The following is a 72,089-nucleotide window of genomic DNA, read 5'->3' as shown; positions in this document are numbered from 1 at the left end:
TGATGACAATATTCCCAGAATTTGAGGAATATCACAGAAATATTACTGGACCACATTGGTCTTGGTGAAGGGAAGCCTGAACAGAGCATCTATTTGGGTAGCAGATTAGACTAGACCAGAGGCCCAGGAGCCAGCTGCAGCCTGGGAGCACAGACTCAGACTCAGGATGATGGTGAGACTGTAGTGCAACAGGTGTGAAATGGCCTCATATTTGTCACAGGACATGACCACGAGGAGGGCAAATTCCACAGCTGCAAACACAGTAAACAGAAAAATCTGTATAGCACATTATATCAGGGATATGGTCTTATTGCCAGTCATGGAATTCAAAGCTTTGGGAACAACAACCGAGATGCCGCCAAAGTCTATTAGGGCCACATTGCTTATAAAAAAGTTCATGAGAGAGTGCAGATGTGTGTCTGTCATGATGAGAGTGACAGTCACAAGATTCCCTGTTAGTGCTCCCATATTCACCACTAAGAACAGCATATCTTGCAGAACCTGGAGCTCCCAGGAGCTTGTGACACCCACGAGGAGGAATTCTGTGAAGATGGTGAGGTTGTCCATGTCTGCCTACCTGCTGAGGTCTCCACAGAGTCAGAGGTTAAGGTGAGCAGAGGATGCTACAAGTGGAATGCATAGCACCCATTAGAACTATGATTATATCCTGACATTGACACCAGTGTGTGGACTCTAATTATGAACCCAGTTTAGGATATATTTATGAAGTAAAGTGTCTTGAAATCTAGTGAATGTACATATTTCTATTTTGATTTGCTTTCTCTAAATATCTGTTATCCCATTAGATGACACATTCATAGGACAAAACATTTAAGCAATATGGTATTTAAAATGAACTCAAATCCCAGTAATGTTTCATTTATTTCATACATGTAAACATCTTTCTAATCCTCACTCAACTCCTCAAGCATTTTTTTCTCATTCACTTAATCTTCCCATGACCATCCAGAGTTGTTCTATGGGGGCTTCTCTATCAGACCTGGAATTGGACAATTTCACATCTCCTACTTGTTCTCTAGCTGCAAGGGCTGGGGAATGATTGTGATGCCTTCCTTCTGTGGCTCATGCTGTACTCAGTCTTCTCCTAACAGATCTAAAGCATGAACCTGAGCTTCCTTTGCCAAGGACTTTGATCTAAATGACACCAGGCTGGTCACACCACTCCATTTTCTCACTTGAGGAGTTCTTCAGGACTTGTGTGTGAGCTCTTTCTTTCCCCCTTTGCATCACCATCTGTGAAAGATGTGATTTAATTCGATATGCAAAACTTTATATCCTATTGGCAATGTATGGCCAGTTCCCTTCCTGTACCTTCCTGTCTGCATATTTTAATCTAAAAAAATTCCAAAATAACACAAAACTGTTTGAAATAGTCCTCTAAGCCCAAACGATTTAGGAATGGATTCTAGTATTTAATGAGGTTCTATCATTCTATCCAGACCATCTCTCTACTTGCTTTCAAGGGTTTTGATAAAATCTAATTGTGCTGAAATAATTATTTTAAATGCAATTTACTTGGGCTTGTTTTGAGCCATTTCAAATCATGAACAGTCCATTCAAAGATTTTTTTAATATTAAAAATAGTGATATTGAGGGTTTAATGTCAGTATTATTTTCTTTTCTTTGGCAAAACCAGAATTGAAGGAGTATAATTTTGAAAATGTTAGCATTAGCACTTTTGCTAATACTTTAAATTCAATTAATTTTCATTGCAGAAACATTCACACTTTCCACCTTTTATGTGCATAATAGTAATGATTGGCTTTCACTGATATTCTCATATGTCTTTGCATGATTTTACCAAAGTATTTTACATAATTTCTCTGCTCATTCTTTGAATTACCAGTGGTTTCTTCTCTTAGACTTATCTCTCTACATGAAGAGAAAATCCTCTGAGTATAGGATGTTACTATGGAAAACAGTGCCGATTAAGTTAATAGTGTTTACCTGGTGTAGGTCACAGATGCAAATCACACTACAGGCTATTTTCAATATCCTCTATCAAAATAACAGAATAGTTATTGGTCATTAGCAGTCTCCTTTCCATCTGGATCGCTCCTTATCACCTGGCTTTTCTCTGCAGTCCAAACAAAGTCTCAGGTTCCCTGTGCTAAATTCTCCTTACATTTCTATTCATCACAGTGCATGACAATCCTCCACAGAAGAGAAAATATTCCAGGTTTGTTACTCCTTCTCCTCCTTCATTTTCCCACTGATATTTTGAAATTATTTGGCTCACAATTTTAAAATGTGGGCTGCAGGATGAGTATAATGGCCAATTACCCATAAATTATTAAATGGATGACATATAATATCTAGAAGATCAGCATTATGATTTACTACTCTACAAAATTGAGCAGGTAGCAAAATTGTCCATAATAAAGACCATATTAGATATCTCAACTTTGTTTTGCTAATTCAAAGAACAATTTTGCTCAAGTGACTTGATATCCATGAAATGCCCCATAAATTTCATCTGCTTATAGATTTTTTCATTACTCTTTTAAATCCAACTCAAAAAATATTTAATTCATGGGTCCAACTGCTTAATCCAAGATAATTTCCAACCACTCAGATTGCTATTATGTGACCTGGGCCATACATGAAACACAGATCTTTGAAGAGCTTTTGAGGAACTGATTTCCTAAAACAAACATTAGAATCCAGAACAATCTGTCTATTCTAAAAGCACATATACATCATATGGGGCTGAAATAGTTAAGCTGCCTTAAGAATTTGAAGTATTTCACAGGTATTTGCATATGATTTATTCATTTTTAATGTTAAGGAAAAATATTAATTAATACATAAAAACTTGACCGCACAGTGGAGTAGTGAGTCTGACCTCACTGATATAAATATTGTTTTGCACAATGTTAAGAATCTTGGCAGAATCCTTGCTCCTGCTTCTTTCTTCAGTGGGTAAAACACAAGCTCCTCTTTTCACTGAGACTCCCAGTGCAGCCCACACTCAGCCTTGCTTCTGAAGTAGTTGTGAGCCCAGTGAGTCTTCACCAAGGGCTTGTGGGGATCACACTTCTGATGAGCTTCCATGACCTGGTGATCCCATCCTCCAAAGAGCCCACATTTTCTCCAGCCTCTAATTAGCCACAATGCTTTGCCCACACCATTGAGACTAATTAAATTTCCAGCAGAGTTCTTAAGAGGTAGTTTAAAGGGATGACATTTAGTAATGAGGAAGCATTAAAAAATAATTCATACATAGGCCAGGGATTTAGCTCATTTCCATCACCTGCCTCTCAAGCACAAAGTCCTGAGTTTGATCCCCAGTATCTCCCCAAAAATAATACTAATAATTCAAACATAACTGGAAATTCCATAAATTTTCAAGTTCATGTCTGATTATGCAAGGAATTTACTTATACTATATTGAATACATTTGGGATTACATAGCCAAATATACTGTGTATTGGGAGTGTGGCTTTGCTCTGTGGGTTGATATGTTCCAGAGAACTAATACATGTTGCAGAAAGTCATTCCTTATGCTGGAAACTAAACAATTTAAGTCAGACTTTGAAATATTCATCAGTAGCTCTCAGCACCCAATCTTCAATTATTCATTAATTGATTATAAGTTGTTCTTGTTTTATGTTGGTACGGAATAAATAATGAATACCACAACTTACATGAGAGTAAAATTAAAATGCCCTCTCCTCTAAGTGTAAATCAATGTAAGCCAGGTCTTTATATGTGTGTGGGTGTGTGGGTGTGTACTCACCCAAAAAATACAGTGCAACAGAATGAAGAAATATGAGAATTCACTTGCTGTCTACAGAGTCAGAAATCAAACACATTTTCAAAAGAATAAAAGTTTCCCCCTTCTCATTAATTTAATACTATTTTATGGTTACAATGCATTTTCCAAAATTCTACTCTGGGATTATATGACAGGATGCTTACATTTGTTAAATTGAGCATTGTTTGAGATCACATGGTATTACTTGTTTAAATGTTCTGTAGAGTTGTGGCCTGAACCTACCTGGTCATGGGCTTCTGTTTGATAGGATACTTTGTATTGCTGACTCAGTCTTTTTACCCATCATTTGGCTGTTCAGATCTTCCATTTATTCTTCATCTGAATCTCTGTTGACTATATATTTGTAGGACTATGTCCATTTCTTCCAGCTTATCCAACATGTTTGTAGTACAATTGTCCATTGTACTAGTTTTGCACTGCATTTTTATGAGGGGTAATGAATGGGGAATGTGCCCCTTTACAGTTAAAGCCAGACTTACTGAAGGGGAGGTTTTCCCCCATACCCTCAACATTTCTGGGCTTTTCTGACCCAACACTCCTTCTCAAACACCTCAGGAATATTCTCTGTTCTCATAAAGTTTGTTACTTGTTCCTCTCACCAAATGTACATAATATGTAACTCTGACCTTTGTTTGAGCTTGCTGTCTGATAAACAATGAATTTGCTGAGCCCATATGATTTTACTCTTTGTAACTCTTGCAAGCCCATCCCATCCCAAGAATATAACCTGCCATGCTCAAACCCAAAGAGAAGTCAGTCTCTTGGTGTGTGACCCCAGGCTGACCCACTCATCCTGAGAATAAAGCTTGTTCTACACTTTGCCTCCAAGACTGCTGGTATACTTCCCATCCTCTTAGAAGAACTGTAGCACATAACAGAACTTTCCACTGCATTTGGGGTCTCATCCAGGATGGACTGACTGCACTGATCACTTGATCACTGGTTGATGCCCTTTTGGAAGAGATAGGAGCCCTCCCCAGAACTTTGAAGAGAAAATTTACTCTTAGAACTCTTTCTGAGTCTCTGTGGGGGTTGGGAATGACCTCTGGGCACCACAAGTAGCTCTCTGAGCCCAAAGTGGAGAGGATCCGTTTTCTGCTTTGGTGGGTGCCAAAAGAGGTAAGACCCCAGGGGCCTTGTGTTAGTTAGTTTGTTTGGACCTGCCCATGAGGACAAAAGGAGAACTTGACCACCTTTTGGTGGGTGCTGGCTTTTCCAACCAGCTTTGGATTAGTTCATTTTGGTTTTGTTGTTTCAGCTAGCTTTGGTTTGATCAGCTTAGCAGAAATGATGTCCCCCACTAGCTTTGGTTTGATCCATTTTGGTTTTGTTTTATCAGCTCAGCAGAACTGATGTCCCCCACTAATTTTAGTTTGATTCATTATGGTTTTGTTTTGCTAGCTCAGCAAAAACTCCCTGCTAGCCTTGGTTTGATTCATCTTGGTTTTGTTTTGTTAGTTGAGGCTTTTCCTGTATGAGGGGCAACCCATTTCCCTTGTTTGTCTCAACTCCACTCAAAGGGCACTACATAGACACTGAGATTTCCCCTCCTCTAAACATCCTCACTGTCCTTGAGGATTAAAGATCAGCATCTTCCCTCAGATTATAGCTGGTCTCTTGCCACAAAGGCTTTCCCCTTTGCTTTCTTATTTGTCCTATCCTCCCTTCATACCCCATTTTCTCTGTTCACTGCATTACTGCTCACAAGTGCACCATCACACAAAGAAGACTAAAATGGGTACAAGGCCATCTGAATTGAAGCACATTGTATTAGAATGTATGCTAGATAATTTTAAGAAGGGAGACTCAACAGATGGTTATGGAATAAAAATGAGGCCTTGGAAGCTCTGCACCGTCTGTGAACTAGAATGGCCAAAGTTATGCTCTGAGTGGCTATCGGAGGGAACCCTAAAGTTTGGTGCTGCACATTGGACCTTGGATAAAGTGACTGAACCAGGCAGACACCAAGATCAATGGCCATACAAAGATACCTGGTTAGACCTATGCCTAATGTTGCTATCCTGGCTCTGTGTATGTCTTGCTAGAGGACCAAATGCCATTTTATTAATAAAAAATAGCAACATGGACTCAAAACAAAGTGGTAAAAAGTATAACTCAGGAACCAACTGAGATCAAGCCTACCCTAAGAATCTCTACCCAATATTCCCAGAGGATACAACTCAGGAAGAATTTATGTGACCCCTGTCCTATGTGTCACAGCCACAAGTTTCAACTGTGCCACACATGGAGCCAATTTCTGACCTGGCCCCAATATCACCCCATTCTACAACTGCCCCACCATTACAAATGACTGCTGTGTCCACCCTTCATGCTCCTCCCCCTAAAATGTCACCAGACTCCTCCTCAAGGTCTCCATAGACATCAGCTCCAGGTTCTTCCTCTATGCCTCCAGTTCCTGTTCTTACCCAGATACTTCCACCTTCAGGTGACATTGGTTTTGGTTCCAGTTTGAGTCCCACCTTTACCTGCCTCAGTTCAGGTGACAATACTTCCGATTGCTGTTCCTATGGTCCCAGTTCCTGTGACCCAAGTTCCTGTTCCAACACACTCTCAACCTCTTCTGTCACTCCAGACTCCACACCAAACATGGCTCCAATCCCTACTTCTCTTTCTGTTTCAGTACTTCCACTTCAGGAACCCATCTCATAGTGCCTGAAGTACTAAATAAGAGAGGGCACCCAATACCAAGAACTACTCTGTGAAAACCTCCAACTCACATTTGGATTAATTAAATCTCTCAATTCTGCCACCTGCTTGCCAACTGAATTTTCCTCTGCACCAATATCTTTATTTTTGGCTCTATTCATTTCACTTTTTTCCTTCTTTGAAAATCATTTTGGAGAAAAGTTTGATGACTTTTGTTTACTTTTTTTGAAATATCAATTCCTACCTGTATTTCTTTTTTTATTGCCTTCCTATTCTCTGCTTCACTTATTTGTGGGTTATCCTGTTTGTATTCCTATATTTATATCTTTTACTTTTGGTCTTAGTATATTTCATCTTTTTTTCTTAAGATGCCTTAATTTGTTTGAGATATTTCTTTTGCAATATAGGTGTTATAAAATTCTAGTATAGATTACCTTTGCTGTATCCTCTAATTTATGTGCTGTATTTCTATTTTCACTCATTTAATGATATTTTAAACTTTTCCTTTTAATATCTTCCTTGAAATTTTGGGTATTCAGGAACATGTATTTTAACTGTCAAATATTTTGAGTGTCCAAAATTTCTCCTGTTTTTGATTTGTGTTTTCATTTTATTATATTCAGAAAATATATCTTATAAGATTTAGTATTCCAAAAACTGAATATTTTTGAGGAGTAAAATATGGCCCCCTTTGAGAATCTTCCATGAGGGACTGAGACCAATGTGTTCTGTGTCTTTGGATGTAACAGAGACCAGGAGTTGGAGAAACAGTTGACTGTGAGGACAAGGACATGAAGAAACTGAGCCAAGCCCTGAGAAAGTAAGAGCACATGGGATGCAACCTCACTGAAGTCTGCCCAGACATGAGTGTGCACTGAGTCTGTTCTAACACCAGAGGCCTGGCTGAAAATGGCAATGACAGAGTTTCATTCTCATGTGCCCAGCAACAGCCCACTGAAGTCTTCATAGAAAGCCCTGGGCTTCGTCGCCTCCTTGGGTGCCTGCCCTGAAGTTCCCTGCAATTGCAAAGGCTTTTCCTTGTTTACTCTAAGAAGCTACCTCGGTGCATCCCCACTGCTGCTGTCCTGTCTTTACTTCCAATAGTTTTGTTCCAATGTACAGAACTCTTTGAAGCTGTCTTGTCAGGCCTGCCTTGGGTCAGTGAACTCCCTCAGCATTTGTGGAGTTGTAATATATTTATATTTTCTTCATTTCTAGGGAAGAATTGCACATTAAAAGTTAATAATGGAGATTCTTTTCCCCTTCAGCACTTTGAAGTTTTCACTCCACACTGTGGGCTGGAAAGGTTTAATCAGAAGTCTCCCCAGCTTTTGGGAGATTTTTAACCAGTATGGCTGTCCTTTCTTTTGGCTGGTTTCAAGATTCTCTATTTTCTTTTGAAAATTTATAATATGTTTTGTAGTATACTTTTGTTTGTTTGTTTGTTTTTATTTTGGTTTGGTCACAATTGGAGTCTTTGTGCTTCTTGAATATTTATATCTGTATCCCTCCCATGAATTGGAAAGTTTTGTCAGGGGAATCCCCAGGAAAAATATAAGACAAGTATTGGGAACCACCATGACTCTGGGATTGGGCTGCAGCACACATCCTAAGATCCAGCCCCAACCCCAGTGGAAATCAAGAGGAGTGAGGCAGGTGTGTTCATGGAAAAATTATGAATGTCCTCTAAACCTCTAGGAGAGGGTCTGTTGGAGGTGTCCTCTGCCAAACCCAAGAGCAGGAACTTCTTCAAATAAAGCAGCAGCTCAAGGCTGCAAGGAACCTAAAGTATGAAGAGAGGAAATAAACTCAAAAGAAACAAAACTGAGCTACTGTAGCTGACCTGGAACAAAGGGAGATTTATGAATTTCCTATGGAAGAGTTTTTAAAAAATGACAGAAGCTCATTAAGCTATGAGACAACAAATTTCCAACCAAACTAAAGCCAGAAACACATATATGAAGAAAACAAGGTTTTGTACTGAATCTGTAGAAAAACAAATAAATCTTCAGAACTAAAAATATATCAAACGAATTTGTATGCAGCTGTAGAGGAAAATATGTTCCACTGTCTTCCACCTTTCATGTCAAAAACCAGTCATATCGATAAATAATTTAGACTACTCATGAATGCCTGTGAAGAAGAAATCCAAGGACAGATGTTCCAGTCTAAGACCAAGGTCATGACCCTGGAGCTCCCACATCCTAGGGCAGGAACAGATGGGTGTCCAATCTCACAGGGAACCCACTGTTTTCTCCTCTAGTTTTGTTTATCCCAGGCCTCATGGTGTTCAAACACACTGGCCTGCAATAGTGAAGGCAATGCTCTTTATCAATTCTGCTGCTTCACATGCTCATTTTTTTTCCTCACAGAACTTCTGTAAAAATGATTTACTTGATATCTGGGCCTTCATGAGCCAAATATAATTGATGCATAAAATTTACATGATATTATTGCTTGCCAACTTTTTGCTAATATTGGTTGATGTGTTAAAAATGGCACATCTTCATTATTGTCAGTGGTAAGTGCAACAGAAATATGTACCTTTCCGAACCTAGTCTTAATAATAAAATAAACATGATATTTCAAAGCTGTGAAGTTTTCTGTAGAAAAACTGACATAGTTTGGAGCTGTTCGATGTATCATCTACACAAATAACCCACACCTAACTTTTTGACTCATTTATACCATATATATATATATATATATATAGTTAAAACTGCTAAGCAGTAAATTATAACTGATATTTGAGCTTTATTTGTTGTGGTAATAGAGTAAATTTTATTCTAAAGTAGAAGGAAAATTTTTTCAAAATAAGAAGGAAAATTGTAGGGCAAATGGGTATAAGAAGGTTGTGTAAATTTAGTAGAATATGAGTCTTGGGAAAAGAATTTTGGACATGATTGAATTGGCCAAGGAGAGAAGGAAATATTTTTATATTCTGAAAATTGAGCATTATCACAAAAATACCTTGATGTGAAATTTGAATATTTTTGGAGCACTGGTGTGCTGTGAATGGAAAAGTTTTAAAGTGGTCTCCTTATCTTTTTAGGTAATTGGCCTATGCAAGCAACAATGACACTAGGTTTTACCAAGACAATTTCCTGTGTTTCCTATCATCCTCATGAAGTTGCTGGTCACATAAAAAATTTGAGTGTTTTCAGTTAAAAGAGTCAAGGCTTTTCTAATATTGTATGACTTTCTGTATTTTCTTTTGAAGTCTTAAAGTTATCAATGGTTAAGGAAATGACTTCTGGTCACAGAATTATTTTGTTTTTTACTTTAATTTTTTTAGTCCCTGTTTGCAGTACATAGTGGTCACATTCCTCATGGGGATATTACAAATAAACACAGCACATCTTAATTCTTTTTTCACACCCTTCCCTTCTTCTCCCCCCCACTATAAGGCTCCTTCACATTTGCAAAAGATTTATCTACTTATTTATTATTATTTATCTTTTATTTTGCTTTGTATTTATTTCTGAGTTTCTTACGTGAGATAATATGCAATATTTAAACTGTGTGTCTTTTTTATTTCATTTAATAATATGGTCTCATGGTGTACCCATTTTTCTACAAATGACCGGTTTATCTATAATCATGGCAGAATAGTTGAGGTATCTGAGGCATCAGAGGAGGGTGAGTCATCTCCAGACCTTCACTAGGATGAGTTCTGGATGACAGGAAGTCCATGGTGCCAAACACCACTTGGTTCTGAGAGGACCAATAAGTATGGAGGTGCAGGGAGCCTGAGGTGCCTGTTGTTCCAGGGCTGGACTGGCACTGAATGAGAACCAGCACTTCCATGCTGAGGATTTCCCCAGACAAGGGTTCTAGATGAAAAAAGAGGGAAATGTGGATTCAGTTCTGAAACACAATATTGCCGGTATGTGCGTTAGCCACAGTGCTTCAGGTTCAGTCCTTAGAATCAGAAAAATGAAAGACTTGATTTGGGGTGAGTCCATCTGTTTGTCCTAATTGATGCAAAAAGTGCACCACACAGAACAAACATTATCTGCTGATCTCCAAGGAGATTACAGTAGAAATTATCATTTCATTTTTGTCCATGCTACACTGAGTTATTTTTGTTGATTTTCCTCAAAGTTTGAATTGATCAAATGTGGCCTGCATCTTTTCATCAAAAACACTCAAACTTCTAAACTACAATTTTTTGAAGGTCAGTTGCTTTGTGTCTTCATTTTCATTGAATATATTGAAAGCATTTTAGAAGATGAAGCAGGGCTGGGGATTTAGCTCAGTGGTTCCACTGCCTGTCTTGCAAGTGCAAGGTCCTGAGTTCAATCACAGATACCCCCCCCCAAAGATAGAAGATGAAGCAGACGGGGCAGGCAAGTATCTCAATGTTGATCACCCCATTGTGTCCTTGGGCCTGAGTTGTCCCACTGTCTAATCACTTTGTCACTTATCCAAGCCTGACTGGAAGAGCAAGTGCAAACAGCACAGTGGAGACAGGGTCTTCTCATAGGACCACTCAGTAGTATGCTTCTCCAGGTTGGTCAGATCCAAGGTTCTCTTAACAACACTGGCATCTGTTAAGGAGGAACAAATAATATATGCTTTGCTCACAATGATCCCTATCTTGTTTCTAGCTCAGTTTTCTTCAAAATATTTTCCAAACATTTTGTCAATGTAGACCCGATGTGTAGTGTTTTAGGAAACATGCGCAAAATACAGTAAAAGAGAGCAAGAAATTTGACACAAAAATTTATACTTCACCATAGCAAGTGGATGCAAAAAATTAGAGGACTAAACAGATGATCCACAGGTGGGGATACTAATTTAAAAATATAACCTCAGATATGAATTTAACTACTTTTAAAAGAGTTTACATTTTTGTTTTAGTCAAGAAAACCCTTGAGTGGGAACTCAGATTATCTACTGAACATTCTACAAAGAGCAATATTGATCTCCCTGTTGTGCGGATGGGGTTCATGAATGGGGGCACCATGGTGTAAAACACGGCAGTCAGGAGATTCTTAAGGGATGGTTTCTTTGCAGTGGAACATAAGACAGCCATTGACCCAGAAATGAAAAACAAAGTGAATGGCCAACTGGAGGGTATAGGTATCCACCTATGGCTATAGGTATATAGGTATGGCTTTGTTACAGGCTTCCATGGAATGCATCTTTTGGACAGTAAAAAATATTGATGTGTGATATAATGATGGACTCTCAATTGATTAGTGGGAATTTGAAGAAAATGGACAAATTAAAAATATGCTCCATCATGTAATACTAGAATAATTACTTATCAAAATATCTAAGACACAATACAATCATTACTAAGAGGAAAGTTTATAACTATGGGTACAAAGATTATAAAAATGGAGCAGGCTTGAATAAAAGACCTAATGATGTACCTTTCAAGGTCCTAAATACATTTAAAGGTCAAATTCTTGCTCATGGATTCCACATGCCACCTGTGGCTACCCATCAACTCCAAGCCCAGGATATATTTGTTTTTGCTTGACATTGTGCAGCAGAGGTGCCAATCAACCAAATGACCCAATTGTGGATTAGGTCATTGGCCTAGAAACTGGACAATTCCAGGAGAAATAATGGCCTGTACCATAATACTCACCCTAACAGAAGCCCACAGATATTATATGCTACAAAAACCATGTGGGGTTTTACAACAACACTGACTCCTTCAAAGCAGGCTAGAGTTGGAGAAAAAAATCCAGTGCAGTGCTCACCACATTGCTAGAGAGTATTTAATCAAGCATCATTTTGGAAGGGTTTAATTGAGACTGAGCCACTGAACAACAGTAGAAAAATCCACTTCAGGGTTTCCACTGGTACCTTCCCACAGTGACTGGGTGAAAGAAATTTAGGAATTGCAGACTGTGTAAAGCTTTAAGAATCTTTATATAATTAGGTAACACTGTTATTACTGTTGAATGCTGATCTACTGTTTGTGTAGTTACAGTTATCAAATTTAGCAGCTATTTACTCTGTGGTAATATTTTTTTCTTGGTGTTTGGACTTTCATTGTAAATTATTTTCTATAATGAACTGTACATTACATGTTCATAGGGTATCTCAATATACCATTTGTCTTTGTTGCTATTACTGTTGCTGTTTGTATTGCTGCTGTTAAGGTGGCATAGTTTTCACCATTAATTTGGTTTTTTCATGCCACAATCCAGACTGATTTTGTTGTAATATCCATATTGTGGCTCATCCCTGGAAAACAATGTGCTTGGCCAAATACATGAAAGTTTCTCTCCCAAATAAATGCAGGCAGTTTAATCTTCTGCGATTCACAGGCCTACAGTTTACCACTACAAGAATGCCTCACTGAAAAGCAGAAATTAACTGAAGAGGTCTCTGCACTAGTAATTGTGTCTTCCAAAATGATCAATCCACAACCTCAACACATACACACACCACTATTACCTGCTCCCCATCCTCAAAAATCCACAAAAATCATACTCCCAAAAACATTAGGAACATGAGAAGACAAGGCAACCTATGCCTCCAAATACCCTGAAACCAATGCATGGGGCACTGAGGGGGATGAAATCCAAAGCCAAAGCCAAATTACTACAAAATGCGTACAGGAGATTAAAAAAAACATAAGTAAGGTGCCTAGAGCTCAAAAAGGACATAACTAAACAAATAATAGATGTAACAAGTGAAATGATGGGTGGGTTTAAAGAAGACACCAACATAAAGGTAGCCGAGTTAAACAAAAAGATAAAATGTGAATGAGCTGTATAGCAAAGGAATAGAGTCCATGAAGTTGTACCAAAGAGAAATTCAGGAAATTAAAACTCTATTGAAAGTATTGGCAGCAGAAATACCCAATGTGAGAACAGAGTGTGAGAACTAGAAAAGAGGTCTGCTTTTGGGGAGCAATTATTCAGAGATACCTTGAAAAGAAAAGAACATGAAAACTGGATTCAGCAACTGCTGCATGACCCATAGAGGATTAATCTAAGATTGATGTGAATTTGGGAAAAATCAGAAGACAGCACAAAAGGAATAAAAAACTTTTTTACAGTAATAATAGCAGACTATTTTCTAAATATGGAGAAAAATTAAATATATAGATAACTAAGGTTGGTGGTACACCAAACAGGCAAAATTAGAAAAGAACTTCTCAAAGACACATCATAGTTAAAATCCCCAAATTCCAACATAAGGGCTGGCTCTTAAAAGCTGTTACAGAAAAGCAGCAAGTCACTGATTAAGTTAGAATTGTAGCTAGCTTCTCAACACATATCTTCAAGACCAGGAGATATTGAAGTGAAAGATTTCTATCTCTAAAAATTTTTTTTAACAAGATATGATATATCTTGGAAAATTATTTTTAAAATTTATGGAGAAATAAGGTATTTCCATAACAAAGAGAAACTTAAAAATTTGTGACATAAAACAGTAGGAGCAATAACAGAATGTTATTACTAGAGAGGGTCTTTAGGCACTGTTTCAGGCACAATTTGCACACATTTAAATGAACAAAAGTTAAATATATCTAAAGGCAGTTACCAATTAGATAGAATTCTGTAACACAATCCAGCAGCCAGATTTTCATGAAAAACGAATTGAATCCCAAAACCAAATTAGTGAGAAGGAAGAAACATTTATTTATCTGAAAATATATTTGTTGTCAGACTTAGTAAAAGGCAAGTGAGACCCTATATCTCTTTTTTTATCCTGTTACAGTATTGTTTTGGTGAAATATAAGAAAAATATTGTTGAGCATTGATGAATTATTAAAAAGGGAAAGAGTACTTTAATCCTACTGTTATATAAGTTCTGATAGTCATCATGTATTCCATAGTAACACAAAAAAACTTATGAAGGATAAATAAAGTTTGCAAACTGAAGCCCTATTAGTAAAATTTTCATGATTTAAATTATTTTAGACTTCAGTATTGGTCATCTGAAATATTCCAACTCAGAGAAAGCCACTCTCCCAAACATAGCAAACTTGACTATTCAATGTCAAAAGTTTTGGATTTACTGTAGTGTATGTAAATTAATTTTATAATTACATGTGAACTTCAAAATGTATTGATTATCCAGTAAGGTATGAAACACATTTAATGCTCCTATAGTTATTAATTGTCTATCACACGAAATTTAGTTATTAAGAGCTGTGTTGGATCCCAGGCTCCTAGGGCTAAGAAGGTGAGCTGGTCCCAGCATCCAGAAGGAAGCTCCCTGCCTCCATCCCAGGCTCCTAGGGCAGTAAAGCTCAGCCGGTCCCAGCACAAAGAAGGAAGCTCCCCTGCCACCATCCCAAGCTCCTAGGGCAGAGAAGCTGAGCCAGTCTCAGAACCTGGAAGGAAGCTCCTCACCTCCATCCCAGGCTCCTAGGGCAGAGAAGCTCAGCTGGCCCCAGCACCCAGAAGGAAGCTCCCCCACTGCCATCCCAAGATCCTAGGGCAGAGAAGCTGGGCCAGTCTCAGAACCAAGAAGTAAGCTCCCCCACTGCCATCCTAAGCTCCTAGGGCAGAAAAGGTGAGCCATGTGGGTGCCAGAAGCACTCCCCCACACGGAAATGAGAAGACACATAAACAAGCCTCAAAAACAGACTTCCAGATCACCTACAGCAACCCCAAAGGGAAACAAGATGGAACACTCTGATACTCAACCACCTGGACTCTCTGAACTGGCAACAAAAGAGGATCTGGGAAAAATGAAATCAGAAATAATTACTCAGGTAACAGCAAAGATTGTGCTCATGGTGCAAGACATGATTAATAAATCTAGAGAGGACATAGATAAAAAAAAAAATAGAGTATCTGAGGAACATGATGGAATCCCAACATAGGGAACAAATGGAATCCATAAAACAGATAAAAACAGATTTCCAAGAGATTAAAAACTCGATCAAAAGCCTGCACAGCAGAATGAACCAATGTGAGGATAGAATTTCACATATAGAAGTTAAGATTGCAATTAGTGACCAGGAAAAGAAAAATTGCTTTAAAACTGTAAGGGAACAAGAGAAACCAATCAAACAGCTGCTGGACAATGCAAACAAAAATAACATAAGACTGATTGGAGTCAATGAAGAAAGAGGAGAGAGTGGAGATGACATAAAAAAACTGTTCACAGAAGTGATGGGAGAAAACTTCCCAAGGAGGGGAAAAGAACTTGACATATAGATAAGTGAGGCATATAGGACTCCTGTTAGCCTTAAACAAAAAAAAATGTACACATAGGCATATAATAGTTAGGATTCCAGAAATCCAACAGAAGAATAAAATTCTACAAGCAGTGAGAGAAAAGAAACAAATCAGATACAAAGGAAAGCCCATTAGAATCACAGCAGACTTCTCAATGCAAACCCTCAAGGCAAGAAGAGCTTGGAGTGATGTATTTCAAGCCCTAAAAGAAAACAGCCTCCAACCCAGATTGATGTACCCTGAAAAACTGTCTTTCAAAATTGATGGAGAAATAAGATACTTTTGTGATAAAGAGCACCTCAGGAACTTCATGAATACCAAACTGGCACTCCAAAATATTTTAGACTATACCCTAGGAAAAGAATGAGGATTACAACCCCAGGAACCCCAGCAGAATGAATCCATTGGGTGTGACAAATTAAACGCAAAAGGGGAGATACCAACAAAAAGAAAAAGTCATGACAAGGATTTTAAAACTTTTGACTTCATCTCCATAATGAGTGCATAATTCAATCTTATTATTGTACTGATTGGTATTTTTCTGATTCCACAATTGCACACCATTCCTTGTGCTATACTGGCTATTTATCAGCTTCTTATGTCTACATTTTAATTAGGTTATCTATTAATGAGCTCTAAGAATTCTTTATATATTCTTCTCATAGGTTATATGTGTTGCAAATGTGGTCTGTTTAAGGACTACTTTTCATATTAATGATGTCATTTAAAGTTCTAAATTTGGATGGAATCTCATTTATCAATATTTTTCTTTTTTTGTATTAAATTCTTTTATTGGTACATTGTAGGTATACAACACAATTACGTTTCTCATTTGGGAATTGTACCTTTACAAAATGCATCTTGGTACTTATTTTTTCCCCATTCCTTGCCCTCCCTTCATGCCCTCCACCCTTCCCTATTTACAAAGACTTTATGTCCATTTTTTCCATTTCTCATCATTTTTCCTTTTCCTTCTTTCCTTTCATTTCCCCTGCCCCTCCCACTACCCCTACCCCTTTGGACCTTTTCTTCCTATTTTACATTATTGATTATTCATTTTAATCATTGGTACATTTTAGGTATACAATATAATGACATTCATCATTGGAAATTTGCACCTTTACATAGTCTCTCTTCGTTCTTATTTTTCACCCTTGCCCAACCCTCCCTTCAACCCCTCCATTCCTCTCTATTTACAAAGATTTTGTTCCTATTTTTCCATTTTCTCATATTAATCCCATTCCCTTCTATCCTTTCCCTTAGCCCTCCCACTTTCTTCCCCTTTGCCCCTTTTCTTCCTATTTCACATTACCTATTATACATTTTACTCCTTATTTACACTTTCAGTTTCTCACACTAGAGAAACTATTTGGTATTTACACATGTGTGTCCTATTTATTTCACTTAAGAGTATTGCCTCAATGTGCATCCACTTAGCTATAAATGTCTCTAATTTCTCATTTTTTATGGCTGAGTAGTACTCCATTTTATAAAAAATACCACATTTTCTTTATCCAGTTTCCAGTTGATGGGCATTTGGGCTGATTCCAAGTTTTAGCTATTACAAACTGCGCTGCTATGAACATGGGCACACATATATCACTGTGGTATGATTCTTTTAATTCTTTGGGGAAGAGCCCCAGCAGTGGAATAGTGGGGTCAAATGGGACTTCCAGTCCTAATTCTTTGAGGTATCTTCATACTGATTTCCACAGTGGTTGCATCAGTCTACACTCCCACCAGCAGTGGAGCAGGGTTCCTCTTTCCCCACAGCCCCACCAGCATTTGTTATTGGTTGATTTCATGATAGCAGCCATTCTTTCTGGAGTGAAGTGGAATCTCAGCATTGTTTTCATTTGCATCTCTCGAATGACCAGTGATGTTGAAAGTTTTTTCATGTATTTATTTGCTATTTCTACTTCCTTGTCTGAGAAATGTCTGTTCATTTCAGTTGCCCATTTTTGGATTGGGTCTTTAAATTTGGGAGATCTGATCTTTCTAAGTTCTTTATAGATTCGAGATAGTAGACCTTTGTCTGAGGAAGAGCAGGTCAAGATTTTTTCCCACATTGTGGTTTGTCTCTTCACACTGCTGGTGGTTTCTCTTGATGTGCAGAAGCCTTTTAATAAGAAGAGATCCCACTTGCTGATTGTTTGTGTTAGTTCACGGGCAACTGAGGTTTTGTTCATAAAATCTTTTCCTACATCGATGTCTTCAAGGGTTCTACCTAACCTCTGTTCCAACTGGTTCAGAGTTTCTATTTTAATATTTAGATCTTTAATCCATTTTGATTTTAGTTTACTGCATGGTGAGAGATATAGGTCTAGTTTTAATCTTTGGCAAGTTGAAGCCCAAATTTTTCCAGTACCATTTATTAAAGAGGCTATCTTGCCTCCAGTGAGGGTGTTTGGCTCCTTTGTCAAAAATGAGATGGCTGAGTTATCTGGCCTTGTTTCTGCATCTTCTAATCTGTTCCACTGGTCCTCAGGTCTGTTACTTTGCCAGTACCATGCTATTGTTATCACAGTAGCTTTGTAGTAGAGTTGCAGGTTGAGGATTGTGATACCCACTGCCATGTCTCTTTTACCTAGAATTGCTTTTGTTATTCTGGGTCTCTTCTTGTTCCAAATCAATTTTTCGATTGTTTTCTCGAGGTCTATGAAGTATGCTGCTGGGATCTCAATTGGAATTGCATGAAATCTATATAGCAGTTTTGGAAGTATGGCCATTTTCACTATATTAACCCTTCCTACCCAGGAGCAGGGGATGTCTGTCCATTTTCTGATATCATCTTCAATCTCTCTTTTCAGAATGCCATAGTTTTCAGAGAAGAGTTCCTTGATTTCTTTCATTAGGATGATTCCTAGGTATTTCAGTTTTTTGGATGCTATTGTGAAAGGAATTATTTGCCCTATTTCTCTCTCAGTGAGTCTGTCATTCGTGTAGAGGAAGGCTATTGATTTTTGTGTGTTAACCTTATAACCAGCTACTTGACTGAATTTGGTTTTTAAGCCTAGAAGACTTTTTGTGGAGTTCTTGGGGTCTTCTATATAGAGTATCATGTCATCTGCCAATAATGACAATTTGACTTCTTCATTACCTATCTTTATTCCTTTTATTTCTTTCTCTTGTCTAATTGCTTTGGCTAATGTTTCCAGAACTATATTGAACAAGAGTGGTGATAGTGGACATCCTTGTCTTGTCCCTGATTTTAGTGTGAAGGATTTCAATTTTTGACCATTTAGTATGATATTGGCTGTTGGTTTTTCATAGATGGCTACTATCAGTTTGAGATAGAGACCATCTATTCCAATTTTTTGTAGGGTTTTTATCATAAATGCATGTTGGATTTTCTAAAATGCTTTTTCTGCATCTATGGAGATAACCATATGGTTTTTGTCCTTGGCTCTATTGATATAGTGTATCACATTAATTGATTTTTGTATATTGAACCATCCCTGCATCCCTGGGATGAATCCCACTTGATCAGGGTATATGATCTTCTTGATGACCTTCTGCATTCTGTTTGCCAGTATCTTATTAAGGATTTTTGCATCTATGTTCATTAGTGAGATTGGCCTATAGATCTCCTTTTCGGTTGGGTCTTTCTCTGCTTTGGGGATCAAGGTGATGCTTGCTTCCAGGAATGAATTTGGGAGTATTGCTTCCCTTTCAATTTCATTGAAGAGTTTAAACAGTAGTGGCAGCAGTTCCTCTCTAAATGTCTTGTAGAATTCAGCAGTGAAGCCATCACGGCCCAGCCTTTTCTTAGCTGATAAGTTTTTAATTACATTTTCAATTTCATTGGTTGATATTGGGTTGTTCAGAATTTTTAGGTCTTCTTCGTTCAACTTTGGTAATTCATATGTATCTAGGAATCTGTCCATTTCTTCTGTGTTGTCCATCTTATTGGCATATAGGTTCTGGAAGTAGGTATTGATGATCCTCTGGATTTCTGCTGAGTCTGTTGTAAGTTCACCCTTTTCATTCCTAATTGCATGGATTTGGGCCTTTTCTTTCCTTTTTCTAACAAGGTTGGCTAAAGGTTTGTCAATTTTGTTGATTCTTTTGAAGAACCAACTCTTGGCTTCATTGATTTTTTGTATCATTCTCTTAGTCTCCATTGCATTGATTTCTCCTCTGATCTTTATAATTTCCTCCCCTGTATGAGCTTTGGGATTGTCCTGCTCTTCTTTTTCTAGAAGCTTGAGGTTCAGCATGAGGTTGTTTAATTGGACTCGTTCTGTTTTCCTAATATGCATATTCACTGCTATGAATTTCCCTCATAAGACTCCTTTCATTGTGTCCCATAGATTCTGATATGTTGTATTGTGATTGTCATTTAATTGAAGGAACTGTCTGATTTCTTCTTTAATTTCCTCTGTGACTCATTGGTTATTCAGAAGTGTGTTGTTCAATTTCCACGTGTTTATGAAATGTTTTGAGTTTCTTTTGCTATGGATCTCCAATTTCATTGCACTATGGTCTGATAATGTACAGGGGATAACTTCGATTCCTTTGCACTTACTTAAATATGTTCTATGTGTGAGTATGTGGTCTATTTTGGAGAATGACCCATGTGCATCTGAGAAGAATGTGTATTCTGATTTTGTGGGGTGGAACACTCTGTAAACACCTGTTAAGATCATTTGTTCAAGAGTTCTATTGAGTTCTAGTATTTCATTACTTATTTTTAGTCTAGTTGATCTATCTATTTGTGACAGTGGGGGTTGAGGTCCCCCACTACAATTGTATTAGTGTCTATATGACTTTTCATGTCCGTTAGTATTTGTTTTATGTAGTTGGGTGCACTAGTGTTTGGTGCATAGATATTTATGATTGTCATCTCTTCCTGTTGGATTTTTCTCTTTACAAGGATGTAATGTCTTTCGTCATCTCTCTGAATCAATGTTGGTTTGAAATCTACTTGATCTGCCAAGAGGATAGCTACTCCTACTTTTTTTCAGGTTCCTGTGGCATGCAGTATTGTTTTCCACCCTTTAACTTTCAGTGTATGAGTTTCCTTTTGAATTAAGTGTGTTTCTTGTATGCAGCATATTGTTGGATTTTGCTTCTTGACCCATTCTGTCAGTCTATTTCTTTCGATTGGTGAATTGAGACCATTAACGTTGATGGTTATAACTGAAATGTATTGACTTGTCATTGCCATGACTTTTTCTTTTTGTTGGGTTCTCCCCCTTTACATTTAATTTCTTTTCATGCCAGATGGGTACATTCTGCTTTGCTTCCTGGGGTTGTGATCCTCAATATCTGTTCCTAGGCTATTGGGTAAAATTCTTTGGAGTGCTGGTTTGGTATTCATGAAGTTCCTAAGGTGCTCTTTGTCATGAAAGTATCTTATTTCTCCATCCATTTTGAAAGACAGTTTTTCAGGGTACATCAATCTAGGTTGGAGGCTGTTTTCTTTTAGGGCTTGGAATATGTCACTCCAAGCTCTTCTTGCCTTGATGGTTTGTGTTAAGAAGTCTGCTATGATTCTGACAGACTTTCCTTTGTATGTGATTTGTTTCTTTTCTCTGACTGCTTGGAGAACTTTGTTCTTCTGTTGTGTTTCTGGAATCTTAACAATTATATGCCTTTGTGTAGATTTTTTTGATCAAGGCTATTTGGAGTCCTATATGCCTCACTTATCTGTATGTCAAGCTCTTTTCCCCTGCTTGGGAAGTTTTCTGCCATCATTTCTGTGAAATTTTTTTTTTATGTCATCTTCACTCTCTTCTGTTTCTTCATTGAGCCCAATCAGTCTTATGTTATTCGTTTTTGCATCATCTAGCAAATGCTGGATTGATTTCTCATTTTCCCTTATAATTTTGAAGCAATGTTTCTTTTCCTCATCACTAATTGCGATCTTATCTTCTATATCTGAAATTCTGTCCTCACATTGGCTCATTATGCTGTGTAGACTTTCAATGGAGTTTTTCATGTCCTGGAAATCTATTTGCATCTGTTTTATGGATTCCATTTGTTTCTTATGTTGGGATTCCATCATGTTCCTCAGCTCCTCTCTAGATTTATTAATCATGTCTTGCACTAGGGGCACAATTTCTTGTTACCTGAGAAATTATTTCTGATTTAATTTTTTCCAGATCCCCTTTTGTTGCCAGTTCAGTGGGTCCAGGTGGTTGAGTATCAGAGTGTTCCATCTCATTTCCCTTTGGGGTTGCTGTAGGTGATCTGGAAGTCTTGTTTTGAGACTTATTTATGTGTTTTCTCATTTCAACTGGGACAGGGGGATGTTAGTGCCTGCACAGATTACCTCCTCTGAGCTGGGTGAGGTGGGACAGGGACCGGGAGCTGCGGTAGGGATGGTGACCCAAAAGCCCTTTCCTGTGGGCTGGCAGCAGCCGGAGGGATCGTGGCCTGGAAACCCCTCCCTCTGGGCTGGGAGCAGTGGGAGGGATGGTGGCCTGGAAGCCCCTTCCTCTGGGACAGGAGCAGCGGGACAGAAGGTGGCCCAAAAGCCCTTTCCTCTGGGCTGGCAGCAGCGGGAGGGATGGTGACTTGGAAGCCCCTTCCTCTGGACCAGCAGCAGTGGGACAATGGCTCAGAAGCCCCTGCCTCTGGGCCAGTAACAGTGGGACTCAGTACCTTGTTCTGGTGGTCTGGTGTCCTCTGCATCTTTGTATTGTGGAATCAGGTGGCTACCCGTCTGCAGTGGGATGATTCAGTGTCTTCTGCATGGCTCAGGACCTCGGTAGGGTGTGGGCATACCTGCCTGTCTGCAGTGAGTTGATTCAGCATGTGTTCCACTCTACTGGGGACCCCTGTAAGGTGTGGATTTTTTTCTTTTATATATCATGTTTTTTGTATCCTAGGTAGTTCTTGCCTACTCTGAATTCATAAATATTTTCCCTTATAATTTCTTTTTAAAGTTTTATACTTTAAGGCTTTCTTATTTTGGTTCATAGATCCCTTCAAGTTATTTTCATATATGGAAAAAAAAGGGTTGAGGTTACTTTTTTATATAGGGATACGAGGTGTTCTAGTGCCATTTGCTGAAGACACTATCTCTGCCTCAGCTCTTGAATTGAGTTTATATTCTATAAAATGCTAATGTTAAATAATCTTTCAAAACTCAGTGGACCATATATGTGTGGTTCTATTTCTAGATTCTCTGTTTTTTTCAAATGATCTATATATCTTTCTTTACACCAACACTCCCTTGATTACTGTAGCTTTAGAAGAAGTCTTAAAATTGGGTGCTAAATGTCTTCCAACACTATTTTTGTTTTTGTTTTTGGCTTTTCTGGATCCTTTGTACTCCTACATAACTTTTAAATTTCAATATCCTATTCTTCATTTATAGCAAGTATACACAGACCTGAATTTTTATATATACCTTGTGTTTTCTAATCCTGCTAAATTCAAGTACAAGTTCTAGGGAGTTCTAGAGATTTCTTAGTATTTTCTCTGCAGATGATCATTTCATCTACATATAAAGATTTTGCTTCTGCCATGCCAATCCTATCCTAGTTGTGTCATTTTATTGCCAGACTATTTTGGTTTAGACCTATGTTTCAAAGTCTAATGGACAGATGAAGAGTAGGCATATATGCCCTTGTTCCCCACTTTAGGAAGAAAGCATTGTATCATCTCCATTCATAGAAGGAGTTTTTGTTGGAAGTATGGAGTACATGTCTTTAATCTGTTGAGAAGGTTCTGTTCTACTTCTAGTCTCCTGATAGCTTTTACCATGAATAGCTGTAGAATTTAGTCCAATACTCTCTCTCCAACTAGTGACAGGATCATATGGCTTTCTCCTTTCCTCTGTTAAAATGATTACTTTTGGGAGTGCATCTTCCAAAGCTGAACCAACACTGCCATCCCTATAATAAAACCACTTTCTACATCCTGCCAGATCTGCCTTCTAAGAGTTTGTTTTGTTAAACAAATTTCTATCTATGTTCATACTTTTTTCTTCTATTATCTTTATCCAGTTTTAGGATTAGCACAATGTCGATTTCCTAAAATGAGGGGAGAAGTGTTCCTTCTTTTTTATGCTTTAAATGTTTGGTATAATTTATCAGTTAAAATGTTTATGAGCCTGCTGTTGTCATATAGGTAGGTTTTCAAGCTAGTAATATACTTTCTTTAATAGGTGCTATTCAAATTTTATATTTCCTCCAGAGTTAGTTTCATTAATTTGTCTTCTAAGTTACTTCTTAGAAGTTGTCAAATTTATTTCAAAACAGGTTTTTGAAATATGCTTTCTATATCCTTTTAAATTCTGTAATAAAATAAAATAAAATAAAATGGAGTACTACTCAGCCATAAAAAATAAGAAATTAGAGACATTTATAGCTAAATGGATGCACATTGAGGCCAGTCTCTTAAGTGAAGTAAATAGGACACACATATGTAAATACCAAATATTTTCTCTAGTGTGAGAAACTGAAAGTGTAAATAAGGACTAAAAAGTTAATAGCCAATTTGAAATAAGAAGAAAAGGTTGCAAAGTGGAAGGGGAAGTGGGAGAGGGGAAATGAAAGAAGGGAATAGAATTAAGAAAGTAAAAAAGTAGAAACAAAGTCTTTGTAAAGGGAGGGATGGAGGGGTTGAAGGGAGGGCAGCGGAATGGGGAAAATAAGAACCAAGAGAGATTATGTAGAGGTGCAAATTTCCAATGATGAATGGCATTATATTGGATACCTAAAGTGCACCAATAAAATTAATTTACAAAAAAAAAAGAGCTGTGTTGGAGATTTAAGTATTCTCAATTTTTTTTTTTTTTTAGTATTCTCAAATTTATGGCCAAGATTCCTCACTAAATGGAGGCTGGAGCAAACATGGGCTCCTTGGATCTGGGATCACCAGGTCCCCAGAGCTCATCAGAAGTGTGACCCTCATCATGTGTCCTTGGTGAATACTCAGCAGGATCTCAGTTATTTCAGGAGCAGGGCTGAACACATTGTCCACACTGAGAGTCTCACTGAGAAGTGAGTTTGCATTTACTCACTGAAGAAAGAAGCAGGACCAAGGATCTCATCAAGTCTCCTAATGTGCAAAACTAATATTCCTATAGTTAATTTTGACTGATTATTTCCCTGTTCAGGTAAGTTCTTACATATTAGTACATGTATTTCTAACAACATTAGACTTTAAAACTTAATCCAGTGTAACTGTTTCAGTTCCTTATGATCTTTGTGGGCTTGTAGAATAAACAGATTGTTTCAGATTCTAGAGTTCATTTTAGGTAAGTAGTTCTCAAATGCTCTCCAAAGATCTATGTTTCATATTTGATCCAGGTCATAGGAATAAATCCCAGTGATTGATTATTACCTTAAAATAGAGCATCAGTCTACATAAATTCAATATTTTCTTGACCTGGAGTTAAAGGGATAACAAAGAAATCTATAAGCAGATGAAGTTTATGGGGTATTTCATGCAAATAAAACCAGAAAGAGTCTTTCAATTACCAAACAATATTGAGATGTCTACTATTATTATTATAGGCAATTTTTAACAATAGCTGCATTTTAAATGTATTTAATAATGTTAAATCTTTAGATATATTATTATCTATTTCTCATTTAATAATTTCTGGAGAATTAGTATTCACAAACATTCTGTTGTTTTATATTGTGAGCTAAACAATTTCAAAATACTACTGAGAAAATGAAGAATATTTAGAAGGAACAATGCTTGGATTTCCTCTTCTGCACTGGATCACAATGCTTGTGAAGAATAGAAATGAATTTAGAATTCATTATGTGTTATAAGAAGAGATTTGGAATGGGAGGAAGATTTTTGTGGACCATATCTGTTATTTTGATAAAGGAAAGTAAAAATAGGTATGTGTGGTTTGCAGGAGTAATGTACCAGTTGTTAATAGATCAACTTTATCAGTTGATACTCATTTTGATAGTAATTTTCTGTGCTGAAAAGATTTTCTTCTCACTTACAGAAATGAATCAAATAGAAGTAACTACATGATATTCAGAGAAATCCATTCACATAAAATATTCTGTCAACTAGAAAGCAATATGAATGTGTGATTAAGCAAATAATTATTATGCATGGAAAGGAAAGAAAAATTATAAATTTTTCTGCAATGTCAAATTACATATATAATATTAACAAATATATAGATGCTAATAGTTTATATTTCATATTTCAATTTTGTTTCTCAAAAATGAAAATAACATAATACTGAGATAAGATCCCTATATCTAAGGTTAGTACTGAAAGATAATTTTTTTTTTTTGGTACCAGGGATTGAAATCGGGACCTTGCACTTGTGAGGCAGGCGGCAGAACCACTGAGCTAAATTCCCAGTCCAGAAAGATAATTTCTAAACAAATTACTTATGATTTAGAATGCTTCAAACAAGCTAAGATAAAAAAGTTAAATTGACAATAATTTTAATAGAATGAGATTTTAACAAAAGCTTTGAAAGGAAGTAGAGGGAAGCTCAGGAGAGAAAATTGGCAACTAAATAGCTATTAGAATCCATGCATAGCAGAAGGTTACATTTCTGAGGCATACTTCAAGAAGTTTTCTTGTGTGTTGGTTGGTTTGTTTTAAGTTAAAACATAAAGACAAAATCACAGGGCTGGGGATATAGCTCAGCGGTCCCGCTGCCTCCCTCACAAGCACAAGGTCCTGAGCTCAATCCCTGGTACCAAAAAAAAAAAAAAAAAAAAAAACCCCACAAATGAGAACAGTGTACACATGTGCAAGAGGAAAGGAAAATTTCTATGACCTGAATCAAATTTCATAGATGATGGTGCAAAGAGGGAAAGAAAATGCTCACACACACACACACACACACACACACACACCTCTTGAAAGGACTTGAAGGGGGGGAATGGTGTGAGGTAACAGGCTTGGTGTCACTATCGCACTATGCATGTAGACACCAGTAGGATACCTATCAGCAGTTTGGGAAAGGAAAGAGAAATCTGCACATTTACTGCATCTCAGGGTCCTTTATTTTATCCATTTATTCTATCCTTATTTCCTGATTAGAAACCATGGTGTAGTTTAATGGGTGCTCCATAATCTGCTCCTAGCATTATCAGCTCACTTTAACCTCTGACTCTGCAGAGACCATGGCAGGTAGGCAGACATGGACAAACTCACCATCTTCACAGAATTCCTCCTTATGGATGTCGCAGGCTCCAGGGAGCTCCAGGTCCTGCAAGGTGTGCTGTTCTTAGTGATTTATATGGAAGCATTAACAGGGAATATTTTGACTTTCACAGTCATCATGACAGACACACATCTGCAACCTCCCATGTACTTCTTTGTAAGCAATGTGGCCCTCCTAGATTTTGGCAGCATCTCAGTTATTGTTCCCAAAGTCACAGTGAATTCCATGACTGGTAGTATGTCAATCTTCCCGACAGAGGTGACATACAGATTTTCCTCTATATTCTTTTTGCAGCTGTGGAATTTGCCCTCCTGGTGGTCATGTCCTATGACCGCTACACGGCCATCTGCCACCATCTGCACAATGGGCTCATCATCACTCCGTCTGTACTCTCAGGCGACAGCTGGCTCCTGCGCCTCTGGTCTGGTCTACTCTGTTATCCACACAGGAGCTCTGTTCAGGCTTTCCTTCCCAAGACCAATGTGATCCAGAAATATTTCTGTGATGTACTTCAAATTCTGAGGATTTCATCTTCAGAAGTCCAGTTTTCAGAATTTGTAATCGTTGCTCTAAGCATTTGTCTTGTGTTACTATGTTTTTCCTTTATATTTATATCATACATTAAAATATTTTAAAATGTGCTTAAAATGCATTCTGTGGAATCCCCCAAACAAAGCCATACCCACCTGTACTTTGCAGCTGGCCATTCTTCTGCTGTTGGTCATTTTGGGGGCAATAACCTACTTAGGTCCCATTGCAATGAAACCATGCCCCCATTCGTGAACCCCATCATCTGCTACTGTCCACTGAACAGGGAGATCAGTGCTGCACCGTGAAGGATGTTCCACAGATATTCTCAGTTCACAGTCAAGGATTTCATTGACAAAAACATAAGAAAGTATCAGCTGAAAGTGATTTAATTTATTTTCTGTATGTTCTTACATTAGAATCTCCACCTGTGAATTATCTCTTTTAGTTCTTTATATATTTTCTCATCTATTCTTGTTATGGTGAAGTACTTATTTTCCTTGCTGGGTATATGTTGTATATTTCATACCCATTTCCTGAAACTCTAGTCATCTGGTACACATATGTTTTGAAAGTATTTGGGATCACTTAGAGCTAAGACCAAAGTCAGGTACCATAAGGACAAGAGCATCCTTTAATGTTCCACCTTAACAGAAACCTGTGCAGTTGAGAGAACCTCAGGGGCTGGATCTGACCAACTTTAAGAAGCACACTGTGTGGTCCTGTGAGAAGACTGCTTTCTGCACTGTGCACTGTGCACTCACACTTCCACTCAGGCTAGGATAAGAGATAAAGTGATTAGACAGGGGGACAACTCAGGCCTGAGGACACAATGGGGTGATCAACACTGAGATCCTTGCCATCACTTTCTGGTTCATCTTTTAAAATGCTTTTGATTCTTTCAATGAAAATTAGGACAGAAACCAACTGACCTTCAAAATATTGTAGTTAGGAAGCTTTTGGGTTCTTCCCTTGCTCTGGATGAAAAGATGCATCATGTTGATCCTCTCAAATCTTGGCTATAATGAAAAACAAGAATCTGAGTGTAAAATGCAGACAGATGGAACAGTGAATGCTATTAGGATTTACCTGGAGAGCAGCAGATGATGCTTCTATGTGAGATAAATGTTTCTCATTAAGTAGTGTGTAGAAATGAATTTACTCATAATGGAATGCATTTTATGTTTCTGACTCTGAAGATTTGTATCTACACCTTAGTGGTTCAAAAATAGAACTGAATCCCAAATACTTCAGCTGTTTCATATAGAAGTCCTATCTAGGTAAACCTCAGCATCAAGGCACTGATGCCCTTTTAGCCCCAGTCTAGCACTGGAACAACAGGTGCATGAGGCTTCCTGGGTCTCCATGCTTGTTGTTCCTTGAGAAAGCAAGTTGTGTTTGGCCCCATGGACCACATGTCATCCAGAGCTCATATACAGTTTAAGGTCTGAATGTGACTCACCCTCTTCTGATGCCTAAGATACCTCAATTTTTCAATGTTTCATCTCTGAATAGTCTACATCTGATCTTCTCCAGCTTTATTTAGGTATAGGTGACAGTTAAAGTTGTATGTGTATGAGTTGCAAGCCTTGATGTGATTTCTGGTTTTTTAAATTTTTATTTGGTGTTAACTCCACAAGAAAACAAAAAATCAGTTTTTCTGGTGTATGTGAAATCAGAACAATACAACCACAGGAAAAAAATCTCAGCCCAGGAATGGAAACTGATACTTCAATGCTAAAGATATGCAATGCGCTTCATACCACAGTGCATTTCAGCATTTGCCAACTTTTTTAAAAATGCATTTTGTAATCAGTCATTCACAAAAACTAAAAACCACACTTTCAACTGTTGCCAAAAGTCACTGAGCTTTAAGCCACTTAATTATGAAAACAAATCAATACAGAATTCGTCATCCCTTGGCCTGTCCCCACTCCACCCCTCCCTGTGGAAAGCACTCTCCATGCCCCATTGGAGGATGCTGGCACCCTGCCCACTGAAGCCTTCCTAGTGAGGCCAGGTGCATCTCATACCTGTTTATTTGGTCTCTGCTATGTGGGCAATGACTTCTAGAGTAACTGTCATCACAGTGATTTTAGGAATTCACAACTTCCACTCCTTTTGTGCCTTTGGTATTAAATTAATAGTTCAGTGCAGATGCTAATCGGTTTTTAGGAAGCTCCAGAAGAAAGAAAAATACATAACAACTTATCTTATGTCTGTAAATAAATAACAGCAACATAAAGCCTTACCCATGAGTGTGCGTGCACACACATGAACACACACACACACATGCATGCACACACACACCACTGTAAAGTGTCAAAGATGTGCTGCATAAAAATGAACCCTAGCAGGTGGGGGGATGAAGCCCGGCGGGCATGCCAGGTTGCTCAGGGAGAGAAGGCTGACACAGAACCTTGGGGACCTGTCCCGGCCCGTGGGTAAGTCAACGGAGACTCTAGAGGGGGAGCGAGGATGAGAGGGGATGGGGGACATGAGAAATGGAGACAAGACAGGTTTCTGATCAAGTCTCGTTTATTGCGGAAGCTGCTACAACATATATACCGTAGGGCTAGAGGGGAGGAGCAAGAGGAGGGTACTGGGGCTACTTCCTTGTTGCCGGGTAGATTTGCAGCAGGCCCGGATATGTCCGTAAAAGGCACTCAAGAGTTCTAGCGGGGGGGCAAGGCCCCCCACAGGGACCCACAGCCTCTGTGGTGTTTCCTGTGCTATCAGTTAAGAAAAAGGTGACAAGCCCAAACGCTCCAAACTTTACAGGCAGTTCATCTCCCAGGCAGTCAATCGAGCTCACTGCCTGCCAAAATTAGTGGTGAGGTTGTCTAGGCCGTGCCAGGCTTTCCATATTCCTGAGGTTACTCAACTGACTTGGATTAGATGTTTTCTACAAGGATAAGTTGGTTAAAAAAGAAAAACAACTTAACACATTCAGGTTTTGCTGATATGGCCCCTCCCAGCTTGAATGTGCCACACAGTTTCATGAGAGCTCCAGGAGGTATCAGCAGGTATGGATGCAAAAGACAGACTGACTCCCTGGGTAACTAAGTTACATGTGGTGCTGACAGGACAGCAATCACAGGGCGACATGGAGAAGGGCTCTACTACCCACCACAGCACACAGAACTTGCCCAGGATATCCTCTCGGACACGATGAGAGCAGCCACACTACACCTTGCCATGAGAGCAGCCAGCTGCAGCAGCTGAAGGTTTCTGTGGGTGACAGGGGCCTTTATTGCATGTCCAATGCTCTCGATTTCAAGTTTTGGGGGCTCTGATTCAACAGTTGCCAGAAAAACCACAATCTACAACCAAGGTCCTCCTCCACGCTCCAGACTCTCTGGAGCCCTGACTGCATTTTGATGTGGATGCACTGCAGCACCCACTGTGGCAGGCCTCCCACCCCATGCCCCAAATCATTGGCACCTCCAGGTAGCAAGAAAGACACACACTGGAGTATCTCACAATACTTCAGGGGGAATCCCAGGGTAGAAAACACAGTATTCTGAAAGTCTCTAGACGCATGCACACTCTTGTGCTCCTACATCCATGTTCATGAGATTCTACTGAACGAAGATGGGGATGAGTCACCCATGCTTTCCTCCCGCCCCGGAAAGGACCTATCCACTGCAGGGTGAGAATGATCTCCCAGTGCTTAGAGAACACACTAAATGTTCCAAAGCTAAAATCTCTAAACAGCAGACGTGGTGCAGGGACCATAGTGGTGACAGGTGACAGAGATGTCACCGAGTGCGAAGGAGAGGCCTGTGGCTGCGAGGCAAGAGCAGTGACACCTCTAGGACTAGCACATGCACACCATTCTAGACCGGACAGCACGTCTAGTCTATTCAATAGCAAGAATGAACAGCTGGGAAAGAGATCTCCACAGGACCACAGTCTTCAATGCTAAGACAATCAAGAAGGAAGAATCACGGATTGGAATCAGTTATTCCAAGAGGAAACCTATGTTGTTGCTTTAGATGAATAGGCCTCAAAGGGGTGGTTTTCAGTCACACAGCACTGAGAAAGCTCTCACATTAGGTGCGAGGTCAGAGGTGAGTCTGAGAGAAGAGCTCCTCCTCTTGAGGGTTCACCCACTCGCCACTGCCCACCATTGGAGCCCGAGTCTCTGGGGTCAGGGCTGGCACAGGAGCACATCTTCCTGCGGAGGCCATTTGCTTGGGCCCCAGGACCACCCTCTCTGGTGCACCATGCTTCAGAGACAGAAGAAACCCTATTAAAATCTAACAGATGCTCTTCGTTACTGGGTATTTCTTTAACATCTAGATATTCTACTATACCATTCTCTCCCTTGGGATTTGTATAACATTCTTCACATTGCAATGCAGGAAAAAGGAGAGAGTACAAGGTTTTTTCCCACCAGGTCTGCTTTTCTTGACTTCTATGCATTTCTTGCACATCAGTGTTCAATCCAGGAAACTCTTCCAGCTGTCCTGAAGAAACTGAATTATTTTCATAAGCAGGGAACTGACAACCTGCTTTGTAACTGCAAAAATTATTAATTTCTTCCTCACATTGTGCCATTATTTTACAATTTTCTTTTGAGCTTTCTAGATCTATTTCCAGAGATTTACTCATGCTACCTTCCAGACACTGATTTTGCTTTCCTACCAGCAAAAGCCCAGTTGACTCCTCCCGGGAATCTAGTGATGTCTGAGCACTCTTTTCCATTCCAGACTTTTTTAATCTGGGAAGGAATTTCCCAGACTCAAGCTCTGATTTTCCATAGTAATGGTCTTCTTTCTCTGCATCTTCTTCCAGAGGTTTGAGATCTGCTTCCAGATCTTCAAATACAACAGCTTGAGGCAGAATAGGAACACTGGCTTTGTCTTTCTCAGACTCAAACTCTGACTCGCTCCCTCTTCCTGGGGACAGTTCTGATGCAGAGATTGGGTGGAAGTGAGTCCTCAGAGAGGTCTGGATGGCTCCGTACTGTGTCCTGTCGACACCACATATCTGAGGGTGAAATACTTCACTGCCTGAATCAGAGCATAGGATTGATTTGGGTTTAAAAGTGAGATTGAAAGACACAATCCCTTCAGGTTCAAATGAACATTCTACATGAAGAACTTGTGAAAATGGATTACTTAGATCAAAGGAAAAGAATGAATATTCAAATCCAGGATCTTCAACCTGAAAGTTACCACAAGCTCCTAGTAAGTCTTCATGGAAGATAAAAGAAAATCCATTATTTAACCCATTTTCCCTGCTCTTTGGCTGATCATTCTGTTCAAATGACATGAAGGGTTTCCACAACTGCCTGTAACCAGAAGCAAAGCTGTTTCCTGGGGTCATAAAGATGTCTGTCCTAGCTATGGTCACAATGTTGGAAGCTTCACACTACAGCAAGCTTCCTTTTGTGTGGCCTGGTGGCACAACTGCCCATTCCTCACCACTACTGAAGGTTTTGAGTTCTCCATAGACTCCCTCAAGAGTGAAGGCATTCTCTTTATCTTGGGCCACAGCCCAAGGTTTAGAGGGTGTGGTGTAATCACCACCACCCACCTTGGAGAGCTTGCCAGACACAAAGACTCTCTTCTCCAGGTTTTCTTTCTGTCCCTCCCAGAGGTGATATTCAGACCTCTGCACTGCCCTGCTGGGCTTCTGAAGGGTCTCCATTTTAGCTTCAGCATCTAAACAGTAGCAGTAGTTATTTATATCTATTGAAAACAACTCATCATCAATTCTTTCTATATCTACTCTAGTCACAGAATTTCTATCTGCCATCTTTGTCCAACTGTCTTTAATAACCCCTGAGCTATAGTCATCTCTGTGTGGACTACTTTCACTACATACTTGTGTAGTTTCAAAGCTTTTGTTTTCTGTTTTTTGTTCTAGCTGAATACCACAGACAAACTCTAGTTTAGATCTTTTTTTGAAATCTAAAGTTGGAATTTCTCCTAAAGTTCTACTGTTTTGCTGGCAAGTTTCATCTTGCAAAAAATCTAGAACTTCTCCATCTACATAATTTGATGAGACTCTAGGAACTACATAATTAATATCATCTGCATTAAACTCTGTGGATTCTTCAAACTGAATGTTCAATGTCTCATTGTCAGAATGTGTTTCTTCTGAATGGGACCACAGACTACAAGTTCTCATTGAAAGACTAGAACAGTGTTCATTTTCTTCAAAGGCACTATTTTTGGTCCATATTAGCAATCTAGATTGTGTTTTTCCAAGCATATTAGCACTAGAATCTGTATTTTCATTTCCAAAGTTGAGTGTTTCAAAAGAAAATGGTAAAACAGAATTACTGCATTGTACTTCAAACACTAAAAAACAAGAGTTTATACCAGATCCTTCATTAATATCTGAAAAGAGCTCTTGATTGCCAGCAAGCAAGTGTGAATTGAGCATTGTGCTGTCCAAGATCGGAGAGAGTCTAACTGGAGAGTCTCCTCCAAAGCTCTCCCCATTGACATCACCAGAGCTAGACCAACAGCACTCCCAAAACTGAGCCAGATTACCAAGGTCCTGCAGAAACAAGCCCTCAGCACCCACAGAGGTGGTAGAATCTGTCCATATTGCACGTTCCCCTTGCAACTCCATACCATCTAACACTATGCAACATTCTGCCTCAAAATTTGTATTCTCTTTGCTTTTTTTGTAGAATCATATTCAAGATCTGACTTTCTCCTTGCAATGTTTCTGAGGCACCAGGATCCAACATGGATTGATCAATATCCACTTCATAGAAGTGTGTTAATTCTAACAGATGAATATCATCCATGTATTTGTTGTCCTCTGGCAGAGAACCTAATGAGGTCCCAGTGAGGTCAACATCCTTATTTATAACTGCAGGCATTTCTACAAAATGGCCATCAATGAAAGCGCCTGCTGCGAGGTATGTCTTGTAAGTGTTACTGTTGCTGATACAAAGGCCATGCACAGATTCAGACAAGACTCCCACTGTCTCCGGTGTCAGAGCACTTGATTCCTGTCTGTTTCGGTATGTGGTCTCTAGTTTACTCTTCCTGCTCAAAGGAACAAAATACTCAGCAATCGGTTCGGTGTACCACAGAGGCTCCTCTTTATATTCTTTGTCGTTTTTGCTCGCTGTGTACAGGTCTTTCCCTCCAGTGCCCCCAGGATCTCTTCTCCCTGCCTCCTTCACTGGTCGCCTACCCTACTTGCACAGCTGCTTGATGGACCCGCTGCTGCTGCTGCTGCCGCCCACATGTACTCTTCTGTCTGCCTTCTCCCCGTACTTCAGGGACAGCCTACTTTGCCCATTCTGCCCTTTCTTGTTTTGAATGTCTTGCACCTTATTTCTTACTTTAACATACTTCCTGGATGCTTTGATTTCTCTCTGATTACCACTTGAACCCGACTCTCCTTCACTAGAGCTGTAAGACCAGGAGCAAGGGTGCATCTTCCCTTCCAGTTCGTGTCGGATCTGCTTTTGTACAAGGCAGGTTTTTCTTCCACAGTGCCATTGCTCAGTTTGTTTTTCTCATGTCTGCTTCTGCTCTGGGCTTTCTGGTGAACGGTGGTGGGCCCTTGGGTGCTTCTTTCCTTGATGACTTCATTTTTCCTGTTGCAGTCCTTGGGAGAGGATGTGTCTGTGCTCAAGGGGGTGTCTGTGGATGATGAAGAGGAGCTGGAGTAAGAACAGGCCTTGGATTTGTTCCACACAGTCATGATTTCTTGCAGGCAAACTGGTTTCTCAGAAAGTGGTGGAAATGCTTCATAGTACATCTCTACTTGATCCTTCATTGTAGGGGATAATTCTACCTCTGGAGATGGAGACTCCTCCAACTTTTTGTGAATTTTCTCTTCTTGCTCACTCCGTAGGTCTTTCAGTCTGCAGTAGAGCTCCTCCACCAAGATCTCGATGCCAGAGCTTTCATCAGAAGCAGATTGGAGACACTGGACAGCAGCCTGTTTTTTCATTTCCTCTACAGTCAAATCTGAACACTTCTTCTTACTCCTTCCCCATTTCTTATAAGCTTCCTTCTCCCAGCCCAGGAAGATGTCATTCTCCTGTTCCTGCAGGTCATAGTCATAGCTGTCATGCAGCAGAAGGCTGAGGACATAGCGCATATAAATCATGGCATCAATGCCACATTTCTCCAGCTCTTGCCCCAGCCAGGTCTGCACTGTGCCCAGAGCATGAAGCAGAGACATGTCAGAAGCAGATGCAGGCCCTGGACAAGATGCAAGGAGCTCTCAGATGGAGAAGCATCCACAGTGTTGGCACAGACAGGTGCATGAAGTTAGGTTGCTGACATTCTTGGCAGGCAGACCATTTCCCACAGCTGAGGTCACAGTGGTGTCTGGTGGGGGTCTTCACTCCAGCAGGAGGCAAAGGTGCTGCACATGGAGGAGAAGCATTTACTGTGCTGCACTCAGCTGTCTAGAACAGAACTTGCCTCTTCAGGCATGACCAATGTATCAGCACCCTGACAACAATGCATTTGCAGATGGAATCTTCTACTTTTATTTCACATTGAGACCAACTGCAAGGCTCTGGCAGAACCTGCCCAGGCTGCTGGGTGGTGTGGGCAGGCACCTCAGCTCTCACTCAGGGCTGTGGGTGGCTGCCTAGCACCGGGTGGCCCTGGCCTGTGCCTGATGTGTGGTTTCTGTTTTTGTAGAAATGTATGCCCCATCTAAGTTTCATGTTGTTGGATCAGATGGTTTCCATGTATGGAACCCACTATGCTCTCTCTGCTATTTAGTTTAGGGGTGGCTCCCTTTTTTTCAGTGCTGGAAATCAAACTCAGGACCTTATGCTTGCCAGGCAGGTGCAGCACCATGAAGCTATATCCATGGCCCTCAATTTTTGCATTTGTTTTCAATAAATAAAACAGAAATGAGTTAATTGTTACAAAATGAAATCTGATCACACAAAACAGCCACTCTTTTCAGAAAGCTAAGGCACCAAGGGAGAGATGCTTTGTCATAGTAGAGTGCCAGGTAACTCCATGATCTATATGTTGGCCTTGTAGGGTGCAGCTTCTCATCTAAGGTGGCACTTGGGTGTTTGCTTCCTAAAGCCAGAGATGGATATGTGCACCCCAGGCCTCCCCAAAGTGAGAGCTGAGAAGACTGCCACTGTGGAGGTCCTGACTCCTACACAGACAGGGAGTGTATTAGAAGAAGGGCACCCAATGAGCAGGCAGGGCTGGCAGCAACCTCCTCAGACCCCTTTTCATGTCACTGTTCCTCATGGTATAGATGACAGGATTCAGGATTGGAGGCAGCACAGCGTAGATCACAGAAGGCAGCCTGTCAATAACTGTGCATGCATCTAGTGGTGACCTCAGTTAAACCGTGAATGCAGTTAGCATAAAAACAGTGAAGACAATGAGATGAGGGAGGCATATGGAGAAAGCTTTACACTGACTTTTCCTGGATGGAATCATCAGCACGGGGGAGAGAATGTGAACATAAGAGAACATAATGCAGACACAAGAGGACAGGCCAAGACGAACCCCGATTCCCATGGTGGGATAGACTACCAGGAGCATGCCAGAGCAGGAAATCTTGAGTAAGGAGGGAACATTGCAGAAATACTCTGGGATCACACTGGAGCCACAGAAGGGCCCAGAAAAAGTGCCAACAGTGTACATGGCTTCAAAGAGCCCCATCATGGCCCAGGAAACTCCTGCCATCAACATAGAGGCATCATCATTCATGATGGCCTTGTAGTGCAGGCAACAGCAGATGGCCACATAGGACATGAAGGTGAAGATCAATGTCTCATCTGCTGAGAAAGAGGTCATTAAATGGAGCTGGAAGACACAGCCTGGAATGAAAACGGAATTGTTGTGAGTCAGACTGTTGATGATAAACTTTGGGATTGGGAAAGACACCAGGGAAATGTCCAGCAAGGACTAGTTCTTCAGGAAGAAATACATGGGTTCTTGGAGGTGTGGGTCCAGGGCAAGGACAGTGACAATGAGAAGGTCACTCCTCAGGGCCACCAGGTACATCAGCAGAAAGAGCACACTACAATGTCTGCAGCTCCAGGTCCTCAGCAAACCCCAAGAGCAGGAAACCAGTCACCAAGGTGAAATTGATGATACTAGAGACTCCTCACTGCCTGTCAAGGTAAGGACATACAAAAAGAGAAAAAATAATAATCAGCCCCCAAACAGTGATATTAAATTCAGAAACATTCAGTTGTAAAGGAAGCATGTAACTACTGCATCTTAAATATACTTTTGCATTTTCTTAAATATTCTCTTTCCTTCTTCCCTCCATCCTTCTCTCCTTTTCTTTCCATCCTCTTCTCTCCCCTCCCCTCCACCAAGTGCTGACCTTGTCACCCTTTTCTTTCCAGCTAAGGATTGAACTATATATTGCACATTCTAAGTTGGTGATCTACAATGAAGCTACATGCCAAATGGCTACTCATTTTTTTAAATAGTAATCAATCACCATGAGTAATATGTGGGTCAGTTAGCCTTGGTTTTGGTGGTTTGACACACAGAGGTTTGGGAAGGACTTTTCAGGGTTTGGGCTTGTCTTTTGACCCGTAAGAGGTAAAGAACTCCTTTCTGATTATTTAGAAAATTTCAAATAGATGGAAGGAAAGATTCTAATTGTTCTCACAACAAATACATGAAAAATTGTTAATGTGAGCCATGTGTTAATTACTGTGATACAATTGTTACATAATGTACACAGGTATGAAATAGCACACTACCCACAGTAATATTACAATTAAGAAGAAATGACTATAAAAAATACAGACAAATAAAATAGCACCAACTAGTCACTATAGGAGCTCACCCCAGGCTGTAGTGTCAACTTAACCTTGTTTCAGAATGAATACAACTTCTCTAAACATGGAAGATCTGCCAACTCACTGCGTGTTTGTGTCCAATTATTACTGAACCGTGTTTTATGACAAACCTTTTTCTACCAGAAAAACAATCTAAAGTCTCAAGTCTTTAGAGTTCGTTACTATCCCCAATATTGTGTACAGAAGCAAAACATGTGTTCTCAAGTGTTGTTATGATTATGAACTCACACATACCTTTATATTAAATGGTGCGACAAAGGCAAATAACTTCCTCTGTCCTCATGGATGTGAGCAAGAGGATGTAAGTGAAGATTTGTTGTTCAATGTCTGTATTATCTTCAGCTCATGGGATCCTAATATATTGAACAGGACCAGGAGCAGAAAAATGAGTTGTTCCACACAGTTTGTGTCCTTTGGGTCACACACATGTTCCACAACCTTGGTATGAGGCTTTGTGGTGTTTGATTTGTTTACAAAAGGTGACTAGGACAGAATATATTTCTCATTTTGCCTGATTACTTTCCCCTGATGTCATGTTTTCAGTAATTCATTTTATAATGCTATCAGATATGTTCCGTGTTTTGAAAATTTCCATAGAATATTGGTTACTAGTGCAGTCAGTTATTTATTCTTTTCTCACAACATAAAAAGTTGTCCTGTTTGTTTCAGAAATGAACTAAATGATAGACACAATCTGTTTTGAGGGGGGAGCGTTCTCTTCATTGGAGGAGGCATAAAAAGAAGAACAAATGAAAAAGCAAATAAGGAAAAATCTGAGGTAGTGACAGGTGTGAAGGTAGGGAAAGGTGTTATTTTGGGGATTAAGTGTGGGGAAGAGCATTCACCATGGTGACCCAAGTGCTGACACTAAAAATCAGAGAAAGCTCACAGACAAGAGCTGTGTGGAGGACAACTTAGGAAATACAGCTGGAAATCAGTGAAGGTTGTGGGCATCTGGGTCACCTGGGGAGAAGCAGGCTGTGGTGACTCTGGAGAGCTGTGGTGGGTGAATGAGGAGAGAACCCTGTGGATCAGCCCATTCCAAAGGTGAGCCTGGGCAAATAAACTTGGTGCAGACAGGAGAACTAAACCAGAGAAATCAGCTGTTAAAATTATTTTTTGGCTCTTTCCTAAACTTCCTTACTCTACAAAAATTTTAAAAGTCTATTTTGAAACAGAGTATTTTAACATTTTATCTAAATAAATTTGAAATACACACCTTCAAATAATCCCAGTTCTTCAATCAACCAAATAAAGGATTACTTGTCAAATATATTTTTAGGAAATAATTCCAACATGTCACTGGAGCAGAAATATTTTGACTTGAAAGTGAGCTTGAACATCAAACTGTCTTTGTAGACTGTCTTCATGGCATACAGGCACACCTCTAGGCTTCTGGTAAGACTCAAGTATTACTGCTAAGCTGTGGCAATTTCATAGGGAAGGATGCAAAGTAAAGCAAACAGGAAAGTCCTTTGCCTTTTGTAAATTTCAAGTCTTGCATCACTTGAAAACCTCTGTATGTACAAGTTACACAGCAGAGTTTTGTAAAGACATTTCACTAATACCCAGGATCTCCCAAAGGAAAAGGTCTGAATAGCCTTATTAAGTGGTTATGTCTCAAGACCATTAGCATTATAATCACTGTTGTTTTCTATACACAGATTTGGTGGACACAGAAAACATCCTTAAATAACACCGTGAAGGGCCTGGCTCAGATATTTACTAGAACTATAGTAAACTGATTAAATACTTCCTTAATTCCATTTATCATAGAATTACACAGTCTATGATAGTTATAAGCAAAAATTTATAATTTGGGAAGTTTACTTAAAATGACATTTTGAAGATTTCCCCCTGTCAAATATTCCTAATAATGTTCTTCTCTTAATGACTGTGACTGAGAGGGTCCCAAGAGAAGTACATGATGTGCATTTGGTCAATCAGCTTGGTGGTTTAAGAGCAGATAATGCTCAGAGAAACTGCTATGCAGAACCAAAGCTGAAAGACATGAAAAGTGAAATAAATTATAATGGTCATCTTTTAAAATTCCTCACTGAAGAGAAATGAAAGTAAAGCTACTTTTGGCTTACACAGTATGGCTGGCAACATTAGCTAGTGCTTGCTCTACTCTCTCTAATGGGAAAGCAGCAGACTACAAAAGACTGAAATGTATCTGCCTCTATTTCCAAACAGACTCACGTTCAACTTTTGCTCAAACCAAAAAGCCTGGAAAAATTTATTAATCCTTTTTTTAAAAAAAGTTAATATAAAATTATAGCAAAAAAAGGAACCTGAACTTTATAGCAACACAGCTGGAATAATTTGCAGCAGCAGCACCAGTGGCAGCAGAAGAGATTTAACTTAGTTGATTTTCTGTGGTTGTTGGTTGTTTGCTAGTCTCACAGTGATGGAAGCTGCACTTTTTTTTGAAGGAACCGAGAAACTGCTAGAGGTTTGGTTCTCCCATCAGCAACCCAACGCCAGCCAGGGATCTGTGGATCTTCACACTATCCTGAGATCTGAGTGGGATGTACTTTTGAAGAATGTGCAATGTTCAATCATAAGTGTGACAAAAACTGACAAGCAGGAAGCTTATGTATTCAGTGAGAGTGGCATGTTTTGTGGGACTGTATGATTCAAAATTCATTTATTCCCCTAGCCTCTGTTATGTTTAAAATTTAATGGTTAGAATGTGCTTGTTAGTCTTGAAATAGTAGACAAAATCTGTAACAAAGCAAAGTTCCTAAGTAAATCATTCAACCCCTTGTTTGTCTGGAGAACGAAAATTCCCGGACCCACTATCGGTAGAACAATCCATCACTGTGTCTGCTGATCATCAGTACGTGACGGTCATGACCATATGGTCGTGACCATTACTGTGTGTCTGCTGACCGTTAGTACGTGACAGTCGACCACCAACCTTTGTTCCTTTTTTCCCGTAAATCTACATGTTAACCTCCCCCTCAACCCCCTATAAATATAGCCTCGGACTCTGAGCCAGTTGCCTCTCTTAGCTACTTTGCTTTGGGAGTGCCATCTGGCCAGACTAATAAAGGTCTGTTTTACTTTCCAACTTGACCGGTGTGTTCCTTCCCGGGTGATCATCGCTGTAGTCAGCTCCTTGGAGCGTTTGGTAAGGCCCTCGGTCTTACAGTTTGTCTCCAAGAGACATTTCATTTTGAAGACATGTGGTAACACCCTCTTGCTGAAAGCCCTGGTTCCCCTGTTGAAGCTTGCTAGGGATTACAGTGGGTTTGACTCAATTTAAAGCTTCTTTTATTCTTGAAAGAATTTCATGAAGCCTTCTCACTAAGGGTACCCACAGCAGAATTTCCAGGAAGAAATAATTTCTTAATGCAATTTTCCCAAATGGAGCAGCATATTGTATGGGACATATGAATTCTGACTGTTGGTACTCGTATACTTTGGATTTCCCAGAGTTGAATAATCAGTAAGCCAGATCAGACTCTGGAAATTCTGATGACAGAGATTGACCCAGGAGTTATGGACCAGTTCTACATGAAAGATGGTGTTACTGCAATGGATGTCACTCGTGAGAGTGGAATTCTTGGCCTGATACCAGGTTCTGTCATTGATGCCACACTGTTCAATCCTTCTGGGTATTCAATGAATGGATAGAACTTATTGAACTATTCACATCACTCCAGAACCAGAGTTTTCTTATGTTAGTTTTGAAACAAACTTAAGTCAGACCTCCTATGATGATGTGATCAGCAAAGTTGTGGAAGTCTTCAAGCCAGGAAAATTTGTGATCACATTGTTTGTTAATCAGAGTTCTAAATGTTATACAGTGCTTTCTTTACCCCAGATGATTGAAGGTTTTAAATGTCTTGATTGCAAGAGTGCTATGTTCAGTGATTACAATTTTGTTTTTACCAGTTTTGCTAAGAAGCAGCAGCAACAGCAGAGTTGATTAAGAAAAATGAAGAAAAAAATGCAAAAAGAGAACACCCAAAGAAGGTGGTGACTGCTTTCTAGATGTTGATACCAGGGACCATGCTTTCCATAACCACCACTTTGTAGTTGCAGAAAGCCCTAGATGTAATGATAGTGTAATCATTTGAAGTGTATGCATTATTATATCAAGGAGTTAGATATCCTGCATGAAGGCTCTCTTCTGTGTTTAGGTATTCTATGCCACTCTTTCTGTGAAATTGAAGTGCATGTAGAAAAAAACTTTTACTGTATGAAACTTTACAACACTTGTGAAAATAATTCAATTTGGTTCATGCACAGTATAATATTTCTTCAGGTATCCTATAAGATTTCCCACAGACAAGGCTTTTGTCCTTATTGGGTGTTGGCCTCAGCCTAATAATCTGGGACTGTTCTACTAAATTGCTGCCAGAATTTTATATCCAGTTACCTCCACTTTCCTAGAACATATTCTTTAGTAACATTATTGAAACCAATTTCTACTTCATAAAAATGTTTTTGCTACAGTGATTAAAGTTTTTCTTCCATGAGTCAAGTCCTGTTGGGGACAATGCTACATAATTCTAGGGAAAAATCATTTGATTAGGCCTAGTTCTTCCACCTACAGGCCAGCTGTGGCATTCCAAGACATAATTCCATTTTGGCCTCTGTTCACAACTGATACCTTAGTGATCCCATGATGCTGTGATGCTCCAGGACAAGACCACACCTGCAGGAGACACCCTGGGAGGAACCAAATCTTCATCTGCATAGTTCCTCATTGTTCTTAGATTTCCACTGCCCTCCAGTCTTTTGTTACACCTTGTTTATCCCAATGTGAAGTACTGAAATTTGCATATTCATTTGTTACATTTGTTCCTCCCAATGTACTGAATAAAAGGTGCTGCAAGCTAGGGGTTCTTGTCTTTGCTGCCCACAGCAGCACTGATCAGACCCAAAGCTCAGCTTCTTCTCAGTCTCATTTTTCTACCTGTCCTATAATTTGCTATGTTCTGCCGTGGCTCACAGGAGACTAGGACTTACTGCGGAGGTTCTGGTAATGTCCCCTTCCCCTGTTCCCTACAAAGTCCTCCTAAGAAAATAATTCCAGTTACTCATTTTGTGTATTACTGTTTTAATAACTGTTCCTGCATTTGTAGTCCTTGATTGCTTCCCTCACCATGGTGTCTTTTCCCTACTTCCAGGCCCCAAATAAAAGCAATACACTGTTAAAAAAAAAAGAAAATAAAGCTACTTTTAAAATACAGTTGTGAGATTTTTTTCAAATTATGTTTGTGTATTTGTTTTGTCCTCTAATAAAGTTTAATCAAATTAGCTAAATTTTTTAGCTAGGTTTGGTGAAAGTAATTTTGGCTATAAGAAATATAGTTACTCCTCTTTCCCCCCTCCCCATTTCAGGTTTGGACTTGTCCCTGTGCCCCAGGAGCCATAGGAGCAGCTAGAGCAGGTTTCCTCACTCCCTTCCCCTGACCTCACTCATCTATGAGCAAAGAAGAGGCAGTGGACAGGAAGATGGTGGCAGCTGCCAGCACCTGTGGTGCCATGGGGCACTCCTAGGAGCCTAAGAGACCCACGGAGCCTTCTGAGGAAGATGTGTGCAGAGCACTCAGTAACTCTGGCAGGCAGAAGTCCTGAAGGCTAACATGACAGCACTTTTGTGAGCACTGACTCAAATACTGTATCCAGGAGATTCTGTTTGCAAAATAGGATTGTGGAGGCTATAGATACTGTAACCAAATTTAAACAAGAGTGAAGATTGTGTGATTATTTAGCAACAGACTTTTTAAATTCTAAGCTGGTTCCAGTTGATGTCTGGAAATCCAGGTAGGCTCTGCAGGACCTGTAGCAGAAAATGCTAGCTACTGGTTTGCAATATGCTTTAGACAGGAAAGTAGAATGAGATCTCTGGAATCATGCCTTTAAGAATCAGATCACTACACTACAAGACCAAGCAAATAATTGAGCAAACCTGAGTCAGAGTGAAGTTCAGGCAAACCTTTCTCTGTTCCTAGAGGCAGCTAGTGGCTTCTATACTCAGGAAACTTTAATATGTCCAGGCCACAGAACAGATACATGAGAGGTTAAAAATAGAGGAAGAAATGGGAGGAGGTGAAAGGCAGGAGACAGAAAAGAATGGAATAACAAGTATAGACAGTTATTACAAGAACTGTGTGCAGTGTTTAATGTAGATTTACCATGCCATGTGAAGTCTTTCCTGTTGGGAATTATCAGCAATAAACAGACACATACATGCCATAGTGAAGCCACAGTCCAACTCCTGTTCCTACATCTGTCAGGACTGCCTCATTGCTGGATACATAAACCAGACCAACCAGGCAGAGTCCAACTATAGAGATGAAGCTCAGCTTGTCCTCTCCAATGGTCAGCCTTACAATCAGTTGGCTATATTAGCTTCTTCCAAAGGAGACCATCTGACCACAGTTTTCTACTACTGCAGAAGCATTGCTGTGAAGTTCCCTTCCCAGCTGCCTCCACTAATCTACATAAAGCACTTTCTAAAGCACTAGAAAGCCAAGATGAGTTGAAAACCAAGTAGAGAGTTTTTTATTTTACCAAGGCCTTTATTAAATTCCATGGTCATGTGTACCTGAATAAGAGCTTGGAAAAGTTGAGCTCTCTTCAAGAGAAATTCGAAGAACAGTTTAAGAGGCTGCTATTCCAAAAAGCTTTCAACTCTCAGAAGTTAGTTCATGTTACTGTCATTAACCTGTTTCAACTTCATCACCTCTGTGACTTTAGCAATGAAATGGAGCATCATAGTTATAGCCAAGATGAGCAACTACATTGGAGACAGTTGCTGGCCCTCTTTATGTCTTTTCTTGGCATCCTGTGCAAGTGTCCCCTTAAAAATGAGTCTTGGGAAGAGATGTTCAATGGCTATCCTCTTCCTTTAGTCAAGGTCTCCATGGACTGGCTGAGACTCAGACCCAGGGTGTTTCGGGAGGCAGTGGTGGATGAAAGACAGTACATTTGGCCCTGGCTAATTTCTCTTCTAAACAGTTTCCATCCCCATGAAACTAATGCTACACCTTTTCCAGAGGAGATTGAGTTACAAGGCTTCTTGGCTTTGAGAGCTTCTTTCAAGAACTTGGATTTTTCCAAAGGCCATCAGGGGTCAGCAATGATGAATACAACAGCAGCACTTGATCTCTATAGGCAAATGGATTGCTGATAATTAGGCAAGGTTGATTCAGTGTGAAAATGAGGTAGGAAAATTATTTATCACAGAAATTCCAGAATTAATACTGGAAGACCCCAGGGAAGCCAAAGAGAACCTCATTCTTCAAGAAGCATCAGTAATAGTGTTGCTGGCTGCTGATGGGAGCCCAGGACTGAAATCAGTGCTATCTATAGGCCAAATTCTGAGCAACTGTGACACCAGAAAGAAACCAGTGATTACCTTCAAAGAGAACATTAAGCCAAGAGAAGTGAAGAGAGACCAAGGAGAAGTTTTCCTCCCAGAACTAAAATCGCAGACAAAACAAAGAAAAACTCCAGTGTCTGAAGCCAGGAAAACACCTGTAATTCAAACCACAAGTCAAGCAAGTAACTCCCAGTTTACCCCCAATCATAATTCTGGAGCCTTCCCTCCTCTTCCCAGCCACCAAGGGTTCCCACTGCCAAAATATGTTATCCCCCCTCTCATGGCATTTACTATGGGCTCCAGTTACACCTTCCCAGCTGGTGTTTCTGTCCCAGGAACCTTTCTTCAGTCTGCAGCTCACTCTTCTGCAGGAAACCAGGTGCAAGCTGGGAAACAGTCCCATATTCCTTACAGCCAGCAATGGCCCTCTGGACCAGGGCCAATGAACTAAGGACCTCAACAATCACAGCCACCTTCCCAGCAACCCCTTATACCTTTACCAGCTCAGCCAACAGCACAGTCTACAAGCCAGTTGCAGGTTCAAGCTCTAGCTCAGCAGCAACAATCCTCTACAAAAGCTGTGCCAGCTTTTGGGAAAAGCCCACCTCACCACTCTGGATTCCAGCAGTATTAACAGGCAGATGCCTCCAAACAGCTGTGGAATCCCCCTCAGGTTCAAGGCCCACTAGCAAAAATCATGCCTGTTAAACAGTCTTACTACCTTCAGACTCAAGACCCCATAAAATTGTTTGAGCCATCATTGCAACCTATAATGCAGCAGCAGCCTCTAGAGAAAAAAATGAAGCCTTTTCCCATGGAGCCATATAACCATAATCCCTCAGAAGTCAAGTTCCCAGAATTCTGCTGGGATTCTTCCTACAGCATGGCTAGCAACAGAACTATAATGGCAAACATGGACCACAGGGGCAAATGGTCACCAGGAGTCTTCCATCCACAGCATGATCCTGTCCTCATGATGCCATTTGAGGAAAGATACCCCAAAAATGGCATGTTCAATGAGGTATATGGAAAGAACCTGACAGCCAGGTCCAAAGCAGAGTTTAATCCTTCTGTGCCCTCCCAGGAAACATCACTGTATTTCCTCTTTGAAGGGACTCTGTGGTCCCCATCACTTCCTGCCGGTTCAGATTATTCAACACCAGCCAGACAATCTCCTCATTCCTCCAACCCAAGCAGCCTGCCCAGCTCTCCTCCAACATACAACCATAATTCTGTTCCATTCTCCAAGTTTGGACCCATTGGGACTCCAGATAACAGGGATAGAGGGACTGCAGATCAGTGGAAAACTGATAAACCAGCCATGGGTGGGTTGGGTGTTGATTATCTCTCAGCAACGTCATCCTCTGAGAGCAGCTGACATCAGGTCAGCCCTCCAATTGGCACCTGGACAGGTCATGGCCCTTCCATGGAGGATTCCTCTGCTGTCCTCATGGAAAGCCTAAAGCCTATCTGGTCCACTTCTATGATGCATCCTTGACCCTCCACTCTGGAGCAGTTGTTAATGCAGCAGAAGCAGAAACAGCAGTAGGAACAAGGCACCATGAACCCTGCACACTGAGGCCAAAGTGGCAACCCTGGGAATGAAGTCACCATAAAGCATTGAATGTTGGATTTGCAGGATTGGCCCATACAGTCTCCTGCAAATGGCAGCCCTCTTGTCTATTTGATGACAAGAGGATGTAAGTGTTCCACCAGCTCACTGAGTGTACAGGATATGTCCACAGTGCAACAAAAGCAAAAATCCATCAGGAGCTCTCCATCCCCCCAGGTCCTTCTGGAAGGAGAGAGGAACTGCTGTTTGTCTCACTGAGTTATCTGACATCACCACATCTCACCTTCTCCATCATGCATGTCTCCAGCCACATGAGAAGTGAAAGCTGAGAATGGATGGCAGGTGGGAGAAGACAATGGGAATTTCTCAGTCCTTTTTTTCCCTCTTTGGGGAATAAACTAGGAATCTATTGATGATTGCTTTCCTGACTGAAAAGAAAAAGAAATATAGTTAGCACAATGCCATTTATCTCATACATAGATCCAGAAAAAAAAAGTTAAAATTTAGAAAGCCTGATTTCTCCTCCATGAGGAATTAGAAGTACAACTGGAGTATAGAGAACATGATTGTACAGTCTGTAAAATCATATAATTCCCATTTATTTTGTGAATTTGTCATGTGTTGCTTGTATACTCAAAATAATAAACCCATCATCAATATTATAACCTCAGTTTTTAAGTATATTAATGGTTTATAAAGAAGAGAATAGTACAAACACACACATGCAAATATTCTTTGGCCTTTACATATATGTGGTCAGGCTCCGGAGAAACCAAAAATTATTATGATGGAATTTAAATCAGTCTTACAGTTTGAGACCCTGGCCCTTGGCTGACAGGGCTGGAGAACTGGGTGTTCCCACTGAAGGAGAGAGCACATTTGGTCTTCCTCCCTCTTTGGTTTCTCATCAGCCCTGGTGCACTGGCTGATGCCGCCCACACTGTGGAGAGCCATTTTCTTCACTCAGCCTCCTGCCCATGAACTGCTCTCTGGAAGCAGCGTCAAAGACACACGCAGACACAGTGTCTTACCAGGTGCCCGGCGCACCTTCACCCAATCAGGTTGATGTATAAAATTAACCACAACAACACAGTTTTTACTATCCCTAATATTTTCCCTTGAGTTTTTAGTATGAGAGAAATGTTGAAATTTAATGTATTGAATAATTGCATACTGTCTCAATTCCTTTGGTGTTTTTTGTAACTAAGGTCTGCCACTAAGATGTGTGCATATTCTTCTGTTATCTAATAATTTTTTATCTTTGTTTCCTTCTTCAGTCATGGTTTTACTGAACATAAAAATTTCAGGGGACAGTCGCTTTTGTTTTGTTTTGCAAGTTTCATTTTCAAAGCCTAAAATATTCCTGTCCCCTTCTGATAGCCATCAGCATTTTTAATGACCACTTGTCTTTATTTTTAGTTTGCTTTTCCCTGTTTATGTGTTCTATCTTGCTGCTTTCAAGATTGTTGTTTATACTTTCTTTTTAATAGTATTATTACTGGCAGGGGATTTAGCTCAGTGGTTCCCCACCTGCCTTGCAAGCTCAGGGACCCGAGTTCAATCCCCAGTACCAGTAACAATAATAATAATAACAATAATATTACTAATTTTGTCTATTTGAATGTATGTTTTCTGCTTGATGTTTTTAGTATCTTATGCCTACAAAACTTGTACTCTGTTATGTTTGAAAAATTTTTTGCTATCATACCTACAAATATTTTTCTGGAATCATCTTTATTCTTTGTTATCTAGCTTATCCCCTTACATAATTTCTATTGATTTACCTATAATTTACTTACTGTTTCAGTAAAATTTTCATTTCAGGAGTTGAAATTTTTGATTTGATAATTTCTATTTGTTTCTCAAGTTTCTATTTGTTGATAAATTTTTTTATAATGAGATTCTGTGTGTGTTGAAAATGTATTTTCTTTTCTTAATTCAGATTGAAATTAAATATCCCTGTGTGTTTATTGCAATGTCTGATTCATCTTCACATGCTCTATTTTCAGGGTCTCCATATGGGGATTAAATCTGATTGTTCCTGAACATCAGAAACTAAATTGTAGAGATTCTCCAATTTACTCCTTGTTTGTAAATGAATATTATTTGTGCTTTGAGAAGCCAATTTCCTTACTGGACATCAATTATGATGCTGCCCCATAGGTGACAACTTCAGTTTTTTCCAGATTTTACTTTCTCTGTGTTCCTTTTTTCTTTTTTTATGTCTCATTTTACTGTATGAAGGGCTTACAGGAACCCAAGTGAAAATGGACCTCACGTGGTTACATTATATGAGCTGTGATGTTTTCAAACTTGTGACAAGGGACAGAAGGGAATTTCTATTCATGGAAGGAAATCCTCCCTTTGGCTTCAGTGAACCCTAAGCACAGGGGTTTGTAAGCACGTGTGACTTAGGGGAAGTCATAGATATAGCTCTACAATGCTTGACCTTCTCTCTTTTTCTTTCACTTTATATATCTCTTCACTCAGAGCTCATACTCACCAGCTTTCTCTTTTCAAGTTCCCTGATTCAGAAATATGTTCCATCTATCCATATTAATTGTGCCTAGTATAGCATCTAGCAGTACTGTGTTGTCATGAAAATGCCACAGATTGGAACACTAAAGTCTGGAAGTCTTACTAGGAAATCTTACTAGGTTTGTCCAGGTGAGCTTGAATTCCTGGCCAGTGTACCATGAACTATTCATTGTCTAGTAATTTCAAGGAATGATTGTTTGTGTTATGTTCAGGTTTTGCATTTCTTTTCCCTCAGGGGAAAGGCATGGTTGCACAGGATTTCTTCCTAGCCCATCAAGTGCAGAAGAGAGCTCTGCCCATAGGACTCAGCAACTCATTCCTTGGGTACTTGTACAATGCTTCATCTATACACACCTGCATCTGGGTGTGTATGGAGGTTTTATTCAGCACCATCAAAACTAACAGGAAGTCTGTAATGCTTCAGTAGGTGAAGGATAAAGCACAGCTCAACAATACCTGAAAATAAGGTATAATATTAATCAAGATAATAACCCAGATGTTTTTAAGTGGAGAAGCCCCACTGAGTAATCACATATGCTTGATTGATGTCTTTTAGAAGAGGGGAAATTATACAAGTAGAACACATATCAGGGGCTGCCAGCTTAGATTAATGCAGGGTTGAGTACATGTAGCACAAGGGACATATTTCTAAAGATTTTATTTTGCAGTAGTTTTGTATTTACAAAACATTTACAAAATTTTAGACAGATCATGTATAGAACACATCCTGTTTCCTTTAATAGTAACATCTTACATTGCTACACTGTTTATCACATCTGCTGGTACATTTTTATTTACACTAGACCTGTGACATTAGATAATAGAATATGAGATTAGTATGCCCTTTGTGTCGTGTGAAGACCGACACTAATCTGTACAGGAAAGTCTCTATGTTTATTATTTGCAGTAGCTAAAAGTATCAGAGCCTTCTGATTCCAGTAAAGTCCTTGTTTGTATTTCTCCTCCTGCCCTCCTGTCTCCTAGTGACTGTGAGGTGTGTCTGTACCTGGCCTGTCACAGCTCACTTGTCTTTTCCTGCAGACCTGTGGGGAAGGGGAAAGGGTGAGCTTATGCTATTTCCACCCATTCCACTCTGTGGACTGACCTGGCTGTCTGGTGAGACCCTCACTGGAGCATCTCCCACAGAGTGGCCTCTTTCCCCCTAGGTGGGTAACAGTGCTGGCTGAGACTGGAGTGGGAAGAGCCCTTTCCAGGTAAGATACTGCTGCAATGCTGTTTACCTTGAAGAGAAATCTTAGGCGTGGGAAAAAACTCTGGAAAGAATTCATTTTTACCTTTTCACTCTTCTGGCAAACCCAAGAGCATTTTTTTCTCAATATCTTTACCTTTCAGAATTTTAGCTGCTGGTTTCCTGGAGTCCTGCCTCATGACTGTCAGAGGTGCTTCTTCTTCTGCAGCCCTCAGAGTGTCTCCCTATCCTCATCCTGACTCCATGCAGAAATTCATTTGATTTAAGACCCTAGCAGTTAATTCTTTCACTTGCTTCTGTTCCAAGTAATCAGATTTTAGCTATGAGTTTCAAGATTTAATGATTCTTATTATGAAGCTAAAGATGAAAAGCAAATGCATGCCATTCCTTCTGACATAGAAAACAAACTTGGAACATTCAATCAATATTTATGAAAAAAGTGTTCAGAAATCTAGTAGCGAGAGCAACTTGTTTAACTAAGAAAAGACATCTATAAAAATGAGGAAAATGAAATAAAACAACTGAAAAAATAAGAACAAGAAACCTGAAAAAAGAATTAGGTTGTAGAGCACTTCCTCCTTCACAAGACCTCCAAACCCCAAAGCCTCTTCCTGTCCCACTAGGCTACCTCCCCAGAGTCACTCCCGTGGCTGATTCTTTCTCTTGAGCATAGATGATTATAGATTTTATGGTCAGGGGATCCTTCCTATTCCAAGCTTCCTCTCTGCTCTACTGCAACAGGATTCTCTCTCCTTATTCCAATCATCTTTTTACATGAGATCTCTGCTAAGAACAAACAATAATTATTTTTAAAAGGCAGGAAGAAAAATCAAACCAAACTAGCCAAGTAATTCACCAAAATCCTAGAGCTAGCATCATCCTTGATGTTGAAGACCAGAATGCTTTATGCTCCAGATCTAAAAAAATGTATAATTATTGTCTTATCTTCTCTTTTTATCCCTCATTACTTAAATAAGGCAAAAAAATGGCATAAGGGATGAAGAAGTAAATTTTTTAGAAAAAATATGTATACATAAAAATCAATCCATTCAATCACTTCTTTAAGCCAGTGAGTATCAAACCTGGGGCTCAGGCATGCTAGGCAAGCATTTTCCACTGATCTCTGCCCTCTCAGCCCTTAAAAACTCTTAAAGGTTTACGAAGTCTGAAAAACACCTATAAGTGCTAGCGTGCAGTTTAAAATGCTGCATGATTAAATATGTTCATTGTATGGTTATAAAAGATAAACGCAAATGAAAAGCAGGACAATATCATTCATATTATGTTCTGGGTTCATCTCATCCAAATGCTGAGGTTTTCATCCTTGGCATCTCATGTGACAGCACCATGTTTGGACCCAGTCCTCATAAAGAGGTGACTCAGGTAAGATGGTGTGGCTGTTGGCCTGGCTTACTGGTGCCCCGTAAGACCAGGTAGTCAGGACAGATGGGGTGACCAGAGGTACACACACACATACACATACACACACACAGATGCATGCATGCACATGACCATGGGTGAGGCAGAAAGATGTGCCAACACAGCTGAGGACTGAATACAGCAGAGCCCTAACCCCACCCACATGATAATCCTGATCATCTTGTTCCTGAATTGTGAGAAATTGAGTTTCTATTGTGCAACCTGCCCAGTCTGTGGTTTAATTCTGGCAACTGGACAGATTAATTCAGATTTGGATAAAAACTGAAATATTTGGTGATGAGTTTATCAAAAATATGGAAACTATAAAACATCACAGAGACAATTTCTATTTTTCTTTTTTTTGCTGAGACAATTTCTTAAAGACTTAAAGATGGACAAATGTGTCATCTTCATTGCTCCATGTGCAACACTGCTGTGGAAATGTGGTCTATATGGACCTGGGTCCATCCAACTCAAATCCCTGCAGGTTTGTAGGAAATTGGTAAACTGGCACTGAAGTTCCTGTGATGATCTGTGGGTCCATGACTACACCAGGCTCATACGAAACCCCAGGAGGATACCAGGCAAAGAAGAGAAAGAAAGTGTAACTGCCTATCAACTCCATGACAGATGTGGGCATTCAGCAAGAGGGTTCTAGAAACAGGCAAGTGGAGAGTGTTTGATCAACAGTATCTGGAGAGTAATAACTTGAGGCAAAATCATAAGCAATGAGGGGGGCTTCGTGGGTCTGTTACTAGAATATCAGAAGAACACTGTAGGATCAGGCTCTGAAAATAAACCCCATCTTATCCCAGAGCTGGAGAAGCCCATGCCCAATGTCATTGGGTGTAGCTTAAACCCAAGTGGAGCCAGGATTTTAGGGAGCTCCTGTCATCCACACCCAAAAGGGCTCCTCAGAATCTGGGCCTGCATTGCTCAGGGGAAATCCCTACACAGCCATCTGGGTCAAGGTGCCAACAGGAAGGGAAGGTGAGCTCATTGAGTCTGACTGAAATCTAGGGGAGAATCAATGTCCTAGGGAAGTATGGCAGCCCAAGGTCTTCAACTAAATCCACTGAGAGACCACAAGTCATAGTGCTGTGTCTCTTAGGGTCCCTCCCAGCTGACACTGAGCTGAGATTGCTACACTCAAAAGTCATGTGGGCCCAGCCTTGTAGGAGCTACCATCTTTAGAAGCACATGGCTTCCAGTCCAAGGCAGTCCAAGTACAGGGAGAGAGGCCTGCTGGAGGTTTATTCTAAGGAGTTGCAGAGGTCTCCCCTGGGTCTCACTGGAAGAAAGGGCACAGAAGCAGCCTGCAGTCCTGAGTGCCTGCCTGGTCTCCAAGCTCTGGGATCTGAGAAAACCCAGGGCAGAGCTGCTGTGTGACCTCCTGGGAGAAGCCCTGCAAGGTTGGCTTTTGAGTGCTTAACGGACCTGCTCTCCTGTACAAAAAGCTGCCCCAGACATAGGACAGGAGCCACACACCACTTCACTGTCCTCCAAAGTCATTAATTTACTCCTCAGAAAATCCCCCACTCTGTCATGGCTGGTTTCTATGAAGGTCAGTAGGAGTGTTCCTCTTGGACATGTTGTGTCCTTTCTTGCTCACTCTCTTGGGTGTGTCTGATGGGGTTGGGAGAGAAAACTAAAATGTTCTGCATATATTCTGTTCCAAATGAAACAGTATCTCTTTTCCTACCAAGTTTTTTCAGTTGAACAGTATTTTGCTTCCTCACTCCCCCATTCTCACAAACTAATGTGTAGCTCTCTCTCCCTTTGTGTCCCTCTCTTCCTCCTTCTGCTCCCCAACTGTCTCTTTCTCCCCACTCCCTCATCATTCTCATACGAGCCTTTGATTTATTAAATACTGACCCCTGCTTCAGGTACAGGCTAGGATGCTGTCTGCCCCACATAACCCTGGAGCTATGTTTCTTCAGCTTTAAGTCAGCACAGGGAAAGAGCATCCTTAATGCTCAGCATTCCTTGCTCTCATATGACACAGCTTCTGAACTTGCACTGTATTCAGTTTATCCCCTTACAGCTCACTGTGTATTGTAATAAAAGATAAGATTGCTTCAAGATAAGAGCTGAAGCACAAGATGCTGTATCCTAATTCTTTTTATGTGAAACTATTTACTGACCTCTATAGTACATGTGCCACATGATTTTCAATCCCATGATTTTCAATCTCATAGCTCCTTCCATATCTTTCAACTTTTAACCACCCTTATTTATTCTTCATATCACTAATATTTTGCTAAAGACTTTGCAGAACTGCTTCAGGAAAGTCATGTGTCATAAACATATACATCTTTTTACAGCCTTTGAAGTGGACCTCATCCTCAGAAAATCAGTAGATGTCACAAAATTTCAGGCACACATCCATAAGAGCTGGAATATTGAAAAAGGTTTTCTTCCCATGGTGACTGCAAAATGTTAAGCCAGCTTCCAAGGCACAGGTCTAGGGAGCAGTGTGGGGAGTTTGTGTATGTGTGTGTTTGTGCATGCACTTGTGTGTGTGCATGTGTAGATTGACAGACTCAAATCCCATATATTCCAGTAATTTTATCTTCTTTTTCATCTTTCAAAATCCACTTTAAAATTCATTTTCCCTTTCCTTTTAGTCTTCTCTGTTTTATGTTATTCTCCTGTGCTTTCATTAAAAAAATAAACATAAAGGAAATCTTTTATTCATTCCCTTTAGGCATCTATTCAAATTTGACTTTCAGTTACTAGGTCTTTATCTTTGAAAGCAAATGTGAAATTAGAGTATAAAATAGACTAAATTTTATCTGTCATCTTGATAGAGATTTTGTCTAAAGGTCATGGAAGAAAAATTTCAGGCTGGTTTTTAAAAATATTAAGTTATTTAAACCAGTGTTCCACATTAAAATATGGCTATATTTTCATTAAGACAGTATTTTGTAGTAGGTGACATTAAACTATTTTTTCTACATGATGAAATTAGAGAGTATTAGTGGTTTTTTTTCAAATTTTGTAAATGTTATCTCTTCCAAGTAAAATCATACTATTCAATTTAGGGAAGATTCATATTAAAATAAATTATTTTATTTGTGAAATTAGTAGGGAAGGAATTCAGATGTTACTATAGATTTTGTTTATTAATGAAAATTATGTCTCAGTTCTGAGAGAGAAACTGCTGTGGTCAGATCTCACCTCCACATCCCAGCTCCACTCTTGGGAGTACAGCTCAGTGAGAGATAACAGAGCTTTTCAGAAACTGAGAAATCAGCATGGGGCTGGGGATGAGAAAGGCTTCTCTGCAGGACAGAAGGAAAGGCTGAGCCTGTTTACCAGGTAGGGACAGAGGATTCTTCAGATCCATCTGCTGCCATGGTGAACCATCAGGCTGAGCACATTCTGCCCTCCTATGAGTCCACAAACCAGTTAGAGTTGGAGAAACAGAGAATTAAGGTGCTCTTCTTAAAGGGAGCAGAAACTCCTCAGGAAGATGCATGTACCTAGGTAGGACCATGAAGTCCCCAAGTCTTTGGACTTCATGGCCTCTGCAGGGGAGCATGGGTGGGGACCCAAAGGGAAGCATCTCACACTCCCTACTGAACACTCAGCCCTGGGCATCACAGGACAGCCTGCATTTCCTGGCCTGGAGACACCTTTGGGTGTTCTCAGAAACACCTCTAACCTTGAGGAGAAGGGCTGCCCAGAGAAGGAAAGCAAGGTCACTGGAGTGAGAGGACAAAGAGGCTCTAAGGACTGAGGACCTGAGGGAGAGAGCAAGGCCAAGCCCCTCCTGTGGTGGAGCACATTGAGCTGGAGCTGGGGGATGGTTGGCCTCTCTGCTGGGTATCCTTGTCTCCAGCATGGGCTGGTTCTTAGTGTGGACAGAATCCTCCCTAGAATATGGCCCTAATTGTCTGCATTAGTCTCTAGGTTTCTTCTTTAATGCACAATGGCACTGTATATTTAAAATTCAATTTGTCAAAATGGCTTGAGTAGTTTTCAGTGCTCTGTGCTATGCTAAATAACTGGACTAAAGTAAAAACAAATAGATGCTATGATAACAACTACACCCAGGAATTGCATATTCTATGAAAATATGGGGAACAATTTTAATATCTTGTGAAAGGGAAGTGAATAATTAATTGTGATATTACTTTATAATGACAAGTTTCAACTCTCATTTTTAGTGTTTTCTGTTTCTTTCTAATGAATGGACTACTAGATTTCCAAAGTCATGGAATATCCTGTCACAGAGAGACATTTCTTTAGGTTCTACTTCACACAACTCAGCCAATTCATGGCCCAATTAATGCAAGGTTTATGTATTGCATATGCAGCCAGCAGATGTTTCACCCATGACTTGTAATCCACACAGAAATCACACCAAGGGTTATAATATTGATGCATGAAAAGGTGCACCCTGTACCTTATTTCTGTTATTATTACATAGAAAATCCTGTAAATCATAATGGGAAAAAGTCAACAGTGATTTCACATTATTTTGGAGATATTGGAGAATTTCTTTCATCTTTCAAAAGTAATTTAAACTAAACACATTAGAATTGTTTTGTACCTCATATGAATAGAAATTTGAATATTTTTGGGTTTTTAAACTTTCTATCTAACTCATGTGCTAATCTATGCATGTCTCAAGAATGGAAAGACACATAACCTGGTGATGTGCTCTATGTATTATAATATTGATTTGTCTTAGTACATATTTGCAGTGCATGATGACTACATTCACAGTGAGGAGTTAGCATGTGCACATAACAACTCTCAATTCTTTCTACAATTTTTCCCCTCCTCTCCCTCCATCTTTTGGTCCGCTTTCCTTTTACAAAAGATTTCTCCTTTCCTACTATCTCTTTTATTTACCTTTATTTATACTTCAAGTTCCTCATGGAAGAAGAGCCATGTGATTTTTAAGCCTGAGTGTCAGATTTTCTTCAGTTAGCATCATGGTCTCCAAGTACACCCACTCTCCTACTAAAGGGCTCAAGCTTAACTTTCTGTGGGGATAGTAAGGTAGTGTTCCATTGTGTCTAAATACCACATTTTCTTTGTCCATTCATCTGTTGATGGACATAGAGGCCACTCCCAAGATTGAGTTATAAAGAAACCTGATGCTACAAACATATGCCTGCATCCCTGATATATGATGTTTTTAATTCACCATTTTTCTTCCAGACTCAACAGGAGCTTCACGACTCTACAATACGAAGAATCAGACACTTCTGAGGGGGTCCTTGCTCCTGAGATTGACAGACAATATGGTGGTGCTGGGGCTGCAGGCTTCCCTCTTCTCCCAGATCTACCTGGTGACCACACTGGAGAATCTGACTATACTCCTCCTCACAGTTCTCGACCACCACCTCCACACGCCCATGTACTTCTTTCTCAGGCATTTTTCTTTCTTGGACCTGTGTCTCATTTCCACCACAGTTCCCAAATCCATTTTCAACTCCATCACCCTCAGAGACTCCATCCCTTTCTTTGAGTGTGTGTGTCCGCTCTTCTTGATGGTCCTGTTGGGAGGGTCAGAGATGAGAATCCTCACCACCATGTCCTGTGAACATTATGTGGCCATCTACCACCCTCTGCACTATGAGGCTGTCATGAGCAAAGGGTGTTGTGTCCAGTTAATGGCTGTGTCCTGGCTCAGCAGAGAGGCCCTAGGAATCTTGTACTCAGCAGGGACATTCTCCCTGGAGTTCTGTGGCTCCAACAGGATTCACCAGTTTTTTTTATGATGTCCCTGCCCTCCTAGAGCTCACTTGTTCTGAGGATCAAGCTGCTATCAATGTCAGTCTGTCCCTTGGGGTCTTTTATGTGTTTTCATGTTTGATTTGCATCATGGTCTCCTATGTGTTTATTTTCTCTACTGTGTTGAAGATTCCATCCAGGCAGAGCCAGTCCAAAGTCTTCTCCACCTGTGTGCCCCACCTGGTGGTTGTGGGCACCTTTCTCCTAACAGGTACTGCTGCTTATTTAAAGCTGAGCTCCAATGCACCTCCTCTTATGGAAGTGCTGTACTCTGTGTTCTACACTGTGGCATCCCCAGTCTTGAACCCCATTATCTACTGTCTGAGGAACAGGGACATTCAATTAGTTCTAAGTAAAGTGTTGAGGAAGGCAAGAAGGGGACTAATAGAAATATACTAAAGTTGAAGGAGGTAGCAACATTCTTGCCACCATTTTTCCCCTAACTAGCTGTTTGGAGTGATTTCTCTCTAGAAGTCAGTAGATCCTGGGGTCCTCCTTTGGTGATATCAGGTTGTCAGTTTTAGTACAAAGTAAATCATTTCCAACACTTTTTCACTTGACAGCATTTGTGTTACAGAAATTATGTTTTTTCTATTGTGTCTTTGATGAGTTTTGTTCTTTTCCTGGCCTTCCATTTACAGAAAAATTGTGCGATGTTCTACTTCCTCCTAAGCACTCATCTTTCCTGGCTTTCTCTGGATTTTGTCAATGTTTTAATTTCTGGAATTTTCATTGTGCTTCCTAAGTCTGTTAATTATAATTTATTATAATTTCCAATTATCACTTTTCAGTGAAAATTATTCTAAATTAAATTTATGATTTAAACATACTTGTGCAATTTTTAAATGTCCTTAATTTTGTCACAGGTTTTAATGTTGAATACTTATTTGATGTATTCCATATAATAAAAGATTTAATCTCTCACATTTTTGTTTTTTCTGAAACAAATTATGTTTCTGGATGCAGATGTCTTTCTGTTTACTGAAAGCTGTTTGTCTCTACTACGTACATTTCTGACATTTTCTAATTATACATCGGAATCTATGAACATGGTAAGGAGTACTGCTTCTAACACTGAAAAGTCCTACTTCTTCCAGACACACACTATTGTGTGCCATTTCCCATAACCTCAGTGTGCAAAACCATGTCCTTCTCTGGCTAGGGAACACAGTTCTGTCTTCCTGGTCAGTCTACTTCCTGCTTCCTTCAGAGGAGTGAATTCAAGTTTGTTGACCACCATCTTGATACCACAGTTTGACACCACCAGTCCTCCTGAGGGCAGGAGGAGCCTCTCAGAGAGCAGGTGGGGCAACTGAGGCCCTTGGAGGTGTGGTGTAGCCTTTGGTATGGAGCCCATAACATAGGATGTAGAAAAGGCTGTGGCCACTGGCAATGCCTTCAGACACTGTATGCTCACTGAATACCTTTGAAATTTGCTCCTAGTACCTGTCTCATGGACTCTCATATTTGTACAAATTCTGTTCTCACTTCATCAACACATGTACTATTTGTACAAATTCTATGCAAATTTGAAAGTGGAGTTTAAATAGAATGTGATTCTGAAGAAGTATAAAGCACTTGATTTCATCTATTCAATCTCAACCCTTGCATGTGAAAGTCAGAGAATAAAATATGAATACATCAATTAAAGTAATGTAAATATATATTTGGGTAAGCAAGTTGATATCACACAAGAACTCAGATATGTATGCCTGCATGGGGAAGTGAAGCATGAACTCATTAATTGATTCTATTATGAAATTTATAATTCTGAGCATAAGTCAGTTTTGTTGTTACTTCCCCTTTAACAAGTCTTGATCCTAATTCAGCTTTTTTCAAATGCACAATATAACTAATCAAGTCTTTGAAGAAAAATATTGTATTGAATGAACATATCAATTTTTAGTTGACTTCTTTTTACAGAAACACTGAAATGAAATATGAAAAAAATGTGCATTTGAGAATGAAGACATTGGGGAATGATTAAATCTTTACAAGCAGACATAATGACTGATATTTCACACATGTGCACATAGCTTTTGTTTCTAGAGACATGCTTTGCTACAGATTGTAGATCCACTCTGGAAAAGCTCCTGATCTTAAATGTCATTCTACACCTGAGATGGTTAAGATTTAGTTCTTGGGCCATGCTTAAAGGCACTCTTCTGTCCCTTTTCCACTACTCTGCCCCTGAGAAATAATACAGTTCTCAACAGTGCTTGGTTAAAGGCACTTCCCTCTTCTGTGGCTGCTGGATTTCATGACAAACCCTCCAGAATGATGAGTATTTCCTCCCTGGAATCCTTCCAGAGTAAAGCTGACCTTCATTTATCTCTGGGCTATATCGAAAACTGGTCTAGGTTTTATCCTGAAACTCTGAAGAAATAAATGTAAAAGTTTTAGTCCAGATGTATCTAGCTTTCAGCATTTAGGCAAAATTAGACATTGTTAAGAACAGCTAACCTGGCTCTGGCCACTTTCTTGTACCTCTAGTCAGCCAACACTGGCACTGGATGAGAAAAATCTAAGGGACACCTAGATTAGGCACAGAACAAGAGGGCTAGACAGGGATGCCTTCTTTTCCTTTGTTTTTTTCAAAGTGGGAAAAGCCGTCATAGGTAGACATCTGCAGCACAGAAGGTTGGAGCCTTGACAGGTCTTCTTCCCTCACTGCTTGGAATTCATACTTAGCTCCAAAGAGTGTCACCTAGTCTCTTCTATACCCAAACCTGGCCTCATCACACCCTCTGAAGATATTTAACAGTTTGTCCCTTTAGGGGAAACAATTACATGTGGCTATAGAACAACTGTGGCTGTAATCCTGTGTAGCTGGGTATCCCAGTCAGATTAGCTGCCAGGATAAGGCATGTCATAAAACCATCTTTGCTTTCACAGGTATAGAAGAATTATATTCTTTTTAATTCTTATTCCAAGAGATCTCTGTTAATCTACAAAGTTCTGAATAGTCTTATTTATAGTTATAAACCTACAAATTATAAAATTTAATATAATTCACCTTGGCCAAATACATCTGAGGGCACTCTTGTTTATAAACAATTTGTCTTATGTGTCTGTCTGTCTGTTCAATTTGTTAAAACACATACAGCTCTTATGTTTGAGGTTTTTTTCTTTTGGCATTTTGGATTTTTTAAGATGTCTGCCTGTAACTCAAGTTGACTTATAGATAAATATAATGAAAATCATGCTTCCCCTAGGTTGCCAAATGATCCAAATGATCTCAACTGATTTTACGAATACAGTACATATTGTTGTCTATGTATAACTTGAGAATTTTTCATTGGTCAAAATAAGGTGTTGATTGTTATCTGGCTCTCACAGGTTATCTAAAAATTTGTTAAGATAATTAAAGACTCTTGAGCTTAGGAAAACTACCACACAGGACTCCCCTTGGTAAATAAAGGAGCAGCTTCCTGGAAAAAATTTATTTCAGCCTTTGTTCACAAAGAGGATCCCAATAATTTCCACAGCCTCATGGGAAATACATTGCCAAACATATTATTGTGATATGTATACATTGGTCATGGTCTAAGTTTTCTATGGGAAAACAGGGTTTTATTTCAAATCTTCTTGTTACAAAACAAAATTAAGGGACAAGGTTTCATGTAATTGATACACATTATTATTTCATGGTATATATCCATGCCTACTGGGTGTACAGGTCTTCTAAGACATTGTACATGGTAATGATTTTTTTTTTACTCACGTATCTGCCTTTCCCTTGCATTCCACCTACTTATGATAAGAGGTACATGTCAAGCCAAAATGAGATAACTCATCAAATAATAGGCTTCTTAAAAACTTATGTGATGTATGTTATATATGTCACCACACTTAGGGATGTTCAGTCACCAAACAGTTGAAACAACATCACACACTAAAATTAAAGGCTAGACATTATGAACTCCTAAGGTACATTTATAGGTCAATATGTATGTTCTTTTTATATGGCATCCTACTAAAGGATAACAAATAAGAATTTTCTTTATGTCATTTAATGTTGTCATCAGATGGAAGTGTTTCACTAAAAGACTATTCCATACTAAGATGGACATGTAAATGTTACAAAGAAAATGTGATCAAGATTGTCATGCTAAAATACTACTCTTGAACTTAAGTTTCTCTATAATATATAACTGTTGTCTGTTAACATTCAGGAGGAATTCAACTACTAAAACAACCATGGTTGGTAAAATAACAGCCCTCTAACTGTGCTTTATGCTTCAAAAGTGGTTGATGTTTTAACTATTATAATAGGTTCACTGCTCCTGCTGAAATATGTATGTCACTGATCTTCTCTTCTGGGTGTTCAACAACTAAAGTTTGGAGACAAAAACTAGAAAGGTAACTGGGCTATGAGGACAGCCGATATTTTAGCCCTGGCCCCTCAAGGTTAACAAAAATCCAGGACACAAAGGAACCTTTCCTACAGGATCCTATATCTTTGGTAAGTCACTCAACCTCCTGAACACGGAGATTGCTGGGCACCATAGGACAAATGTACCATGTGCCAAAGGAGGGTCACAAAGAGGGAAAGGTCTCCCATGCTTTCACTGAAAGCAACATTGTTAAGCAAGGCCATGACACATACTGACAGCTGACACTGACAGAGGAGACCACATGCTCTATTCATGGTTCCAAAGTAATCCCTGAGGAGACCTAACTGACCTTGACAGACAGTAAGAGAGTTTCATATTAATTGACACAGGTCACATTTTAACTTGAACTTAAACATGCAGCAGAAAAGAATAAACAAAAGAGATATTAATTTATGCCATAGTAATAAATGTGAAAGGGTCACTGAAAGGAGAGGCACACAAATGTTCAAGCAGCAAGCTTCATTGGGGTGGCAGTCTGCAGCCTGCTGGGCTGACTCACAGAATGGAGACCAGCAGCAGCATGAGGTGAGCTGGAGGCTTATATGGGGTCTTTGCATGAGAGAGAGCATGTAGTCTGTTGATGGGGGTGGGTAATTGTGGTTAGGGCATATAGCAACAAGCTTTGGTTGGGGGATGGAGTAACAGGCTCCAGGAAGTCTCTATCTTATGGGAACATCTGGTGGGATGGAGTGACAGGCTCCAGGAAGTCCCTATCTTCTGGGAACATCTGGTAGGATGGAGTGACAGGCTCCAGGAAGTCCTTATCTTATGGGAACATTTGGTCACAAAACCAGTGGGGGCAGAAAGTCCCTAACTAGGCATACAGTCACTAACTAGGAGGGGTCATGCCTTATCTATGCATCCCTAAGTTCCTGTTTGCCATTAGGGAGGAGGACAGGGGGAAGGGGGAGGAGGGAGCTTGCTTTGTGGGGGTCTCTGAAATACCTAACTAAAGGTAGATATAAAAAGGGGCTCCTGTCACTGACCCCTTCTTGCAGATTTTAGCTACACCAGTAGCTGACCACAGATATGGATCATTAGAAAAAAGTATGGTAGAATCTATAAGAGCCAGCACATTACAATCACTATTTCAATTTCTAAGTGTGACTTTCTTCCAAACCTGCCCTTCCATTCTAGTATGCTCATGCTTAGAGTATAGATGATCTAATTTCTTAAAAGTTTTGTTTATTCTTGCCTAGAGGCTGCCATACTCCAGTCATACAAATGGACCCAATGACAAATGTGCTAGAATTATTTCACTGGAATTCACCAGATCGACCTTGTAAACAACTCATAACTGCTAAATTACTTCTCAGATGGATTGTGAAGTTTCCTGGGACTTCTCCTTGCCATCCCTGTAGAAGGCTATTACTAGCTCTTCCTGGTGGAAATATCTGAAGGCTATACTCATAATATTTCTGTTGATCTTATTGTTTGGCCCATGTATACTTAACTGTCTTTCTGGCCTCGTCTCCTCCAGACTTAAAGCTATATGCCTATCCATGATGGAAATGCGTGATGCCCATTGAGGAACTTTATATAGACCTTCTGAAGGGTATCCCTGACTTCCAACCACAGTTACAACCTCCTTTAGCCTGAAGTAGCTCAAGTGGTCATTGCCCCTTGCCTCCTCATGGCAGTTCAGAATACTTCTTCAGAGGGTGGAATATTATAGATAGATGAGCTAGGTAGAAATATTATAGGCAGTCAGACAGGGTTAAGTCCTTGAGAAGGCCAGGACGAAGGTGAAACAAACCACCTCACCACATCAATTAGACTTCCTGGCAGTATGCACAGAAAGGGACAGACCAACCTAAGCCAAGGGGATTTTCTGGAAGGTTACTGGAGGCTCTTGGTAGTGTAGACAGCTAAGTTAGTTATAAATATTACATCCAGTTACACAGGGCTGGGCCTTCAGCACAGAGGACAATTGTGGCCCAAGACACATTCATGGAAGGTCAGAATTGTAAAAGGAGAGACACTATATACCCCTGTGCTTCCCCTGAGGATAAATAGCAGTGATTGATATTCTAAATAGGTATCAATTACCTGGGTGGGGGTCAAGGTTTTAATCCAGCCTCTCCAGGAAATATCCCTGACCCCCACCCTTACTGAAAATCCTTGTATGCTTGCCACATGACTTGCTTCTCAATTGGACCACCATTACCTAAGTGACTATACTGGTAACCTTATTAGATGTTCATGGCTGTGGCCTACATTGTACCCATGTGGGTTTCTCCCTATAAAACATCTCTGTAAAGTGGGGTCCTTGGCTACCCACTTGGGACCCCTCCTGCCCCCCAGGAGCTTTCCTAACAATAAATATCTTCCTATTAAAAAAAGTAAGTGAAATGTTTTTAAAATTATCCCATATATACCATGATGTACAAGGAGGGTAGACCATCTTAATACTACAGGTATTTTCAAAAAGATAAACTGAGTGTCCATATTTTCCTCTCATGAAAATAAATTGTAAAGTAAAATGAGCTAGTGTCTTAGTGTATACATATGTATACAACACACACACACACACATATAGTGTAAATAGGTCTGGGTGAGTATACGTAATTTTAAAGAATAAAAATATCATTTGTGATATTTGAAAAGAAAATTTCCAATAAAATGGATTTAAAATAAAAATAGATTAAAATATAAATGAAATCAGTGGTTACATTAATCCTAAAATAAAAATGAATTTGGAAATTAAATTATCAAAATAACCTGAGAAAGAATTCTCCATAGATTTTATTCTCATTATTTACATACCTCATTTCAAGGCGTTTATTAAAAGAAAACACTCAGAAATATTAATGTGAATTTTAAAATGTATCAGTAAGTACAATAAATGCCATAACTAGAACCAACAGCACTCCAGACTTCAGCTATTGAACCTGTAGCACATGGTCATTTAGGGTTCCTCCAAGTTCCCAGCCATGGCAATAGGAAACAGGATCACAACAGCAGAAACATGGAAATATCCAGTAAACCCAACACCAGCAATGGGCTCCTCACTGCACTCTGTGGCTACAGATTCAATTTCCTTGGTCATGTTGAAAGGTTGGGGCATCACCAACACATCTGTCATTGCCTCCAGTACTTAGAAAAAACCAGAGCATCAGCTGTGTTCTAGGAACCCAATCACCTCATAGTCCTCCATTCCACTGAGTGGGCCATCTTCACCTGCCCAGGGACATGAGCAAAGATGGTTTGGAGGATGTGGCAAGAGTCTCAGTATTTCAGTCTCAAAGTATCCTCAGCTCCTCAGTTGCCTCCCAGCCCCCATCATTGCATTGCTTTTCCCAGCCTTGTAATAAGAGTGGGTATAAAAACAGAGCAATGTAACCAGTAGTCCTTTCCATTCTAAACTACTAAACATTCTCTTCCAGCCCAGTAGCACCCAGAATCTTGAAATTCTCTCAGTTGTACAGGTTCTCGGCAAGGTTCTGATATGTAAGGCACAGCCTTCTTATAATGCCTTCCTTTGTGTTTAACTCACAGCACTCAAACATTTTCCAAAACATTTTGGAAATAGGAGCCAGTCTTGTATTTTCAAGGAGCAGGTATGAATTATACCACTATAGTTTTAAAGAAGTAAAGACAGTAAGATCTCCAGCTCACAATCACATAGGTAGACACTAAATGTATGGACCACAAACAGCAAATAACTTACATGGTTCCATTCAAATTTAAAACTCATATCCAATAAAACTTAAAATGATAGCAAATTAACTTACAATCAAGCATTTTTTTAAGAAATTACTTGCTCACAATTGGATACATCATTTGAATTGTTCTCCTAAGGCAGAATTTATCTGTGTTCCACAAACTGTAAATAATGGGGTTTATGAATGGGGGTACCATTGTATAGAACATGTTAGAAGACTTTTTAGAGATCCTTTATTTGCAATGGGATCTAAGGAAGCAACCAACTCAGAAATTAAAAATAGAATTGACAGCTGTGGGATACAGGTGGACATGGCTTTGTGATGGACTCTACCAAATGAATCTTAAGTACTGTTGAAATTATATTAACATATGTCATAAGCAAAAAGACAAGACATATGGTGATGACACAAACACTTAATACAAGCACCACACATTCAGAAAACTGACATCTGAAGATGAAATACTCAGAATTTGAGACATTTCACAGAAATATTGATGGATTACATTGGACTTTGTGAAGGGAAGCCTGAACATGGTCACTGTGTGGATAGCAGAATAGACCAGGCCACTGGCCAAGGAGCTCCCCACTGCCTGTATGCATGGACTCAGGGTGAGGATGAGTCTGTAGTGCAGAAGGTGACAAATGGCCACATAGCAGTCACAGGATATGACCACCAGGAAACAAAGTTCTGTAAATGCAAAGAAAATATACAGGAAAACTTGAGTAGTACATTCTTTGAGTAAAATGGAATTGCTACGTGTAAAGGAATTAGTAATTGATTTGGTAAAAATAACAGAGTTACTGCAGAGGTCTATGAGGGAAAAATTACCTATAAAAATACATTGGTGAGTAAAGACACTTGTTTGTCATTATGACTGCCAATAGTCACAAGGTTTCCACTTAGAGATCCTAGATAAATCACTAAGAAAAATAGACCTTGCAATATGTGGAATGCTCTAGAGCTTGAGCTGTCCATCAGAAGTAATTCTCCGATCATGGTGCAGTTGTCCATTCGGTTATATTTTCCAGTCTCCTTGGGGTCACAAACTAAAGTATAAGATCATGCTGTTGACCTAAAGAGGATACATCCATTGACATAAATGTACAGCTTCTAACATGGAACTCAGGAGAAAAAACATGGCAACACAAGCATTTCAGTAAATGGAGGTGAAACAGATCATGATAGTTAAATTAGTATAAACCAGAGATCTATGCCTCTCAGAATTGAAGGACAAAAGAAGGAATGTAGGAGAGTGTTTATTATGATTAATAAAAAAGATAAAAGGTCTTGGGTACCCACAGGGGAAAGAAGTCCAGTCATGTTTTTGGCTGCTTCACAGGGGATGAGTTCAAGAGGAGAACTGGTTATCTTGCATATCTGCAGTTCTGGATATGGGAAGGACTGTGACAGCACATCCTGGATAAAAGTCTTCTTCCTAGAGATAGGAGTCCTTATGTCTCTATTCTCATCCCAGTGTTTAGTACTTTGTTCTTGAATTGACCTTTGCATCTTTAAGTTGGCTTAGTTGCTTGAATTAGTTCTAAACCTTGGTGGAATATTTTATTTGTTTTACATTTCTAAGCTTAAAGGATGTTTGGCTACTTGCTTAATTCTTCCGTGGGACCTTATCACAGGCTTCTCTGACTGCCCACTTATAATAATTCCACTAAGCTATTGCAAAAAGTCATATGTTTTACATAAATTTACTTCTGAACTCTGGTGAAATATATTAGTATCAACAGGCATAATCTCAAAGTTCTACTGATTTAAAGATTTTTCAGTGAATAACAAGATTCTAGAATCTCTCATTGATTGAGGCACATTTAAATCATTTCTTCAAAATGTCTCTTCAAACTCTGGCTGCAAACCTCCAGTGGCATTTTCTATTTATTTCAATATGAGGTGGTATTATCTTTCATGAGTTTCAGAGAGCCTTGGAGTGGCTGACAAGGTCAAATATTTCATGGCTGCTATTCCTTCTCCTTATTTCCCAGGAGACTCTGACAATTTCTGACTTCTCTGATTAACTTGTGTGTTGGTGCAGAGTTTCCAGAGTTAGTGCACCACTGTGAGATTGGTTAGAAGGATATAACTGCATAGGATACTTCAGATTTTAGTTTCATAATTTTCCAAGAGTATTTTCAATCATGCCACTTTGTTTTTATGAAATTTCATGGTAAATCTCTTCCTACATGCAGACTTCTGTGCTATCTTTTACAATACAGCTGAAGAATGTTTCAGCCATGTTGTCTGAAGTGGTTAATTTTCTATGACGTTTATGCATCAGTATGTAGAAAACAGTTTAATTAGCTAACTTAAGAGTAAGGCAGCTAGTTAGAAGAAAGGACAAGATGGACTTGGGTAATCAGCCAGACTGATGCAAATTTAAATATGCATAGTGAACTAGGACTTTGGAAGTAGAACAACCTTCTCTTCTCTTTGCTTCCATTCTCTTCCCTTTTCTTTCCTTCCCATTCCTTCCCTTCCTTTCCTTAGGCAAAGTGCAATGCAGCCACTTCCTTCTAAAGAGAGGTGCAGCCAACCCCTACTATGTTCTTGAGTTCACAGGAAATTATAATGCAAAATAACCAGTTTCTTTCTAAGATCTCAGCTTCCTATAAACACTCTGTAAAAGAACTGGGTCAGAGAGCCTGAGTTCCAACTGATCCTTTTTTGTTGTTGCTGTTAATTTCTCTGAGCTAACTATGATAGGTGTCCATTAAATGATTTAACAATTCCTATGCCCTTGTTACCTATTACTAACTCTAGATTGAGGGGCCTCAGTAGCAACCCATTCAGGACCCTTCCTGGAAATCTAGGAGCTGTTCTCCCTCTTCTTATTTCCAATGGAAACTCTTCCTTTGGTTCACAACTTCATTATTCAACATTTGCAAAACTATGAGCCCAGTACAAGCAGTAAAAATGATTGTTTTGTTTTCCCCAAATTTGTGTATGAGACATTTTTAGACAGCATTTTTTAAACTAATACTAATCAATTAAAAGAAATAAAGACTCAGAACATTCAGTGTACTCTGAGAATACATTTGCTATATGGTGCAGAAGAAACTCTGTTAATAATCTTTCAGTAAGAGAAGGCTTTTTTATTCAGTAATATATTAATAATAATATTTAGTTTGATTTTAAAAAATAATATGAATTAAAGTATCAAAAATACCTAAGAGATGAAGTATCTAATGAATTTCCTGAACATGAATGTTGCTTTTATGAAATTTAAGGAGTCTTGACAATGTTTAGGGTCTTGACTTTTTCTTTAGCCAGTAAAACCAAGAAGTCACATTTAAAGGAGAGTTACTATTATCAGGGAGCATATCAGCAGTTCTCCTTCTGAGTTATTTATGTGTGGCCATTCTTTAGAAAGCCCATGTCACTGCAGCCTACAGAGATGTCACTTTTGCTGGGCCCCTAATTGGTAAGGACTCTTTGGTAAGACCATTAGAGATTAATTAGATTTGTAATTTTGTTTATTAGAAATGAAATGAACAAAAATTGATGTGTGTGTGAACAAAAGCCCTAAAAATGATTCCGATTATTAGAGATCAATTAATTTTTAAGTTCCTGTCTGATTGTTACACCCATTGATGTACATTATAGCAAACACAGAGAATTTTTAAATTCTTAATGATTTTCTTCCCTAACTCTCAGGTTTTAATTTCCAGTCTGGAGAAAAAATGGATGAAGGAGAGAAAATAGAATAAAACTCCTTGGGAAGTTAAAGTAGCTGTTAAAACTGAACTGAGAGCCATTAATAAGAGAGTGGGCAGCAACTCATGCATGAGGCAACTCCTGACAGCAATCTGCTGAGCTTCCACTGAGGGAAGGTGGGAGGCTTCCATAGGCACATGTGGGAGAAAGCACAGGAAAAACCTGATGGAATCAAAGGGGACATGTAGGCATGGTCAGACCACTTCAGTCTCAAGTTCCAGGTTAGCAGTCGAGTAATGGTTATTCACTAGTTAAGTATTATTTTCCTTTTACAATGAGTTAGAATTCAGCTTTTTTTAATACAAAATTTCAGTGGTCTAGCTCCCTCATTCTAATAGTCTTTGAATTAATTATGTTAATAAATTAAGACTCAAAAAGCAAAGACTCTTCGTACCCACTACATTATGTCAATAGAGTTCTGAGTGTCCATGGGAACTATCACAAATTCAATGAATGAAGATAAAAATCTCAAGTATATAGTATTAGTTGAGGTAGCACAATTGGATCTGAAAGACAACTCCCCTCAACCCCCTTGAGTTTGGGAAGCATCTCAGGGTCATTCCTCCTTCCACTGCTCTGAGAAGAGTAGAAATTAAATAACAAACCCCCAGGAAATCCCTGCAGTCCCAAGCCAGAGCATATGCAACTTATAACTTGTGGCCTGACTGAAGAAATTGGACCACTGCCATCCTGGTCTGAGCAGAGACCACTTTAAATCTCATCCCTAGGTATGCTTGTATACCTGCTGCAGATGAATCCTCATGAGCTGATAAGGCCTAGTAAGAGCAGCTACACCATATAATTCCCAATCATTTTTCACCCTGCACTTAACAAACAAGATGCAACTCCCTGTACATTCTCAAGTTGATAGCCACAACTCCTTTGTACTGAACTTCCCCCCCCGGAAGGCCTATTGTGAATTTTCCCTTCCACAGCCCCCATTTTTTTTATCCTCATGACCCTATAGAGACCTTATAATCATATAAGAGTTGTTCGTCTGGTCTTTAGTGCCAGAGTGGTCTGTCTCGGGTTTGTAAAAAAAAATAAGCCTTTCTTTTTGAGCTTGTAGCCCTTATTCTTTTCTTTTTTTCCTAAAATTTGGTGACTAATGTGAGGCAGAGGTCAAGAGGATGACCCCTATATCCCTCACCTCTTCCTTTTGTAATCTACCTGTTCCCCTTCTTTTCCTCTCTCTCCACCTTCCTTATGAGCTCATAAGGTCATATGCCATTTTTTGCTAACCCTTCACTCAACACTGGACACTTCATTATCCAACCTAGGATTTCTAAAATTGGACTGTCCCTGCCCCCAGGTGAACCTGGGAACTTCAGGTTCTCAAATTATGGTAGATACTCCTTTAGGTTGCTTTCTAAAACTTCTTTCATCCTTTGTTTGGTTCAAAAGGGAATATTTGGCCTAAGCATCTCATATTTTATTCAGCCAATGGCCTTAATTTGGCACATTTGATTTCCAAATTCCTTGTAATATTGATAACTCCCTTCAGGGAAATGGGAAGTGACAGAAGGTCCCTCATGCTCAAGATATATTTGCTCTATGATCTCCCTGCTTCCTCTCTTCCTCTCTCTCTCTCTCTCTCTCTCTCTCTCTCTCTGTCTCTCAATACACATGATATCACAGCTGATACAAAAAAAGCAGTAAAAATCAAACCATCCCAAATAAATAAGGATGCCACTCCAGAGATAATGAACTACAAAGGGGCTCTAAATTACAATACTATATGCCAATTGAGCCTATTTTGCAAAAAAACAAAGGGCAAAAGGCAGCAAAAGTCAAGCCAGTAAATTATGCCGTACTGGGGCAAATTAATCACGATAAAAGGAATCTTCCATCAGTATTTTTACAAAGGCACAAGGAACTGCTTTCTTTGAGCCCAACTTTTTTTTTGCTCCTTTTGAGATTTCCATGAAAAGCTATTTATATGTTTGACTAACCAAACCTATTAAAATATTTCGTTTACTCCCTCTAGAATCCCATTTGAGGCTAAACAAGTAAATCATTTGTAATAGTTAAAAACTCAGTCACAGGGACCAGCTGAAAAAGGGAATGAAGGTTTAGGCTTAGGCAAACAAAAATTGATAAATTTATGTTTGGCCTTCAATTTGAGTGGATATTTTTGTTTAATTGATATACTTAAGACATTTCTTGTACATTGTAAATTCTCAGACTAGAATTACAGTATGAACTTGCTCTTCTTTCTGCTTTCTACTGGTACTAATATAATTTTGCCATTCAAGATTACTTGGAGAGCCATTTGGCAACCAGTCAAGTATAGCCACGTGACAATTCAAGAACACCCTCACCAGGCCCTATCTCTCCTCTGTGGTCTAACTGGTGCTTCCAGGCAAAGGCTTTAACTCTCATTTCTAAAATTGATAGAG

The 72,089-nt window shown here is 39.6% G+C and overlaps 5 pseudogenes; 3 read left to right on the top strand and 2 right to left on the bottom strand.

Annotated features, from left to right (window-relative positions):
* Nucleotides 1-31,338: 31,338 nt before the first annotated feature.
* LOC101717550 (uncharacterized protein KIAA0232 pseudogene) lies at nt 31,339-35,440 on the bottom strand (annotated as a pseudogene).
* A 968-nt stretch (nt 35,441-36,408) lies between these two features.
* LOC101717200 (olfactory receptor 14A2-like) lies at nt 36,409-41,241 on the bottom strand (annotated as a pseudogene).
* Nucleotides 41,242-41,349: 108 nt separating this feature from the next.
* LOC101708090 (S-adenosylmethionine decarboxylase proenzyme 1 pseudogene) lies at nt 41,350-42,035 on the top strand (annotated as a pseudogene).
* Nucleotides 42,036-43,863: 1,828 nt separating this feature from the next.
* LOC101716855 (nonsense-mediated mRNA decay factor SMG7-like) lies at nt 43,864-46,990 on the top strand (annotated as a pseudogene).
* Nucleotides 46,991-57,307: 10,317 nt separating this feature from the next.
* On the top strand, nt 57,308-58,833 carry LOC147826696 (olfactory receptor 14K1-like; annotated as a pseudogene).
* Nucleotides 58,834-72,089: the final 13,256 nt, after the last annotated feature.

Source organism: Heterocephalus glaber, unplaced genomic scaffold, assembly GCF_053883595.1.
Source record: "Heterocephalus glaber isolate CG9 unplaced genomic scaffold, H.glaber_assembly_v1.0 deba00001462, whole genome shotgun sequence".
Taxonomy (NCBI): Eukaryota; Metazoa; Chordata; class Mammalia; order Rodentia; family Bathyergidae; genus Heterocephalus; species Heterocephalus glaber.
Note: the sequence above shows the minus strand (reverse complement) of the source record. Positions and strands in the feature narration are given on the sequence as shown.